At 47.2% G+C, this 68,048-nt stretch overlaps 5 protein-coding genes across 13 annotated transcripts in view; 2 read left to right on the forward strand and 3 right to left on the reverse strand.

Moving 5' to 3' along the window:
- Positions 1-12,997: 12,997 nt before the first annotated feature.
- Positions 12,998-18,739, reverse strand: ZMYND15 (zinc finger MYND-type containing 15). 3 transcript variants are annotated; one of them, XM_036269356.1, is made up of 14 exons: positions 18,660-18,689; positions 17,582-18,194; positions 16,904-17,138; positions 16,659-16,814; positions 16,244-16,404; positions 15,547-15,699; positions 15,139-15,219; positions 14,874-14,990; positions 14,669-14,757; positions 14,484-14,582; positions 14,166-14,319; positions 14,023-14,108; positions 13,596-13,756; positions 12,998-13,300 (listed from the first exon to the last, which is right to left on the reverse strand). In XM_036269356.1, the coding sequence occupies exons 2-14, from the start codon at positions 18,162-18,164 to the stop codon at positions 13,129-13,131; spliced, it is 2,247 nt and encodes a 748-aa protein (XP_036125249.1). In that variant the 5' UTR covers positions 18,165-18,194; positions 18,660-18,689; the 3' UTR covers positions 12,998-13,128. The 3 variants fall into 3 exon arrangements, with proteins under 3 accessions (XP_036125249.1, XP_036125250.1, XP_036125252.1); XM_036269357.1 differs by having other exon boundaries at positions 12,999-13,300; positions 14,023-14,081; positions 18,660-18,739; XM_036269359.1 differs by lacking the exon at positions 14,874-14,990 and having other exon boundaries at positions 13,001-13,300; positions 14,023-14,081.
- A 458-nt stretch (positions 18,740-19,197) lies between these two features.
- On the forward strand, positions 19,198-26,997 carry CXCL16 (C-X-C motif chemokine ligand 16). Its single transcript, XM_036269360.1, has 5 exons — positions 19,198-19,424; positions 19,732-19,870; positions 20,128-20,210; positions 25,929-26,333; positions 26,785-26,997. The coding sequence occupies exons 1-5, from the start codon at positions 19,355-19,357 to the stop codon at positions 26,850-26,852; spliced, it is 765 nt and encodes a 254-aa protein (XP_036125253.1). The 5' UTR covers positions 19,198-19,354; the 3' UTR covers positions 26,853-26,997.
- MED11 (mediator complex subunit 11) lies at positions 26,204-29,114 on the reverse strand. Of its 5 annotated transcripts, none has more exons than XM_036269364.1 (4): positions 28,989-29,114; positions 28,685-28,815; positions 27,724-27,870; positions 26,204-26,293 (listed from the first exon to the last, which is right to left on the reverse strand). In XM_036269364.1, the coding sequence occupies exons 1-3, from the start codon at positions 29,074-29,076 to the stop codon at positions 27,733-27,735; spliced, it is 357 nt and encodes a 118-aa protein (XP_036125257.1). In that variant the 5' UTR covers positions 29,077-29,114; the 3' UTR covers positions 26,204-26,293; positions 27,724-27,732. The 5 variants fall into 5 exon arrangements, with proteins under 5 accessions (XP_036125257.1, XP_036125256.1, XP_036125258.1 ...); XM_036269363.1 differs by having other exon boundaries at positions 26,232-26,293; positions 27,728-27,870; XM_036269365.1 differs by having other exon boundaries at positions 26,234-26,290.
- Positions 29,115-37,903: 8,789 nt separating this feature from the next.
- Positions 37,904-46,478, reverse strand: ARRB2 (arrestin beta 2). 2 transcript variants are annotated; one of them, XM_036268357.1, is made up of 15 exons: positions 46,365-46,476; positions 43,366-43,396; positions 42,701-42,761; positions 42,547-42,591; positions 42,132-42,328; positions 41,781-41,840; positions 41,318-41,385; positions 41,066-41,201; positions 40,749-40,833; positions 40,410-40,482; positions 39,989-40,126; positions 39,075-39,158; positions 38,899-38,978; positions 38,734-38,788; positions 37,904-38,458 (listed from the first exon to the last, which is right to left on the reverse strand). In XM_036268357.1, the coding sequence occupies exons 1-15, from the start codon at positions 46,385-46,387 to the stop codon at positions 38,365-38,367; spliced, it is 1,230 nt and encodes a 409-aa protein (XP_036124250.1). In that variant the 5' UTR covers positions 46,388-46,476; the 3' UTR covers positions 37,904-38,364. The 2 variants fall into 2 exon arrangements, with proteins under 2 accessions (XP_036124250.1, XP_036124251.1); XM_036268358.1 differs by lacking the exon at positions 43,366-43,396 and having other exon boundaries at positions 37,915-38,458; positions 46,365-46,478.
- Positions 46,479-52,672: 6,194 nt separating this feature from the next.
- The window catches only part of PELP1 (proline, glutamate and leucine rich protein 1), a 26,312-nt gene continuing 10,936 nt past the window's right edge, over positions 52,673-68,048 (forward strand). Inside the window, exons 1-5 of one of the 2 annotated variants that reach the window (XM_036269125.1) lie at positions 52,673-53,072; positions 63,037-63,101; positions 63,765-63,870; positions 67,394-67,543; positions 67,753-67,824. In XM_036269125.1, the coding sequence (XP_036125018.1) occupies positions 52,824-53,072; positions 63,037-63,101; positions 63,765-63,870; positions 67,394-67,543; positions 67,753-67,824 (642 nt within the window). In that variant the 5' untranslated portion in view covers positions 52,673-52,823. Of the gene's footprint in view, positions 53,073-62,914; positions 63,102-63,764; positions 63,871-67,357; positions 67,544-67,752; positions 67,825-68,048 lie in introns of those variants that run through there. The other variant, XM_036269126.1, reaches the window with a different exon arrangement.

Genomic DNA, 68,048 nt, shown 5'->3' on the forward strand with positions numbered 1-68,048 from the left:
CTCTTTAATAAATGGTGTTGGGAAAATTGGACAGCTACATGCAAAAAAATGAAACTAGAGCATCAACTTACACCATACAGAAGAATAAACTCAAAATGGATAAAAGACTTAAATGTGACTCATGAATCCATAACAATCCTAGAAGAAACAAAATTTTAGACATCATACGCAGCAGAATTTTCACTGATACATCACCTAAGGCAACAGAAACAAAGGAGAAAATGAACACATGGGATTACATCAAACTCAAAAGCTTCTGTACAGCGAAAGATACAATGGTAAATATGGAATGGCAACCCACTGTATGGGAGAGCATAATTGCCAATGATATATCAGATAAAGGGTTAATTTCCAATATATATAGAATGCTCATACAACTCAACAAAAGGAAGACAAAGAACCCAATTAAAAAATGGGCAGAGGAACTAAATAGACACCTCTCCAAACAGGACATACAAATGACTAAGAGATATATGAAGAAACGCTCAACATCACTAATCATCAGAGAGATGCAAATTAAAACAACAATGAGGTATCACCTCACACCTTGTTGATGGTGGTCAGAATGACCACCATCAACAAATCATCAAACAACAAATGTTGGAGAGGGTGTGGAGAAAAGGGGACTCTAGTACACTGCTGGTGGGAATGCAGACTGGTGCAGCCACTATGGAAAACACTACGGTGCTACCTCAAAAAATTAAAAATTGAATTGCCATTTGATCCAGTGATCCCACTTCTAGGAATATATCCTAAGAAGCCTGAAATGCCAATCAGAAAGAATATATATGTACCCCCATGTTCGTAGCAGCACTATTTACAATAGCTAAGAACTGGAAACAGCCCAAATGTCCATCAGTAGAGGAATGGATAAAAAAGCAGTGGTACATATACACAATGGAGTACTATGTAGCTATAAGAAAGATCTCTTATCCTTTGAGACAACATGGAGGGACCTGGAAACTATTATCCTAAGTGAAACAAGCCAAACAGAGGAAGACAAGTATCATATGGTCTCACTTATTTGTGGAATATAATGAACATAACAGTCTGAGTAATGGGGTAGTCCCAGAAACGTGGAAGTGGGGTACAGACTGACAATCCCCAGAAGAGGGGGTGGTGGGGAGAGATTAACCACAGAACTTATATGCATGTATGAATGAACAATGGACATGGACAACATAGCTGGGGACAGGGAGGGGGGAAGGGGGAATCAGTGGGGGGAAAAGGAGAAACATCTGTAACAAAAATAAATAAATTAATTAAAAAATAAATAAAATAAAGAAGCCACACCAAGACTTGTAGGAAGGGTGGAGGCGCAGATGGGCTTGGCCCACACCCACGTGTGGTAGATTAAAATCAGGATGGAGGCCTCGGCTGAGAAAGTCCTCCCTGAGGAGCAAGGGCCCCCAGCTCGGGGTTTAAGTACCAGAAAGAGAAGTTCCCATAACTTCTGGCTGTAAAAACCAGTGGGAATTGAGGCTGAGGAAGGCTGAGGCTTCTGGAGTGCCAGGCAGTTCCTCTTATAAGGCTGACACATGAACTTACTCGGACTTGCTCCTTCTGAGCTCCATTGTTGGGGAGGCAGCTTGAAAGGCGCCAGAGACCTGTAGGGAAGAACTGATTTGTTTGACATCAGGGTGAAAGCTGGAGAGGCAGCTTTCTCCCAGACAGACATGCTGGCAGAGGCCCTTCCCCAATGCAGCCTGCAGACAGATGCCATATCTGGGACACCAGCAACCTGGCTCATACTGTTTGCCCCGCCCTGGTGATTCCCTGAGGCCCTGCCCCACCCAACTTTTGGGCCCATCCAAGCTGTTTCCAGTGGCTTTACCATAGGGTTGGCCTGTCTTGGATCCTGCTTCAGACTTTCCTAAATTCTCTCGAACAAACAGCATCTGGTCTCAGCGAGCCCCATACCTCTCATTACGTGGCCCACTAGAAGGCTCGGCACTAGAAGCAGCCAGCTTTGGTTCACAACTTGGCTTTGCCTTAGTACCTGCAAGCCCAGCACAAGAAGCAGCCATCTGCAGATTGCTTTGTAGCTTATGCCGGGTGGCCCTGGGTAGAACACAGGCAGTGGCTGACCTTGCCCCAGAGTCAGCACACCCAGTGGACAGCTTCAGACCATGTCTAAGCACCACCTCCACAAGCACCACACTCAACGAGTAGACTCAGTGGGTACCAAAGCTCTACTGAAATAAGTCTTGTTCTGTGTGGTGGGCCCCTGCACAGCTGATCCTCCAAGGTAATCAGCGGTCAGTGGTCAAGGACACAGCCAGTCCTTGCAGCTGATCAGCCTGAGCATATACCTCCCATTGACGTGCCAGTCTACATGAGGGGTGACCCTGGAGGACCCAGCTGGGGTGATCAGGGGGCTGTGCCACTGGACCCTACAGGACTTCTACTACAAAGGCCACCCTATGAAGCCTAGGAGACATAGCAACTTCTAATACACACAAACAAACACAGGGAAGTAGCCAAAATGAGGGGACAAAGAAACATGTCCCAGATGAAAGAACAGAACAAAACTCCAGGAAAAGAACTAAACAAAATGGAGATAAACAATCAGATGCAGAGTTCAAAACACTGGTTACAAGGATTCTCCGGGAACTTAGTGAGAACTTCAAGGAACTTAGTGAGAACATCAACAACATAAAAAAGGACCAGTTAGGCCCTGGCCGGTTTGGCTCAGCGGTTGGAGCGTCGGCCTGCGGTACAGAGAGACCCGGGTTCGGTTCCCGCTAAGGGCATGTGCCTCGGTTGCAGTTTGTCCCCGGCTCTGGTTGGTCGTGCGGGTGGCAGCCACTCGATGTGTCCCTTCACGTCGATGTTTCTCTCTCTCTCTCTTCCTCTCTCTCCCTCCCGCTCTATCTGAACAAAAAATGGAAAAATGTCCTCGGGTGAGGATAAAAAAAAAAAAAAAAGGACCAGTTAGAAATGAAGGATGCACTAACTGAAATAAAGAATAATTTACAGGGAATCAATAGTAGAGTAGGTAAAACCAAGAAGCAAACCATTGATTTGGAATATAAGGAAGCAAAAACACCCAATTGGAACAGCAAAAATAAAAAATAATTTTATTTTATTTTATTTTATTTTTTATCCTCACTCAAGGACATTTTTCCATTTTTTTGTTCAGATAGAGTGGGGGGAGAGAGAGAGAGAGAGCGTGAAACATCAACATGAAAGGGACACATCGAGTGGCTGCCACCCGCGCAACCCAACCAGGGCTGGGGACAAACTGCAACCGAGGTACATGGTACATTCCCTTAGCAGGAACCAAACCCAGGGCTCTCTGGACGGCAGGCCAATGCTCTAACTGCTGCGCCAAACTGGCCAGAGCTTTTTTTTTTAATCCTCACCCAAGGACATTTTTCCATTTTTTGTTCAGATAGAGTGGGAGGGAGAGAGAGAAAGAGAGAGAGAGAGAGAGAGAAGAAAAAACAATTTAATAAAATGAGGATAGTGTAAGAAGCCTCTGGGACAACTTTAAGCGCATTAACATTTGCATCATGGGGGTGCCATAAGGAGAAGAAAGAGAGCAAGAAATTGAAAACTTATTTGAAAAGAATAATGGCAGAAAACTTCCCTAACTTGGTGAGGGAAACTGTCCAAGAAGCACAGAGAGTCCCAGACAAGATAAACACGAAGAGGCTCACACCAACACACATCATAATAAAAATGCAAAAGGTTAAAGACAAAGAGAGAATTTTAAAAGCAGTGAGAGAAAGTAGTTAGTTTACTTACGAGGGAGCTCCCATAACACTGTCAGCTGATTTCTCAAAAAAAAAAAAAAAAGAGCAGGCCAGAAGGGAGTGGCAAGAAATATTCAAAGTGATGAAAAGCAACAACCTACAACCAAGATTACACTATTCTGTGGAAGTATCATTTAGAATTGATGGACATGTAAAGAGTGTCCAGACAAGAAAAAGCTAAAGAAGTTCATCACTGACCAAATCAATATTATTTGAAATGTTGAAGGGTCTTCTTGAAGGAGAAGAAGAACAAAAATATGAACAATAAAATGGCAATAAATACATATCTATCAACAATTGAATCTACAAACAAAATGAGTAAGCAGAACAGAAACAGACTTATAGATACAGAGAACCTTTTGTTGCTTGCCAAATGAGAGGGGACTAGGGGGATGGGTGAAGAAGATGAAAGAATTAAGAAGTACAAATTGGTTGTTAGACTGGTGAACCTCAAAGGAAGCGGGGGCGGGGAGGATAAACCAAAGAACTTACATGCATATATGCATAACCAATGGACACAGACAATAGTGTGGGGAAAGGAAGAGAGGGGTGGGAGCGGGAGAAATAGGGGTCAATGGGAGACATCTTTAATACATTCAACAATAAAGTTTTTTAAAAAGATTAATTAATTAAAAAAAAAAAGAGAAAGAAATGCTATTTGAGGCCTACTACATTGATTTTATGACCCACACTCAATCTCATAAATTTGCATTTTAAAAATCTTGCCCTAGACCAGGGGTCAGCAAACTTTTTCTCTGAAGGGCCTGTTAGTAAATATTTTAGGCTTTACAGGTTGTGTGGTTTCTGTCATAAGCCCAGTACTCAAACCTTGCTGTTTGTATCATGAAAGTAGCTACCGAAAATGCATAAAGAAATGCTTGTGGGCCCAGCCAGTGTGGCTCAGTGGTTGAGCGTGGACCCATGAACCAAGAGGTCACTGGTTTGATTCCTGGTTGGCACATGCCCAGGATGTGGACCAAATCCCCAGTGAGGGGCATGCAGGAGGCGGCCAATCAATGTTCTCTCTCATTGATGTTTCTCTCTCTCCCTCTTCCTTCCTCTCTCTCTAAAATCAATAAAGAAAAAAAATTAAAAAGAAAGAAAGAAATGCTTGTTGGTCTGTTTTAATATACATTTATGGACACTGCAATTTGAATATTATATAATTTTCACATCATGAAATAGTCTTCTTCTTTTGATTTCTTAGCTTGCAGGCCATATGAAAACAAGCGTTGGGTTGGATATGGGCAGAGGCCATAGTTACCTAACCCTGCCATAGACCGGAAGTTTCACGGAGGCAGGAACCAGTATATGTCTGTTTTCTCCATTGCATCTCTCTAAGGTCCAATACAAAGGCTTGAGTGCATTCAATCAATGTTTAGTAAGTGGATTATTAAAGAGAGCAATTTGTAAATTAAACCTTTTTATTACAAACACACTGTGTGTTCATGGAAGAAAAATGAACAGTACAGCTAAACAAAATGAATAAACAAATCCTTAGTAACTCCACCACTCAGAGAGAATCCTATCCTTTTATACTTTTATGCAGTAAAATGCAGGAATTTAGGAAAAAGTTACTTTCTTGCCAAGGGAGTGGCAAAAGGTTCTATTTCCTCTCAGTCCACCAGGGACCTAAGCTTCCCTTTTATGACTGTAGGGGACATCCAAGGCTTCGTGAGGTCGTAGCAGGGGACTCTACCCTTATCTGGGGGTTAAGAAAGTCCTTCCTCCCTAAGGAAGTGATATTTAGGCTGAGAGAAGTTAGTTGAGCAAGAAAACTGGGAAGTTCCACAATGAGGCATCTGGCTGGAGGACAGCAAGGGGGTGGATGGAAAGGCATGAAATCATCCCGCAGATGTGGGCAGGGGTCACACTAAAAGGCCCTTGTCATCTAGATCTCACTACCAGTTTACAGGAACTAAAGGAGATAAATGAACAAATTAAAAACCACCCCGAGGAAATCATCAGCCAGATCCAGAAAGAGGAATGTTCCATAAGACAAATGATTCAGTTTCTCTTCTGTTCAGTGGCATGAAAATTAAAACAAAAGAAAAGGGAAGTTGGTTAGGACACAATGGCAACTCCCAACCTCCTTACAGGTGGAATCATAAACTGTATGTGCCCCATTTCAATTTTTTATACATTTTTGCTACTTCAAAAAAGAGAGCCCTGGCCAGTTGTTCAGTGGTTAGAGGGTCGGCCTGAGGACCAGAGCGTCCTGGGTTCAGTTCCCGCTAAGGGCACATACCTCAGTTGCAATTTGTCCCTGGCCCTGGTTGGGGTCGTGTGGGTGGCAGCCACTTGATGTGTCTCTCTCACATCGATGTTTCTCTCTCTCTCTCTCCCTCCCTCTCTCCCTCCTGCTCTATCTGGAGATAAATGCAAAAATGTCCTCAAGTGAGGCTAAAAAATAATAATAAAAGAAATTAAATTAAAAATAAAAAGAGAGAGAGAGGAAAAGAAAAAAGAATAAAAAAGTAAAGGGAGCCCAGCTGGTGTGGCTCAGTGGTTGAGCATTGACCCATGTATCAAGAGGTCGCCAGTTTGATTCCCAGTCAGGACACATGGCAGGATTGTAGGCCAAATCCCCCGTCGGGGCATGCAGGAGGCAGCCAATTGATGTTCTTGTGGATGGGTCTGTCTCTCTCCTTCCCTCTTCCTCTCTTTCTAAAAATAAATAAAGGAAAAAAATTAAAAAAGAAAAGAACAGGGAGGTTAATCTGTTACAGAATAAAAGAGATTTAAGAGACATAACAATCAAAAGCCATGTGTAGATCTCTATTTCTTGATGGGAACAAACCAACTGTAAAAGGCATCTTTAAGATAATTGAAGACATTTGAATATGAACTGAATATTATGGGATATTAAAAAATAACTATTAATTTTATTGGGTATGATAATGGCATGGTGGTTACATTTTTTAAAAGCCCTTATCAGTTACAGATGCACATGAGTAAGATGACTGATGTCTGGAGTGTGCTCTAAAACAGAAGAAACTGAGGGTGTGTGATATTGTGATATAATCATAAATGCATGTTTGGTCTTTGTCCCAAGCTCCTGGCAGTAGTACTTATAAAACCCTTGGAATTTCTTGAGTGATAGATAGGGGTGAGAGGAATATCTTTTGTTATTCCTAATAAGCCCATTTCAACCATACCTGCCTTTATACTAATTAGGTGGTTTTTGGTGGGCCCTTAGTTAGCTTCAGGATTATTGTGTACAGCCACCTGTGATTGTTTTATAAGGAGCTGTGGGTACTATATCAACCCAAACATGCTTGTCTACCCTGTAGCATTTAATGCCAAAGCTATTGCTCCTGTATGAGTCACTCCTCTGATCCATATTAGTAAAGGTTCTTTAGGAAATTGATACTGACCTATAAAATGAAGCAACTGCACTATACGCCCTGGTTTCAGAACTTTCTTGGTTTTGCCCTCCCCCAATATTGACTACCTTCTTAGTGACTAGAGGCCGTTGAGGTACTTTTTGTTGTCCCAGCAAAATTATTCACTTTATGGACAGCTTTGAGGCTAGTGGCTCAAATTTGAACTTAGCTAGCATCAAAGTCCAACCCAGAACCCTTTTTTTAAATTGCATTTTAGCTATTACAGACAATAACCAAGGGATTGTATATTTCACTTTTTCCTTTTTCTTTTTGTTAATACTCACTTGAGGATATTTTTCCATTGAAGTGAGAGAGACACACTGATTGGTTGCCTCCCGCACGACCTCGACCTGGGCCGGGGATCAAACCTGCAACACAGGTATGTGCCCTTGCTGGGGATATTGAACCCAAGACCCTTCGGTATGTGGGGCTGACACTCTAACCACAGAGCCAAACAAACCAGGGCCACTTTTTCCTTATTAGTTTGCATTTCCTTATGCATCCAGTGAACTGAATCGTGGGAATTGGATCCAATTCTAAATTTCATTTGTAACTTTTACCTTCAGTAAATGATTGCAGCACAGCTGCCGCTCCAGGAGACCATGTGACCACCCAGGAATCAAAGTTTCCTCATTTTCTCCTCTTTCATGCTTTCTTTTCCCAAACTAATATAGGAAAGGGGCATGAAAGCTATATAAGTTAACTGAAGTCAAACAAACTTAAATCAGGGGCCTGCTCCATGCTGCCTGACACAAAACTCAGCCGACCTGAGATGCAAGCAGACCACAAAGAGCCTCCGGACAAAGAAAATTTCTGCAAAGACTGATGAATAACTATTCCCCCATACCTTAGCATTTACCCACACCATAAAGGGAAAACAGACCACAAAATATACCTTGTAAAGGTTAAAGTTCATCCCAATGTTTTTTTCCACTCTGTATTTCCCCATATCAGCAATTTCCCATACAAACTGTTATTGTCATAATATTTATATTAATAATAGTAAAAGAGTAAAGAAGAGGCCAGACATCATTCTAAGCATGGTCATCGGGGCAGTTTCACCAGGAAACTACAACTTCATGCTCCCCAGGGAACCACTGGTCTATTCCCTGCAAATCACTGGGGGAAGGGATCAAACAAAGAGGAAGATGGACACATGCACAGTGAAGTTGGGGTGACAGAGGGAAGGTGCTTGCCTGTCAGTCTAACCTGGGAAAAAGATAACTGGCTGGGGGACTGGGGGAGGTAAAGCCACTGTAAGTATGAGAAATCCTGAAGGGTTAATTGGTTTAAGTTTCAAGTCATAATCCCCAGACAAAGAGTTCTCTCTTGCTTCCTGTTTGCTTTGCACTCTCTTGCTTCCTGTTTGTTGTTGCACTCTCTTATGTGAGCCAAACTCGCCTGTGTGCTTGCCCACCATGTGACCTTAAGCAGCTGCGTGGCCCACATGCAGGATGCTAGTCTGGACTGGATTTTAAAATGGAGCAGAAACTCTGGACACTGGTTTTTATTTTGACCCTGCTGAAGACAAGGTTGGACTTCTATCATGATAGGACAAAGGGAAATGGGACATTGGAAACCCAGAGTTTAATTCCACGGAAATAAAGATCACTTATCCTCCCATGTGAATCTCAGGAAATTCCTTTCCTTACAACATTGCAAGAACTCCACTTCTACTGGTAACAGGTGGGGATGCAAAGGGCACTTCACCAATAACAAAACTATAAACATATAAGTTCAACCTTTAGAGATGGTTGAGGTCTCTCTTCCTTCTCTTGTGAAGAGAGTCTGTTACTCTGTCTATGGAGTGACTTTTCTTGGTTGTCTCTGCTCAATTTCCACTTTAAACTTTTGTCTGGCTCACGTCTTGAATTCTTTCCTGCAAGAAGCCAAGAACCTTCTTGGCTTGAGGCTTGAGTCACCTCTAGAGACTGGCCCATCTGGCAGCAAAACCACATGGCTCTGGCTGCTATGGCTCAGTTAGTTGGAGCTCAATTAGTTGGAGAGTTGTGGATTTGATTCACATTCAGGGTACATACCTAGGTTGTGGGTTCAATCCCCCATTAAGACATGTTGGAGAGCTAACTGATCAATGTGTCTCTCTCACATTGATGTTTCTCTCTCTCTCTGTACCCCTCTCTAAAATCAATTAAAAAGCAAGCAAGCAAGCAAACAAATAAATTTCTATGACCCAGGGCCAATCTAGAAAATCTTACTTCTGATACCAGCTTAACTGTTTTTACTATCAGGACTTCTTACAACAAATTTGTGGGTTATGTTTTCCCCCTCACCAACTAATTCTCTAACTACCCACCTACCAACTATGTGTCTTACAATTCAGTCAGTTCTGACACTAAATAGACAGTAAGCTTAATCCCACAAAACTGTCCCTTACTTCAGATGCCAATCATAAGTCCTGACTTCCCACACTTCTGACCAACTAACTATAAATCAGGGGCTTCCATGGCCCCCCACCCCTCACTCAGGTTCACTAATTACTAAAATGACTCGGGGAACTCAGGAAGTAGAATCCAGTTTACTATTAGTGGATTAGTATAAAGGAAGAGCCAAATGGAAGAGATGCACAGGGCAAGGTATAGGGGTGTGTGTGGAGTTTCCACACTCTCTAGGTGCACCATCCTCAGCACCTCTGTGTGCTCCCCAACCCAGAAGCTCTCTGAACTCCCTTGGGTAGGGGTTGTTATAGATTCCATTATGGAGGCATGATTGAATAAATCTTAGTGATTGACTCTATCTCTAGCTCTTCTGACATCTCCTTGGGGGTTTAGGGGTGGGGCTGAAAGTTCTAGCCCTCTAATCACATGGTTGGTCCTCTAGCAACTGGCCCTCATTGTGAAGTTAAACAGGGGCTCACCTAGGGTCACCTCATTAGCATAAACACAAGTATGGTTGAAAGGAATTTATGAATGACAAAAGATACTCCTATCATTCCTATAGCAGTGGAAATTCCAAGGGTTTTATGCCAGGAACTCCTGGAAAGACCAAATATATATTTCTTACTACATCATAGTATCACAGGGGGTAATAATAAAATGGGAAAAATGCTGATAATTGAAGTTGAGTGATAGCTACGTACAGGCTCATTATACTACATCTCCTGGCTTTTGTGAATATTTGAAAACTTAGATAATAAAATATTTATAACAAAAGAGAATGACAGAGAGAGAGGGACACCTTATAAGCCACAGTAAGGAGTTGGAATTTGATTTTTAACTTTTTATTTTGAAATAACTTTGATTTATAGATAAGTTGCAAAGGTAGTAGAGAATTCCCATATACCCTCTGCCCATCTTCCTTTAACGTTACATCTTATAAAAGCAGGGCATATTTATCAAAACTAGGAAATTAACAATGATACAATACCATTAGCTTAACTACAGACTTTATTCAGATTTCTCCAGTTTTTCAACTAATGTCTTTTTCTGTTTCAGGATCCAATCCAGGACACTGCACATTTAGTTGTCGAGTCTTCTTTTAATTTTTTTTTTTTTTTTTATCCTCACCGGAGGACATTTTTCCATTTTTTGTTCAGGTAAGGTGGGAGGGAGAGAGAACAGAGAGAGAGAGGGAAACATCGATGTGAAAGGAACACATCGAGTGGCTGCCACCCGCACAACCGACCAGGGCCGGGGACAAACTGCAACCGAGGTACATGCCCTTAGCGGGAACCGAACCCGGGTCTCTCAGGACCGCAGGCCGACGCTCTAACCGCTGAGCCAAACCGGCCAGGGCAGTTGTCGAGTCTTCTTAGTCTCTTCCAACCTGTCAGTTTCTTGGTCTTTGTTTCCTCTGATGACTTTTGAAGAACAGTGGTCTGATATTTTGTAGACTGTTTTATCATTTGAATTTGTCTGATGTTTTCTCATGATTAGACTGAGGTTATGAATTTTTTTTTTTAAATCCTCACCTGAGGATATTTTTCCATTTATTTTCAGACTGAGTGGGAGGGAGGGAGAGAGAGAGAGTGAGAGAGAGAGAGAGAGAGAAACATCTATATGAAAGAGACACATTAATTGGCTGCCTCTTGCATGCCCCCTACTGGGAATTAAGCCACAACCCTGGCATGCACCCTCGAGAAATCAAACCAGTAACCTTTAGGTGCCTGGGACTACATCCAACCAACTGAGCCACACTGACCAGGGCTGAGGTTATGGATTTTTGCAAAGAATACTACAGTGGTGATATAGCCTTCTCATTGAGTCATGTCAGGGAGTGTATGATGTTAACATGACTTATTTCTTTAATCTGAATTGCTTGATTAAGGTGGTGTCTCCACCTTTCTCCACTATTTTTTTCCTTTTCTATACTCATGAGAGTAAGCCCCTCTAACACTCAAGGGGACTTTATTATTATTATTATTATTATTATTATTATTATTTTGTTTAGGTAGAGTGGGAGGGAGAGAGAGGAAGAGAGAGAGAGAGAGAAACATCAATGTGAAAGGGACACATCGAGTGGTCGCCACCCGCACAACCAACCAGGGCTGGGGACAAACTGCAACCGAGGTACGTGCCCTTAGCGGGAACCGAACCCGGGTCTCTCCGGACCACAGGCCGATGCTCTAACCGCTGAGCCAAACCAGCCAGGGCGACTTTATTATTTTTAAAATATGTTTTTATTAATTTTTTAGAGAGAGAGGAAGGGAGAGATAGAAACATCAATGTGAGAGAAAAACATCTCCTGCACACCCCTCACTGGGGATGGAGCCTGCAACCCAGGCATATGCCCTGACAGAGAATCAAACCTGGACCTCTCAGTCCATGAAATGATGCTCAATCCACTGAGCCACACCAGCTGGGACTTTAGGTCTGGCAGGTGTGGCTCAGTAGTTGAGCGTCAACCCACGCACCAAGAGGTCGCTGGTTCGATTCCCTGTCAGGGCATATGCCCAGGTTGTGGGCCTGATCCCCAGTGGGGAGCATGCAGGAGGCGGCCAATCGATGTTATCTTTCATTGATGTTTCTATTTCTCTCTCCCTCTACCTTCCTCTCTCTCAAAAATCAATAAAGAGAAGAAAAAACACTGAATAGAACTTTACAAGCAGAGTGAAATCACTGAAGGGATTTGGAGGCAGAGACAATTTGTTTGACTGTCTGTTTTAGAAGGAATGTGCTGGCTGAAATGTGGAGATGAGTTTGTGGTGGAGTTTGTAGTGGGACTGTACATAAACTGGTGGATTTGACTGACTTTAGCAGTCTGACTCAGCAGGTGTTGGTTCTTAATTGGTTATGTGTGATGAGAGGTGAAGTGAAGGATGGCCTCCAGATTTCTAACTTGGACAGTTACATTTTTTTCTTTATTGATTTTAGAGAGAGGAAAGGAGAGAGAGAGAGAGAGAGAGAGAGAGAGAGAGAGAGAGAGAGAGAGAAACATTGATGAGAGAGAACATATCAATTGGCTGCCTCCTGCATGCTCCCCACTGGGGATTTGCCCCACAATCTGGTGGGGAATTGAACTGGCGACTCCTTGGTGCATGGGTTCATGCTCAACCACTGAGCCACACCGGCCAGGCAGACCTTTTTAAAATATAAACCAAGGGGTCTGTGTGCCCCTGGGACATTGTGTGCTTCCCCTGACTCCCAGTGAGAAGCTTTTTTCCACTTCTTGTTCTCTCTTTGGAGCAGGTCTCTGAGGGTTACTGGCGGGGTGGAGGTTGGGGGGTGACTTACCCACATACACACTAGAAGAAATCTGGGATTAACAAGGAGGGCCAGAGTAACAAGAGAGGGGACAGCCACCGAGGGACCGAAAGAAGCTGGAGGAAAATAAATCATCCCTAAATCCTTTCCTCCCCTCCCCGTTTAGTGACCCAGTTATGAGCATTTGATTCAGTGGTTTCAAACAAGCAATTTTATTTACCTTTTCCACGTTCCACCAACCAGCCTCCCTCGCTCTCGACCTTGTGTGTTTTGGGTCCTTTCCGAGGCCTGTTGGGGGAGGGGGTGGACGCTACCTCTGGGCCCTCACCTCCGCCGGCGAGCCCCCCGCCCAGGTTTCTTTTCTCCTCGGCGCCGTCGGGCGGAGACGGGAGGCGCGGCTGGAGTTGGGGCTGGAGGCCCGGGCCCGGGCCCCGGGCGGGCCCCGCTCCCTTGCGAAGGCTTGTAGATCAGATGGAAGATGAAGGCGTTGCAGTACCTGAGGGGGTGTGGCACCGTTAGGGGCGAATTCCCGCCAGCCAGAGGGTAGCAGGAATCTTTAGGGGATGGGCGAGGAGTTGGAGAGATTTTGTGAGTTGAATGTAAAGGGTGTGTTGGGGTTGTCGAGACCGCCAGGGGTGGTGAGTAGTCGGGGCAGAAAAGGCAGGTTGTAGGGCTGGGGCAAGGAGCATCCCAGGAGAGCAAAGGCGAGGGTAGGGATGGGTTTAGGATGCGCAGCCAGAGAGTAGGAAGTTAAGGGTCCGGGAGGAAATAGGGAGGGTGTGGGGCCTTACCAGGGCATACAGTTGTCGGCCGCTCGGAGACGAAAGGGGGAGCGGAAGGGGTTGGGCTGTGGGGGGCTGGTGCCCCCTCCCGTGGCCACTGCCATGGTCTGTTCGTCCATCACACAGCCGTACTCGCTGCTCTCGGTGAAGAAAGCCGGCACTCGGAGGGACTGGGGTGGGAGCCGGGCCTCAGACACTCTCAGAGAGGTTCCCCCTCCCCCACCTCCCGAGCAGCCAGGGTTGTACACGGGGTTGAAAACTGGGGACCCAGATAGACCGGGATGGAAGAGAGGCGTGGGTCAGGCACAGAGAGGGGCAAGAGGACCCGTGGGCAGCCCGGGGTCTGTAGAACAGGTGGTGGAAAAGCAAGAACTTTCAGAGAGGAGGAGGGACTGGGCAGAAGGTGAGAGAAGTTCCCTTTTGCCCCTTTGCCCACCTGTAACCGAGGCAGGGAGCTCAGCCAAGTGTCCTTGAGACCAAAGCCAGAGTTAAATCCTGTGGACCGAGGGAGAGCAGGGACAGCTGGCTGCCATGTGTTTCTTCTCCCTCCTTACCCACACTCCTACCTCCGGTTCTTACCAATAACCAAGTCAGGCTTGGGCCCCTGCAGCAGGTGGTAGGGCCGTGCAGACACTTTGATCTGCAGGTCCCTTCGGCTCCCCTTCTCCTTAGTTCCAGAGTTGAGCCGTGCTGATACCCCCGAACCAGGACGGACAGATACTTCGGGGCCATCCTGGGGAGCCATGAGTCAGGTGGAGAGACCACTGGGAGTTAGGGTACTGGAGGATGATCAGGCAGGACAAGAGACGGGAGGAGGGAGCAGAAGGGCAAGGCCCAATAAGGAGGGCAGTAGGAGGATCAGGGCTGAAGAGCAGAGACCCCCCCCTCAGCCCTCACCCTCTGCAGGGTAAAATGCTGCTGGTCACTCTCAGGGGGCAGACGGTCACCCACAAACTGCAGTTCCAGGGCCACGTGTGGGAGCAAGACCAAGAGCTCCTAAAGGACAGAGAGGACAGATCGGGGTCCCATCCTGCATTCGCTTTTACACCCAAAAGCCCAACCTTTGGGCCTGGAGGACTTACCCAAAACACCATGACAAGGTCAAACTCTTTCCCGGCCTCCACCACATGGATTTTCAGTGACTGTTTATTCTGGATGTTGAGCTCAGGGACTGTGTGAGAAGGTAGCTATTTGAGGATATGATCTCCTTCCTCTTCCCTCCTGTCCCCTACCAGCTCCCAGCTGCCCCTCTTTAAGTACTCCTCCCCCTGTGCTCGCTCTCCTTACAGGACTGGGGTACCAGGTGGGTGATGACGTAGTACACAGTCAGCGGGTAGGTGAGAAGCACAGCCATGGGGGAGTCCAAGCTGAGGCCCCGCCATGTGTAGTAATCTTGCCATGAGCCTGGGGAGAGTGGGTTACTGGAGGACCTGGCCCCAGGTCTAGCCCCAACACCTCCAGTCTAATAGTCCCCTTAATCTTAGCCACCCAGACTGCTGGCTCTCCAGTCCCTGTCCCTATCCCTAGTTCCTACAGGGCTCCTCCAGCTCACCAAAGAGGCCCCTGGGTGAATCTGGGGGCACAGGAGGCATCAGGGCAGGCCCGTCCCCCTGGAGAAGTTGGTAGGGATCTCCTGAGAGGAGGAAAGAAAGAAGAGGAGCCTGACGTCAGGGAGACCCCACCTGACATGTCTCCCTCTCCCTTCCGAAGGAGCTGTATTAGCTGAGAGAGGCCCTGCAACTGCAGCACAGGGATGGGGGCAGGGGCTGCCAGGAATAGTTTCTGGATGGGTAGGGCAGCAGTGACTTAGAGGGCTGGGGAAAGGACTGCAATGGCCCTGGTAGAAGTGGTAGGGTTTGGTGTGTGTATGGAGGGGTTATCTGGGACCCAGACAACTTTATTTTCTCCCATCCTTTGCTCTGGTCTGAGAGGCCCAGGCCTGAAGAGAGGTCCCATGCACCATTGAGAAGAAGGCTGAGGGATGGTGTGCTGCCCTGGCGGTGCCTGGGGGTGCCAGGGCCTGGAATCAGCATGCTGATCTGGGTCCAGTAGCCACGAGTGAGGCCTCGTGAGGCCAGGAAGGCCTCCTTGTTGAAGGTTTCACTGGTCACCTCTGGAGAAGGAGAAGGAGAAGGGTTGAGGGCCTGGTGGCTAGGACCCCAGACTTTAGCTCTCCTCAGCCTCTCCCCAGGACCCTGGGTCTGAGTATGGTGCTAGTCAGGGAGAGAACTAACATTTCTGAGTCTCTACAGTATAGCAGGCATCCAGCCGACAGAATTCTTTTAACAATTCCCTGGGAACATTTGTAAGTATCCCTATTTTACAGATGAGGAAACTAAGGTGCTAAAAAATAAAATGATTTGTTTAAGGTCATCAGTTAGCGTTGGAACTGGGCAGCAAGTGTTTGGATCACTAGCTCCAAATCCCTTAAACTCTCTCAGAGACCCAGATGCTGAGTCCTTAACTCCGAAGACCCTGTCTCCTGCCTCAGGTGTCTAACCCTGGGCCCCAAATGCCTAGTATCCAGCCCTTATTCCCGGGATCCAGACTCCAGCCCCAGGCACTTAACCTCCAGGACCCTGTTCCGAGACATCCAGACCTCAGACACAAAGACCCTGTCCCAGTTTCTTCTCCCCATCCTGACCTCCTTATGGTACCTGCAGTGTAGGTAAAAGGCAGAGTTGCTAGTTCCCCTGTCCGCTCCATGAAGGCTGCAAGCCTTGGGCACCAAAATCTGTGGCTCACATCATCTGGGCATCGCCGCCAGTCAGCCCGGAGACAGGCCTCTCCACAGTACAAGACAGCACTACACTGGGGGCTGGGGTCACAGGGAGTGGTGGGCAGCCAGTGTTAATCTCTAAATCCTCTGTCTGCCATCGGTCTGCCCTGTAGCTGCCCAAACTTGGTCTGTTTGTCTGTATTCTCTCTGCCATTAACAGTTTGTTTTCTTCATCTCATTTCCCTGTCCCTCACTCTGTCTGTCTGCAGGGTCCCCCACCGGCCTGCTTTCTTTCTGTTTGCCTGACTGTTGGGGTCTTCCTTCCTCTCACTCCATCTTTGCAGGCTGCTCACCAGGGTGTCAGCTTCACTTCAAAGCTGTGCTTGTGACAAACATGGCAGGTTCGAGCCCGAAGCGAGGCAAAGGTGAAGCCTGGCTGGGGACCCCATGTCCGCATTGGGGTCTTGGCTAACTTCACTCCCAGCCTTGGGACCAGACTCTCCAGCTCTCTGAATGAAGGTGGACAGGGCGTCAGGCTGCAGGGTTCAGAAGCCCAGGCCCCTAGGCCTCCCCACCCTCAGATACCAGATTTCTGTACCGGTGCAGCCGGGCATCTCCCACGGTAAGCTGCCGGGGCTTTCGAGGGTCTCCGGAGCCCATGGGGCAGGCCATGCTGTGGCAGAGGAGAGCATAGGCCCGAGGAGCAAGGTTCTCTGTCCCTGAGCCCTTGCCTGCACTCCTCTGTGCTCCATCCATTAGGAGGTCAATGCCCAAGATGGTGCCATGTTCATCCGTCACCAGTAAGAGGCAGGAAAGGTGCAGGGGGGCAGCCTCTGGAGAAGAAGGGAAAAGTCGGAAGTAGGGGAGGGGTGGCAAAGATGATCAGGGTCAGGGGTACCAAAGTCAGTGCCTACAGGGGCTAGGCAAGTAAATTAAGTGAGTAAAGTAGAGGGGAAGCCTCTTCTAAAGGGCACAGCTGCCACACACTACCAGTATTTGCTGCCATGCTGAAATGTGGGCCTGCCGTCAGAACCTGAGTTTTTCTTAGGACAGTATAACTCCAGACTTTGGGCGTTTTTTCCTTCCAACATTTAAAGGTTGGCTCCAATTCAAAACCAAAAACAATGTGGGACAGTAAAAACACCTTTCCAGTCCAGACTGGCTTGAAGCCACCCTTTTGTTTGTGACTCTTAGCTGGGTTCTGAGTGCTAAGCAGGGCTTCAGAAGGGGGGTATGTCTGAGCAGGGGGTAGGGCAGGCCAGCCCTGGGTTCTTACCACTTCTCCGTCCCTTCCTCCTCTTAGGCCCAGATTCGTCTTCTGCCCTGTCCTCTCGGCAGCCATTCTCACCACCTCCTTCCTCCTGCTCAGCATCCTCTGGCTCCCCTGGAGGATTTGCTTCCTGGGGGGACTCCCTGCTGGTATGGGCTGGCTCCACATCCTCCTCTGGTTCTACCTTTTGTGTGCCTGCACCTTCCTCCTCTCCATTTTCTTCCTCTTCTTCTTCCTCCTCCTCCCCTTCCCCCCCTTCCTCCAAACTGACCAAGCTGACATAGGGGCTTAGGTCTCGAAGGTGGAGTGGGGGCTCATCTCCCAGCAGCCAGCCAGCTCCCAGGCCTGGTCCAGGGCCTGGCTCTGCCCCTTGCCCCAAGCTGATGCCCACACTACGGTTGGGCAAGACATGGAGCACCCAAAGGGCAGGGTCCTGGGGTAGCCTTCTGATCTGAGCCTCCAACTGTCGCCAGCGGCCCTCAAGGCTGGTCTCCACAGCCCCACGTTCTGCCACGAACTTTCGGAACCAGCCGAAGAGGAGGGCAGTGAAATCAAGGAACTCATCTCGGTATCCAGACACAAACTCCATGTCTTCAGGGGCACAGGGCCTGGGCTCACACTAAGCAGAGGAAGGATTATATGGTGAGGGAGAGGATGGTGGTGAGAATTTGGGGCTGGGTCACAAAGTGGGGGAGGGTGGGTTTAAGGGTCACTTAGGGTGAGATCTATAGATGAGTATTAGGAGCTGAGAATAAGGTTTTCGAGGCTGAAGATGGAATCCGGGGGGTGAGAATGGGGGCTAGACTTGAAAGTGGACCATTAGGGTTAATGATGTACTCAGGAGTGAGATGGTATTTGGGGCTCAAAAGTTGAGGCTCAAACCCTCAAAAGCAGGGTTTGAGTTAGGATAGAGAGAAGGGAGGGTTTATCCTATTGGGAAGGGTCTGGCAAGGAGGGAAGTTTGGATCCGTCTGTGGGGTGTGCGAGGAGGGAACAGGAGCCAGAGCATCCCTTCAGCTTGGATCGGTTTGGCGGCGAGCCCCAGTAGACCTAGCCTCTCCCGGCCGTTCCACTACTCCGGTACCTGCAGCCGCCGCCACTTTTCGAAGGTAAATACCTCGGGGGTGTGGGCGGTGGTGACGTCAGGGCTGCGGAGCCCGTGGCCGGCTCCTCGCGAGCCAGCAGCGTGTGTTCCGGGAGGTCAGTGGACTTTCTAGTCCACATCACCTCGGCCATGTGACTAGGTCCGGGGAAGTGAAAGCATCTTGGAGGAGGCGGCGGGCGAAGACACTGGCCGGGTGTCACAGGTCCGGAGGGCTGACCCGGAGTAGGGGAGCGGTCGGGCGCGGCCGACATCCCTTAGCCGCACCAAGTCAGCCCGTCGGGTAGCTGCCTGCCCCGCCTGCCCCGCCTCGCTCTGCCGCCCAAGTTTTTTTTCCCTTTTTTCCACTTTCCCAGCCGAGCCCTCGACGAAGGCTCCGGCCCGGTGCGGGGGCGCAGGCGAAGGAGCCCCGCCTCCGGGGTTTTCCCACCCGCAGGAGGCCGCCGGCCGCGCGGAGTCGACGGTACTGACCGCGCTGTCCGTTCGAGGCGCTGCGAGCCCGGGAGGGAGGGTGGGAGCTGCCCTCTCGCGCCGCAGTCTAGGTCGGGATTGGGTGCCCACGGCCTCAGTATCTCTCGGATTCCCCGGCGGAGCAGAAGGAAGCGAAAGCCTTAGAGAAACCAGCCGAACGTCCCTCAGAGCCTGTCGGGGAGCCAGACTGGGCCAGACGCCCCGAGATGAGGTGGGGCTGGGGACCTGAGTCCCTCGCGCTCCTGCTCCTACTGCTAGCGCAGCTGACTCTGCCAGGTTCGTTGGGGGCCAGGAAGGGGTCCAGATCCCCGAATCCGGGGAAGGAGATGGCTGTGTGTGTGTGTGTGGGGGGGGGGGGTCGCTAGGGTCTCGGGATTGGGCAGGGGGCGGGCCAGCTGCCTGGAGTTGGGGTCCTGCTGCGATCATGAACGTCTTTGGGGGTGTGATGTGTGGGTTGAGCTTGGCGATCAGACCTGAGGTCTAGGAGAGAGGCTGCATTGGGTCAGTAGGTTGGAGAATAAGTAACAGCCAGAGGAGCACCTTGGCCTGGGAAACTGTGCTTGACCACCTCTGTCCTGCTTAGGCGATGGCAACGAGGGCAGCAGAGCTGGAAGTTGTCGCTGTGATAGAACATTTTCTTCTGGTTACCCTCCAGTGGTTCAAGCCATGGAATATTTCCGAAAAAAACTGGAAAACTATGATCGCTGTCCTCTCTTTGTCAGGTAATCCCACCTCTGAGAGGGCAGTGCCTGCACAGTCCCTCCTTGCCAGGTGCCTCCAGGACCCTCTCTGGGTTACATTTGCCTTAATTCTCCACACCTTCACTTACCTATTCCACCTTCCAGGAACTTCCCAGTCCAGCAGAAACGGGTTGCTCTGGGTGGAGGTGAACTCACCTCTTTGGAATGAGGAAAGAGCCAGAAAAAGGGTTGGGGGGTGGGGGAGCTGCCAAAGCTGAGACCAGGTTCTTTTTTTCAAGGTTCCACCTACCTTACCGGACTGTATGTGGGGGAAGCAAAGACCTGTGGGTGATTGAATTGATCAGCTGTTTTGATCAAAGAGGTAAGAGCTTTCCCCCTCCTCTCCAGGCTCTGTTTCCAGGGCTCAGCGCCTCTACCTTGCTACTGTTTTGCCTTAGCCTTTTCCCCTGTGCCACCTCACGTTCCTATTCTGACGCTGGCCAAAGTACTTTCATTTCAGTCCTTATTTACCAATTTCATGATTTTTTGCTAGTTCATCCTGTGCTTTATTGCACATCCGTCTATCCATCCTCTATCATCAATACCTTATTTTTTAAATTTTTTTTATCCTCACCCGAGGACATTTTTCCATTTTTTACTCAGATAGAGCGGGAAGGAGAGAGAGGAAGAGAGAGAAACATTGATGTGAAAGGGACACATCGAGTGGCCGCCACCCACAAGACCCAACCAGGGCTGGGGACAAACTGCAGCCAAGGTACATGCCCTTAGCGGGAACCGAACCCGGGTCTCTGTGGACCGCAGGCTGACGCTCTAACCGCTGAGCCAAACCGACCAGGGCAATACCTTATTTTTTTTAACTTAAAATATTTTTTTACTGATTTTTAGAGAGAGAGAGAGAGAAATATCAATGTGAGAGTGAAACACTGATCAGCTGCCTCCTGCACGCCCCCAACTGGGGATGAAGCCTGCAACTTGGGCATGTGTCTTGACTGGGAGTCAAACCAGCAACCCTTTGGTGCATGGGATGATGCCCAACCGAGCCACACAAGCCAGGACAACCTACCTTATTTTTATTTTACTTTTTTACTATTCTTTTTTCTTTTTTAATTTATCTTTATTGTTGAATGTATTACAGATGTTCCTCCTTTTTTCCCCCATTGCCCCTCTCCTCCCCAATCCTGACCCTCTCCTGCCTCCCCCTCACTATTGTTTGTATCCATTAGTTATGCATATACACACAGAAGTTCTTTGGTTTATCTCTTCGAGTCCTCCCTTCCCCCTTCCCTTTGAGGTTCATCAGTCTAACAACCAATTTGTACTTTTTAATTCTTTCATCTTCTTCACCCATCCCCCTAGTCCCCTCTCATTTGGCAAGCAACAAAAAGTTCTCTTTATCTATGAGTCTGTTTCTGTTCTGCTTGCTCATTTTGTTTGTAGATTCAATAGTTGATAGATATGTATTTACTGCCATTTTATTGTTCATATTTTTGTTCTTCTTTTCCTTCAAGAAGACTCTTCAACATTTCAAATAATATTGATTTGGTCAGTGATGAACTCCTTTAGCTTTTTCTTGTCTGGACACTCTACATGTCCATCAATTCTAAATGATAGCTTTGCAGGATAGAGTAATCTTGGTTGTAGGTTGTTGCTTTTCATCACTTTGAATATCTCTTGACACTCCTTCCTGGCCTGCAAAGTTTCTTTTGAGAAATCAGCTGACAGTCTTATGGGAGCTCCTTTGTAGATAACGAACTGCTTTTCTCCTGCTGCTTTTAAGATTCTCTTTGGTCCTGGCCAGTTTGGTTGAATAGAGTGTTGGCCCATGAACCAATGAGCCACAGGTTCGATTCTGGTCAAGGGCATGTACCTCAGCTGCGGTTCATCCCCAGCCCTGGTCAGGTCATGCAGGAGACAACCAGTCGATGTGGCTCTATCACGTTTCTCTCTGTTTCTCTCTCTCCCACTCCATCCCACTCTATCTAATGATAAATAGAAAAATATCCTTGCCCTGGCCAGTTTGGCTCAGCGGTTAGAGCGTTGGCCTGCGGTCCGGAGAGACCCGGGTTCGGTTCCCGCTAAGGGCATGTACCTCGGTTGCAGTTTGTCCCTGACCCTGGTTGGTCATGCGGGTGGCAGCCACTCGATGTGTCCCTTTCACATCGATGTTTCTCTCTCTCTCTCTCTCTTCCTCTCTCTCCCTCCCACTCTATCTGTACAAAAAATGGAAAAATGTCCTCGGGTGAGGATAAAAAAAAAAAAAAAAAAAGAAAAATATCCTCGGGTGAGAAATAAAAAATATATATATTCTCTCTTTGTCTTTAACCTTTGGCATCTTTTTTTTTTTAATTATTTTTTATCCTCACCCGAGGACATTTTTTGATATTTTGTTCAGATAGAGTGGGAGCGAGAGAGAGAGAGAGAAACATCGACGTGAAAGGGACACATCGAGTGGCTGCCACCCACACAACCCAACCAGGGCCGGGGACAAACTGCAACCGAGGTACGTGCCCTTAGCGGGAACCGAACCCAGGTCTCTCGGGACCGCAGGCCGATGCTCTAACCGCTGAGCCAAACCGACCAGGGCTACCTTTGGCATCTTGATGATGATGTGTCTTGGTATGGACCTCTTTGGGTTCATCTTGTTTGGGACTCTATGCTTCCTGAACTTGTATGTCTGTTTCCTTCACCACATTAGGGAAGTTTTCTGTCATTATTTTTTTCAAATAGGTTTTCAATTTCTTGCTCTTTCTCTTCTCTTTCTGGCACTCTCATGATGAGAATGTTGGCACGCTTGAAGCTGTCCCAGAAGCTCCTTACACTGTCCTCATTTTTTAAAATTCTTTTTTCTTTTTGCTGTTCTAATTGGATGTTTTTTCCTTCCTTATATTCCAATTCGATGGTTTGCTTCTTGGCTTCACCTTCTCTACTATTGATTCCATGTAAATTATTATTTCAGTTAGTGCATCCTTCATTTCTGACTGGTCCCTTTTTATATAGTTGATGTTCTCACTAAGTTCCTTGGAGTTCTCCTTAAGTTCCTTGAAGGTCTCACTAAGTTCCTTGAGCATCCTTATAACCAGTGTTTTGATCTCTGCATTTGTTGGATTGCTTATCTCCATTTTGTTTAGTTCTTTCCCTGGAATTTTGTTCTGTTCTTTCACTTGAGACATGTTTGTCTCCTCATTTTGGCTGCTTCCCTGTGTTTGTTTCTATGTATTAGGTAGAGTTGTGATATCTCCTAGGCTTTGTAGGGTGGCCTATTGTTGTAGGTGTCCCATAGGGTCCAGTGGCACAGCCTCCCTGATCACCCCAGCTGGGCCCTCAAGGTGCACCCTTTGTGTAGACTGTACACTCTTCTGTTGTAATTGAGTCTTGATTGCTGTTGCATGTCAATGGAAGGGATTTACTCAGGCTGATCAGATGCAAGGACTGGCTGTGCCCACTGACCACTGGCCTCTGACTCCCTTGGAAGATCAGCAGTGTAGGGGCCTAACACACAGAGCAAGACTTCTTTTAGCAGGGCTCTGGTACCCACTGAGTCCACTCATTGGGCACTTGTAGAGGTGGTTGGGTGGTGGTGCTTTGATGTGGTCTGAAGCTGAGTAGTGGGTGTGCTGGCTCTGGGGCAAGGTCAGCCACTGCATGTGTTCTACCTGAGGCCAACTGGCATAAGCTACAAAGTGATCTGTAGATGGCTGCTTCTTGTGCTGGGCTTGGAGGCTCCCAGGCAAAGCCAAGCTGTGAACCAAGGCTTGCTGCTTTTAGTGCCAGGCCTGGGGCCACTTAACAAGAGGTATGGGACTCGCTGAGACCAGATGCTGCTTAATTGAGAGATTTTAGGAAACTCTGAAGGAGGATCCAAGACAGGCCAATCCTATGGTAAAGCCACTGGAAACAGCTTGGTTGAGCCCAAAGGTTGGGTGGGGCAGGGCCTCAGGGAATCACCAGTGGGGGCAAACAGTATAAGCCAGGTTGCTGGAGTCCCAGATATGGCAGCTGTCTGCTGCCCCAGGGAAGGGCTCATGAAAGGAACAACGGCCTCCCACAGCAAGTCTGTCCAAGAGAAAGCTGCCTCTCCAGCTCTCACCCCAATGCCAAACAACTCAGTTCTTCATTGTATGTCTCTGGTGCCTTTCAAGCTGCCTCCCCCATGCTGGAGCCTGGAGGATGCAAGTCCGAGTAAGACTGTGCTCAGGCCCTTTAAGAGGAGCTGCCTGGGACTCCAGAAGCCTCAGCCTCAGTTCTCGCTGGTTTTATAGCCAGAAGTGATGGGGACTTTTCTTCCTGGCACTGAAACCCTGAGCAGGGTGCCTGGTGTGGGACAGGGACTTCTTGTTCCTCAGGGAGGATCTTCAAAGCCAGAGTATCCTCTTGATTTTATCCACTGCACTTGGGTGTGAAAACAGCCCGTCCACGCCTCCGCCCCTCCTACCAGTCTCAATGTAGCTGCTTAATTTTATAGTTGTAGGACTTCCATTCAGCTCGTCAGGTGGTTCTGAATGATGGTTGTTCTGTAGTTTAGTTATAATTAAAAAAAAATTTTTTTATCCTCACCCAAGGACATTTTTGCATTTATCTTGAAATACAGCAGAAGGGAGAGAAGAAGAGAGAGATAGAAAGATTGATGTGAGAGAGACACATTGACTGGTCACCACCCACACAACCTCAACCGGGGTCAGGGACAAACTGCAACCGAGGTATGTGCCCTTAGCAGGAACCTAACCTGGGCCTCTCTGGTCCGTGGGCCAACGCTCTAACTGCTGAGCCAAACTGGCAGTTTAGTTGTAATTTTGATGTGGTTGTGAGAGGAGGCGAGTACCGCATTTACCTATGCCACCATCTTGACCGGAAGTCCCACCTTATTTTTTTTATGCATTTCCAAGTTGCAGACATGACTATACTTCACCCCCAAATATTTCAGCATGCATATTACTAAGTAGAATTCAATATTTTATTGTTCCTTTATTCTTTTGAGGTAGAATTTACACACAATGAAATGAATAAATCTTAAGTGTACACAAGCCAGTTTTAAAGCATTTTAAAAAGCAACTTGCCCTAAGCAATATCTGTGAAGTCACAAATTTAATGTTTTGATTGTATTTTTATCCTAAAATAAATATACACCATTAAAATACAAAATGTTGCCCTGGCTGGTTTGGCTCAGCTGTTAAAACATCAGCCTGCAGTCCAGAGAGAGCAGGGTTTGGTTCCCGCTAAGGGCATGTACCTTGGTTGGTTTTTCCCTGGCCCTGGTTGGGTTGTGCGGGAGGCAGCCATTCGATGTGTCCCTTTCAATCGATGTTTCTCTCTCTCCCTCCTACTCTATCTGAACAAAAAATGGAAAAATATTCTCGGGTGAGGATAAAAAAACAAAAAACAAAATATTTTTTATTTTTTAAATTTTTTTATCCTCACCCGAGGACATTTGTTTTGATATTTTGTTCAGATAGAGTGGGAGAGGGAGAGAGAGAGAGAGAGAAACATCGAGTGGTTGCCACCCACACAACCCAACCAGGGCCGGGCACAAACTGCAACCGAGGTACATGCCCTTAGCGGGAACCGAACCCTGGTCTCTCGGGACCGCAGGCCGATGCTCTAACCGCTGAGCAAAACTGGTCAGGGCAAAACAAAATGTTTTTCATGTCCCATCTAAAGCTGTCTTGTGTAGCATCAGTGGTAAGCTTACTGCCCTCTGAACTCCATAGGCTTACATTATTTCATTTAATCCTCCCAGCTACTCTGGCCCTTGGTACTAAAATTATCCCCAATTTACAGCAGAAAGAAATGAGTCTCTGAGAGGTTAAGAGACAAGGGGCAAGGTCACACAGCTACTTGGTAGCAGAGCCAAGGTTCCAAACCCAGGTCTCTTGACTCCCCACGTCAGAATGCGTGCTTATCCCAGTGGTTTCATGTTGCAGTTGACTCACTTCCTTCCCCTTAACTGTCCACCTCTTGCCCTGCCTTTCTCTCCTGGTCTTCAGCTGTTCCCTCGAAGTTCTCCTTGACCCACTACCCTTCCTTCTATCTACTTCTTCACCCTGTCCCCATAACCCTGATTTCTTACTTCTTATCTCTTTAGAATGTGGACTTGCTTATTATCAGAGAGTTTTCCACCAGGAGCATTTACCTTCTCCCAGCACCCAAGTTCCTAAGACCTCAGAAAGGGCACCTGCAGTCACGGATATCCCTGCTCAGACGTACCTGCCACTCACCTTGCAGTCTACCCAGCAGCCCACCCTCCCAGTAGAAGTGCTGGCCTTGGACAAAAACCTCACCCACACCAATGAAACCACTACTTCCTCTGTTGGCCACAGTCTGGAGGTTGAGGAGAACCAGAAGCAGATGGATGAAAATGTGGGTCCTACAGCTAAAACATCTGTCATGGTGCCAGTGCTGTCCCTCTTAGGCATTGTCTTCATCCTCACTGTAGTCATCCTCTATCTGCTGTGTAATAAAAGAAAGCAGTCACTGCACGACTGTCCAGGTAAAGTGGACCCCTGAATCCCTCCATTAGGGACCAGAGTCTCTGGCAGGGATCCTGACCCTGGTAGCTTTCAGATAGCTAGAAACCCACCCCAGTCAGACAAATATGAAGGCTATCTGCACCATGGACCATAAGTTATGAGAGAAGAGTAAGCCAGAACACAGAATGGGGAGGGAGGTAAGCCACCATGGGCCCAGGGACCAATGCTTGGCCTTCAAAGCCAGGCAGTATTTGGAGGAACATCGAGATGGCAGCTAGAGCAGGCTAGTGGGAGATGAAGGGGTGGAAGGTGGGAGCCATCTATTTAATTCACACACCTTTATTGAGTACCTACTGTTTACCAGGTTGTATGGTTAAATTTTTTGGAGTGTGGTTCTCCAATTCAGGCTATCAATCCCCCACCCCAACTTCCCTTGATCTCAGAGCTCATCTCTCAATTTATCTTTTTCAGATTTGCAGATTCAATATACACGTGTGGCAACAGACTCCAGCACTTGGGCTAAGAATGGAAACCTGTGACAGTAGAAATTATGGTTTATTCAGTATCACATAGATTTATTAGACAGGAACAACTCTCTGGCACATGGTGGGCGCTCTGTACATATTTTTTAATGTTTAACCAGCTACTGCTCTCTCTTAGATCTTTCTCTTGCCTTTTTAAAAAAATTTTTTATGGCTTTGTACTGGGTAGAATTCTAAGTGTATGAAACTTTAATAAAAAGTATTTTTATAATTACTGACTCTTCCCTCAGTATACATTGGCCTCATGATTCTTGGCTTCAAATTCTCTACTGATGGCTGCCACCACCCCTACCCTTTCCTGAGTCTTTCTTCACACTACACCAATTTCAGCCTTCCCCTGCTTCCTCCCCTGACCCCACACTTAAGGTCTGGGCTTTCCCACTCTCCCTCAGCAGCCACCATACAGGCTGGTTTTACTTCCTCAATTCCTTGTGTCACCCACATATGCCGCAGCGATAGTCTGAGCTCATTGTTTTCATTATTATTGTTTTTATTATAAAAACTCTTAGTTCTTGTTTTATCTCTTCCAGTGCAGAAGACTGTGTCTTCATTGGTCCAAGTCTGTGGAAGCCTGGACAAGGACATGAAAGTATATGGGGAAGTGGTTTGGGTGTCTGACTCTCCATCTCCTGTCTGAGCTTGTCAGCAAGCTTTTGTGAAGTGCAGTGCAGGAGCACCCTGCTGGAGGAGTCAGTGCAGGGTTGTGGGTAGGCTTTGTCCTTAAGTTTCTCCATTCTCACCTTTTGCCTCTTTGTTCTCATATATTCTGACCAGCAGGGCATGCATGGCCGCCTTTGCCCTCATCCTACAGGTCTCCAGGTTCTGTCCTGGGGTACAGGTGGTGATCTCCTTCCAAACTGTTTCTCACCTACTTGGCTTAATTTTCCAGCATCTGCTCACAGGTTCGGGCCACATCACTGAGCTTGAGGCGAGCATAGTCCACTCGTTTTAATGCCATCTGACAGTCCTTCCTTGAAGAGTAGCTGGAGCCCTCATGGGGCTGCCCTGTGGCCACCTACAGGACATTTCAATTGGTCAACAAAGCACCCCCTCCTTTATTCATTTCCACAACAAGGCATCAGGTGTCTTGTCTCATTACTTCAGAGTTTGAATCTATTATGCTACATGGTAGCTGGATGACCTAGGGCAAACCACTTAACTTCTGATAACCTCACTTGGAAAATGGGGGTGACAATAACTAATTCCTATTAAATAAGATCATGCAGAGTGTCTGTCACATTGTAAAAATTTGGTAAATAGTGGTTCTATTGTAATGACTTCAGAATCCTCTCAATCCCGTCCCTTTTTCTCAGGATGTAGCTATCTGGGGTTTCATGCCTCTGAGGTCTGGTCAAGCTTCTAGGGGCAAAGTCCTGTGGCGCTGGGATTGTTTACAAGCCCTCTCCCAGGACTTCCTTATCTAGTGGCTCACGTGATGAAGTCCAGTGAATAGGCAGGGCCGCCTTTACCTTTCCTAACAGTGGTTCTCAACCTTCCTACTGCTGGGTCACTTTAATACAATTCCTCATGTTGTGGTGACCCCCAACCATAAAATTATTTTCGTTGCTACTTCATAACTGTAATTTTGCTCCTGTTATGTCTTAGGCAACCCCTGTGAAAGGGTCCTTCGACCCTCAGGTTGAGAACCGCTGTAAGAAACCAGCCCTGGAATGGAGGGATCCTGCCAGGGTCTCATCTGGCCTGGTGCCCCCTTGTGCAGCCTAGTCCGGCCTGGCTCCCGAGGCCAAGGCCCTGCCTGGGCCCTCTGAAGGTTAAGGCTAAGATGAGAGAGTTGGGTGGGCACAATGCACCTCCCACCAACCACCCACCTGGGTTAGGTAGCGGATCTGGGCCGACAGCTCCGCCTCCACGTGTTGCACCGACGCCGTGAAAGCCGCCGCTTGCCGGTCTAGCAGCCGCTCATTGGTTTTTTCCTTGGAAAGTTCCAGGATCACGGTACCTGCCAGGCGGAGAAAGGGCAGGGCTACAGAGACCACTAGTACAGCCCCTCCCACCCCCACACAGGCAGAGCAAGCATCTAGGATCCCCCCCAGCCCCGCTCCTAATTTCGGGTTGGTGCATGTGCACGCGGCTCGGGCTCGCTCTCTGCCTTCCGGTCGTCGTATCCCAAACCTGCATTCTGAAGAATGGCGCCGATTTCCCGTTCGATGTCTTCCAGGGCGCGTAGTCGCTCGTTTGCCAGGCTGTACGTAGCCATCATCACTCTGGGAACCCACAGGATTTTCTCCTTTTGCGAAATGTGACGCTTGAACCCGGAAGGGACTGTCTGTTTGCGCAGGCGCAAGAGGGCGCTCTATAGTCCACACTACAATTCCCAGGATGCTCAGCGCAGCATCGCCTTTTTCGGTCCACCTGGTGAATTACAACTCCCAGACAGCTTTGCGCATGCCCAGCCCTGCGCCCCGCCACAAGACTACCTAAGAGGCAGTAAGTATCAGGACGTTCTGTAGCTAGAGGCTGTTCTGACCAGTCCACCTTCACGACACTCTATGTTTTGGTCTATAGTTAATTTCTTCTACGAGAATTTATTGAACATCTGCTAGTGCTAGGTGATGATGTTGGGAATTCTGGGATATTCCTTCAGACTGCACAGCCATGGAACCGCTGTGTGCGCCCACTCCGCTCCGCCATCTGTTGAGGCCTGGGGAAAGCTGGACTTGGAGAGCGTTACATTATTCGCCCTAGCACTTCCTCCTGAACAGGAGCTCAACTGAAACATAGACTATCAATATACTCTCAGAAGCTTGCTTATTTCAGCCTTTTCCCCTTTCTGGTTTTGTATTATGTGATGGCCTCTGGGATTACAAAAATGAATGATGGACTCTCCTGCGATAAAGGAATAGGCGTTTTGTTAGTGATATGCCCGGGGTGTTATCACCAGGAGCACAGAGAAAGGATTCTGGGAGGAGGTGCTGCTTAAACGGAATTTTCAGGGTTAATCAGGTATCTACCTGGTTGAAGGGGAACAAGGAAATGGTAAAGGCAAGCGCATGGTGCTTGAAGGGGTCCAGCTCATTTGAAGGACAGCAAGGGATTTAGTTTGGAGTGAATGGAGTATGGTGGTGGTTTGGTGAGACTGGTGAGACTGGAGTGAGGGGACAGATCAGGAAAAGGTTTGCAAGATAAGTAATTTGGACTTTGTTCTGAAGGCATTTGGGAACTTGGAAGGATTTTAAAGAAGTGTGTTATGACAAATTTACCCTTTTGGAAAGATCAATGTTGGCAGGTTTTGGAAGATTGAGAATGAAGCTATTTTGCACAGGGTTAGTTAAACTTGAGGGATCTAGCATTTAACTTTTCCATCCCTAAATCCTAGTAAAATAACAATAGATTTTATAAAGGGTTAAAAAAGAAAGAGGAGTTAATAGCAAAACTTTAGATAGAAACTGGAAAATAGAAGGACAAGTGGTAACTAAGCTAGCAGTGAAGAAGGTTTAGAAGCAATTTGATGTATCCTCAAATTACTGGTATTAGTGGTATCACAATTGTGGTGTAGGTGGTACTAAAATTAGGAGGATTCTTTGAAGTAGTTAGGCCTCTCCCATCTTCTTTACTCCATATATCTCAGCAACTACTCATCCCCAACCCATCATATTACTGGAAGCTTCTTTGTTGGAGATGGAAAACAGAGGGTCTTTAGCATGAAGGGTACCTGGGAACAGTTGTATTGAAAATAGAGAAAGTGAAAGTTTATTTACTGAGTAGTGGTTTCCTGAATTCTGCCAACCAGATCAGAGACTGGAAGGCTTTTATTTGGGGAATTTGACTAATCAGAGAAAAAACCCCAGAGTATTAACCTCAGGGGTTCTCCAACAAAGCTGTTAGCCAGATCACCCCATGGTGAAACCTACAGTTGGCAAGTCCTAACTATGTCCATAGATCCTCTAGTCAACTTCCTAGCACCTCACCCTTATATATGAGCAGACAAAGGATTTGTAGATATTTGAAGAAACTTTCTAACATGAAAGGCAGAGACCAAAATAAACAGGAAAAAAATTAACCAAAACAACATTTTAAACAATGTAAAATTTAAGGGGGAAAAAAAAAAGATTGATACTTTTATGCGAGATACTATAATAAAGGATTGAATCCAAGAAAACACACTCCAAAAATAAAACCACAAGGGAATGAATGAAAATCTAGCAAAATAACTTAAGAGAAATTGAGGCACTGTCCCAGTGAGTAAAACAATAGAAAGGAGGTGGCATATAGGAAAAAGAAAAAGAACAAAACGGAAAATTAGAGATTCAGTCCAGGGGGCTTAGAGATCAAAGAAAATGAAGAGTAAGGAAGGACTTGTGCTTCCAGATGAAAAGGGCCCATCAAGGACCCAGTATCAAGGCACATCATGAAATATCAGAACGCTAGACTCAAAGGTCTTACAAAAGCTTCTGGAGAGAAAACAGATCCCTTGCTAAAGATCAGCAATTGTAATGGCACTGGGCCTCTTAATAGTAACACTCCGGATTAGAAAACAGTGGATCATGCCTTCAACATTTTTGGGGAAAGTGATTTCCAATCTGAAATTCTGTACTCCAGTTCTGCTAGGGTGAAGACTAAAATGCAGTGATTCAACAAAATAAAACTTACTTTTTTTCTCAGAAAACAGTTCAGTGTGGGTGGTTTAGTGTGCTTCACAAATCATACCGAGACCAAGGCTAGCAGTACAGCTCTGTCACCGTTTAGGGTCTTATACTGAAAAGTGTAGTCTGTAGGCCAGAGGCATTAGCATTACCTAGAAGCATGTTAGAAATGCAGTATCTCAGTTGGCCTGCGGACCAAAGAGTTCTGGGTTCGGTTCCCGCAAGGGGCACGTACCACAAAAAAAAAAAAAAAAAAAAAAAAAAAATCACACTTTAAAAAAAAAAAAAAAGCCCTGGCCGGTTTGGCTCAGCGGTTAGAGCGTCCGCCTGTGGTCCGGAGAGACCCGGGTTCGGTTCCCGCTAAGGGCGTGTACCTCGGTTGCAGTTTGTCCCCGGCCCTGGTTGGTCGTGCGGGTGGCAGCCACTCGATGTGTCCCTTTCACATCGATGTTTCTCTCTCTCTCTTCCTCTCTCTCCCTCCCACTCTGTCTGTACGGAAAAATGTCCTCGGATGAGGATTAAAAAAAAAAAAAAAAAAAGAAATGCAGTATCTCAGACCCCACCACAGAACTACTGAATCTGTATCTGTGATTGAAGGTCCCCAGGTGATCTGTATGCACAATAAAATCTGAGAAACACTTCTCTAGGGCATTGCTGTCTGCGATGTCAAAATTGGGTTGCTATGCTGCCATCCCTGGGTCGTAGCTGGCAGGGAGGAGGAAGAAAAAATGTAGAGGTCTGGCTAGGGAGTGGCCTACATAATTTCTACTCACATTCCATTGAAGGAAGCTTAGTCATATGGTCTCAGCCAACTCTGGGGTTCAGGGAAATCCAGTCCTTACCTAGGTGGCCAGCTATTGTTCTAGCACCATGGAAGAATAGAGTTTAGGGGATATCTAGACTCTCATAACAGCCAAACTATTAATAATGAAGATAGAATAGAAATATTGATATGTATAGAGTCTCAAATTTTTCTCCCATGTACCTTTCTCAGGAGGTTATTAGAGATAGACCCAGATTAGAAGGCTCCTGGAGAATTTCTTCAGGGAAATGAAAGAGGTGAACATGTTTTGTTTAGAATGAATTGAGAGGATATATAAACTTTTAGAAGAGAGTATAGGGCTGAATTAATGATAAATTCAAAGAATAAGCAAATTTTTTTATTGTTGACAGTATTACAGATATCTTCCATTTTCTCTTTTTGTCCCCCCTCTACCCAACACTGACCCCAAATAAGCAAATTTTTATTTCTTTATTGATTTTAGAGAGAGGAAGGGAGGGGGAGAGAGAGATAGAAACATCAATGTGAGAGAGAACATTGATTGGCCACCTCCTGCATGTCCCCCACTGGGGATTGGGTCCACAACCTGGGCATGTGCCCTGACTGGGAATCTGGCGACTTCTTGGTGCATAGTTTGGCGCTCAACCACTGAGCCACACTGGCTGGGCGAATAAGCAAATTTTTAAATGACATTCAAAGAAAATAAAGTTATGCAAGAAGAGAAAGGTAATCGATCACTATCACATGACTTAGCTATGAATAACATTTGCAGAAGCATAATGTAACTAATGAATATTGATCCAACCCCAACTGATATAATTCTCTTGGGAGTATGGGATGCAGGGGCAGGATGGAAAGTGATCCATGGTGGGGCAGAGGGAAGAAAGGGAGCTCAGTTTTCACCTTACATGGAGGGAAGCCAGTAGATGGCATTTAAAAACAAAGAGTGCCCTGTCCCGTTTGGCTCAGCAGTTAGAGCATCCACTCAAGGACCAAAGAGTTGCGGGTTCAATTCCGGTCAAGGGCATGTACCTCAGTTGTGGTTAGGGGCCCTGGCCAGGGTCATGGGGGAGGCAATCAGTCGATGTGTCTCTCTCATATCGATGTTTATCTCTCTCTCTATTTGAGGATAAAGGAAAAATATCTTTGGGTGAGGATTTAAAAAAACAAAACAAAAAGTAATGAACATGTTGTTTGGAGATATGGAAGAAAATACCAAAAGAAACATCTACAGGAGGTGAAAGTGCTTGCCTCTGAGAAGGAAATTGGAGAGGTGGAGGGTCTACTTTTCATTGTAATAGGCCTTGTAGTCCTATCTGACGCCTTAAACTATATGTATATATAACTTTGAAAATAAAAGTAATAAAGGTGAAAAGTGAGAGAGAAAATAGAGATACGTTTTACTGTGAAAGAATTAAGTGTGGAGGAGTGTTTTTTCTTTGGTTTCCTTCCTTTCTCCCTCCCACCTTTTCTTATCCCTCCCTCCTTTTCTCCCTTCCTTTCTTTAATGGAAAAGACTTGCATGAATATATTTACCATGGAGGAAGAAGCAGTAGAGAGAGGCAGAGGTTGAAGAGGGGAGTGGGATCTGAGCACAGGTGGAGAGATTAGCTTTGAACTGATGAAGGCATCTTAAGCTTGGTTGTCTAGGAGATTTGGTATAGATGTCAGTGTTTGTTGGTAGGAGGTAGGAAGTTGAAATCATTCAGCCCTCATAGTTTAATCTCTGTGAAAAACAGAAGTCACTCTGAACAGGGGGTAGTTTTGGAAAATTAGTAAGATGGGAGCAGGAGAGGGAGGTGACCAGGGACATGGACTGAGACAAAGGGTTGTCAGGTATTGAGGTCCAGCTGAGGTCAGAGACCATACATTGTCATGGCCCCAAATTCATACCCAGCATGATGGCACTTGGGACGTGTTAAAAAAATTTTGTGTAATGAACGAATAAATATGGTTGTGTGATTTTTCTCTGGCAGTACTCTGCAGCCCAGTGATGGAGTGGAAAAGGGCAGGGCGGTGGTCAGCAGAGCCAAAGGCGGGGTTTGAGAGCAGGTATTGTGAAAGGAGGGTGCTGATGAAATAGTGGTTTATATGATGATCTTGAACTTAGTGTGGAAAGAAAAGGAAGTGTCAAATTGTAAGGAAAGGGTCAAAAGCTCTTGTGACCAAAGAAGAAGAAAAGAAACCATATAAAACATGATTATAATAGACTACATTAAAATGAAAATTTATAAATTATTAAAAACACCAGAAATAAAATACTTTGAAACTAGAAATAATGGTTGCACAACATTGTGAATGTACTAAATGCCGCTGAATTGTACACTTTAAAATGTAACTTTAGCCTGGTTGGTGTGGCTCAGTGGATTGAGTGTCATCCCATGGACTGAGAGGTCTGGGTTCTATTCCTGGTCAGGGCACATGCCCGGGTCGTAGGCTCGATCCCCAGTAGGTGGCATGCAGGAGGCAGCTGATTGATGTTTCTCTTTCACATTGATGTTTCTTTCTCTCTCTAAAAAATCAATAAAAATATATTTAAAACAAATAAAATGAAATGTAACTTTATGTGATATGAATTTGACCTCAGTAAAAAGAAAAAAAAGAACTAGAAACAAATTCAGAAACAACGAAGTGGGAAAAATATTTGCAAAATATGATAAAGGACTAATTTCTTTACTACATAAAAATCTCTTAGAGTACATTAAGAAAATAACATGTGGATCCTTAGAAAGAAAATACCTACTAAGAAGGGCTCCTAGTGGCTAACTGGGCTCAAATTAAAACAAAAACAACAACCCCATAACCTTGCAGCCATTTCTACATGGGACCTCTGGTGCAAACTGCACGTCAGGGAGAAGCCTGCACTGAACTACCTGTCTCTGCACTGAACTGCCTGTCTGCACTGTGTTCCTGCCCTCTCAGCCAGCCCTTTGAAGCAGTTTCTGGAATCCGATTTAAACCAATAGAACTGAGGCTTTCCCCATCCAATTGGAGCTGCACAACTATACCCTCCCCATCAGCTTCTTCACCAACCAATCAGTGTGGCTCCATTCTGACCAATCAAAATAGTGTCTTTTGGACCAATCAGATTGTGAGAATTTGGAGACCTCATTTGTGTGAGGACAAACCAATCAGGGACCGTGGCTGGGACTTCTGTCTATATAAGTTAGGTCCCCTCTGGCTGCTCTGAAAGTGCACATTCCCTTTCCACTGAAGACTGTGTTTCCCTGGCTGGAGCTCAAGCACAAGATGCCTCCTCGGAGCAGAGCGGAGCAGAACAGCATCAAACAGATCAGTGAGGAACAGAGGAAAGCTGTCTAGCCCAAGAGGGGCCTGGCCTGGCCTGAAGGCTACCTCATGACGTTTTCACAGCTGTGCTGTATCACAATTGAGCTGTTTTGCACTGAATAAAATTTCCCTTTTCACCGCACCCCAAATTGGGGATTCCTGTTGGCACTGAATTGGCGCCAGTGACCACCCAGTAAATCCCTTTCATCCTCACTCCTAAACAACAACAACAAAAAAACTAGGAGGATGTCACATGTCACCTGTTTGACTGGTGGTGATCAAAAAGATGCTCATTATATATATATTTTTTCCTTTATTGATTTTAGAGAGAGAGAGGAAGTGAAAGGGAGAGAGAGAAACATCGATGAGAGAGAACATCAATTGGCCACCTCACGCATGCCCCCCACTGGGGGTCAGGCCCACAATCTGGGCATGTGTCCTGGCCGGGAATCAAACCGGCGACCTCTTGATGCATGGGTCGATGCTCAACCACTGAGCCACACCGGCTGGATGATGCTCATTATATTTAACCCACCAACTCTGCTTTTAAGAATTTGCACAGATATACTTTACATGGGCAAAAGGACATATCTTCAAATTAGCAAGAGTGGACATCCTTCATGTCCACTGAAAGGAAACTGGTAAAATTAAATGACATCTAGGAAATGGAAAGTTATGCAACTCTTTAAAAGAATAAGGTAGATTTATATGCATTGTGAAAAGAATGCTCTCCTAGCTACATTATTTAAAGAAAAAAGCAAGGTGTAGAAGAGTGTTTTCATAGTATGCCACTAGCTGTATTTAAAATAAGGGGGAAGTATAGTCATATGCGTATGACTGAGTTTGAAGAATATCTTCAGAAGAATACTCAAAGAACTGGTGAGAGTGGTTGCCACTGGGAATGAGAAATGGAAGCTGGAATCAGAGGCAGAAGGGAGCCTTCTTATCATTGTTTACTGTTTGAATTTTTTTTCTTTAAACCATGAGCATGTTTTTACTTCCTTAAAATTATGAAAAGCTAAAAGAAAAAAGGCATTGTTCTTCAAAGTGTGTGCTAATTCAAAATCCAGGTTGCATGGATTCTTTCTGGGACTACTGAGTTGGAATCTGGGAAGGCAGAACCTGGGACTCTGTGTCTTTATCTTGCATTCCAGAGAAATCTGATTCTCCTGAAAAAGTTTGAGATCCCTGGGCCAAGAGCTCTGAGGGATGCTGGCTGTTCCTCTATGTGACAAAGACCTGGTGTGTGCAGGGTAGGCTGCTACTATGGAGGGGTAAGCAAGGTCATTGGCATTTTGGCAGCCCGCAAAGCCTGTGGGTAAATAATGATATAATTAGATGTCATGGGCTGTAACAGGCTTGTATAGGCTACCTTACCAGCCTCATTTAGTGCTACTTTGCCTGTGGCTGTCTTTGCCACAGTCCCTCTGGCCTTTTAGTCCCTGAAATGTTCCTTTCTGCCTTTGCACTTGGTGTTGCTCTTTCCTGGAATGTTGGAACTCCTCCTTGTTTCAGTTCTGTTCAAAGGTCACTTCCTCCAAGAAAATCTTCCCCAAACCCCAGCCTAGGTCAGAACTCCCTGTCACATGTTCTTGTTGCTCTCCTTTGAAGGATAGATATTGTAATTAAATAACTAGGGAATGACTAAATGTTTGTTTTGGTCACTGCAATGTCCCCGTACTATGCCTGGCATATAATAGGGACTTAAAATCAAGACTGTTAATGGAATGAATGAATAAGCCTTAAAGAGGAAGAGGAGGGAGAGTCTGGGCTACAGGAGTGGGAGTAGGTGGTAGAGGTGAGGAATGTCAGTGGAGTTACTAACTCCCTCCAGCTCAGCCTCGGGCTTTGGCCAAACCTCAGGGAGTCTCTGATGACCATCAAGGAGCAGCAGTTGGATGTAGCTACTTGGACTTGCCCAGTCGCATGGCTCTCTTTGGCTGTTTAAAGCCCTGGCTTCTTTGTTTAAATGTAAGGACCAGGCCCCGTGGAGATGTTGTGTGACTTCTGTCTGGTGAGACTGCAGCTGGGGTCCCTCTGAGCCCCAGGAATGGACTACTTGGTTGACCATCAGGAGCAGTGGAAACAAATACACTAGGTCAGAACAGGTCACCATGCGGTCATGTGTTGGGGTCACAACAAGGAAGAGTCTACACTTTATTGCTTTTCCAAACTCTGCCCTTGACTGTGGACTGCCTAAATTAAGTTTCAGTGTTTACCTTGGAACACAAGTACAACCCAGTCATTCAATAAACGTTAGTTGACAGCCTGTGGGCCTGGTGCCATGTAAGTACACAGGAGAGATTAGGTTCTCATCCACAAGCTAACACAGGGATGAGCACATGCCTCAAACTCTACACAGAAAACACATACACTCACGCCTATGAAAAGGTTTATTCTTTATGCTCAGAAACAAAGAAGTGGCCTCGCCCCCCCGAAGGGTCTCAGCTTGAAGGAATGGGAGGCAGATAGTGACAGGAGGGAGTGTTGGTGTGAGGTTGAACGTGCAAGTTCTTCCTCCCCCCTTTTCCTACTATCACTCCTCTTTTCAGAGTCCCCCTCCAAGAAATGTAGGTATGAACACGGCTGACCACCCATTGTGGGGTTGGGGAAGCACAGCTGTAGTCAAAAAAGTAATGCCCAAGTTTGACAAGAGATGGGTCCAGTGCATATCTGGTGGGGGTGGGAGAGGGAGGGACGGAAGGGATTGGTTGAGGAAGCTGCTGGGTGGAGGGGAAGGGAAGAGAGGCTGGGACCCACTTCCATGACAGTGGAGGTCTTGGTCCTGCCCCTACCTCTCCCAGCACCATCCACTCCCATCTTCCAGCCCCCCTTCCTAGCAGAACTGGTCGTCGTAGTCGTCATCCTTCATCCCCTTCAGCCGAAGCCGGGCAAAGTCCTCAAATACGATGTCATCATCTGTGACATAGCTTGGCGGTGGAAAGAAGGGGGTGAGGCGAGGGCTTTAGACCCTCTTCTCAACTTCCCACTCCCCTCCAGAGACCGAGGTATTAGAGGGGCATGGGATTGGAGATATTTGCAGGAAGGGACTAAGAAGTGGCAGCTCACAAGGCTATCACTTTGATTTGATGATTCAACCATCCCTCCGCCAAAAGAGGAAAAAATGGGATAGAGCGCAGATATGAAATTACAGGAATCTCTGTCTAAGGGTCAAAGGCAGGAAGGGAAGGGATGAGGCTCTTACTTGGTATCAAATTCAATGAGGTTGGTGTCCACAGGGGCATCTGTTTCAGGAGCAGCTGAGGGGAGGAGGAAAGTGGGTGCGTGGGTGGGTGGAAGGACCAGCTTTTCTCCACTGGCCTGACTTCAGGCCCTCCCTTTGGGGTCTTGGGGTGGGTGGCATGCTTACCTGACTGGGGCCTGGGGAGAGTGATGTGGTCATGGGGCTTGGGGTGCATAAGAACAAAAGGCAGCTCCACGGAGACATCCCTGGGGAGGGAGAGAGGCACCATGAAGAGATGATGACAATGCAGAGCTGGAAGACACCCCTACAAGCCCCACCCTAGGCTGTCCCAACACACTCACCCACCGCGAGACACCACCAGCTTCACCTTGACCCTGTAGGATACCAGGATCCCCAGCACCTCCTTGTTGGCACCCTCTTTCACACTGCAATTGTGGGGAGGAGCAGGATCATGGTCCATTGCCCTGACCTCAGCCCACTCTTAGGGCTCCCATCCAGACCCTGGGCAGGACCACAAATTTACACCAGCTCCCAGGGCTCCAGCAGCACAGGCTGTGCTGTCAAAGTCAAGTGCCCCATGACAGTCCTCTGCACAGAGCCCTCCTGTGGCTTCCCATCTCTCTCACTATTAGAGCTGAAGTCCTGGTGACCTAACAGTCCTGCCCTGGCTTGCTCTCCATTAGCCCTCCGACCCCACCTACTACTCTTGTCCTTGTTCATTCTCACCATGCTGGTATCTAGGCCTGCTTTGTGTGGTCATACAGCGTGTATCCCGCACAAAGGCACCAGTGGGGGTGAAGTTCAGCCCTTACTCCAGGGCTGCTCCTGTCCAAAGGCACAATGGCACCACGAACTCCCTGACACCTGCCCGGTTCACCGCTGGGGCTGTGTTTGCGCCTTTCTCTGCCTGGAACACTCTCCCTGCATGTCTGCATCGCATACTTCCTTTGGGGTCCTTACTCAAAATTCACCTCTGGATTACATCTTCCCTAGCCACCTTATTCAAAGTTAACACGCCCTGGCCCTCTCTGCACTTTCTCCCTTCTCTGCCTTGCTTTTTCTCCTAAATAGTTGTCACTAAACATGCTATATATCTAATTTGTCCATCCTCCCTCCCCTAGAATGTAGGCTTTTTGTCTCTTCTGTTCACTGACAGAGCCCTGGCATCTAGGACAGAACCTGGCACACAGCTGGTACTGAATGACTGTCTCCCGGGCTGCAGAGTTCCCTGCCCTGTATTCAGCCCGACCCTCACATGGTGCTGGAAGCCAGGTTGGTGTCCTCGTGCTTGAGCTTCCCATCCAGGGCAAGACCACGCTTCTCCCGGTTGTCGCTGAGCAGCGGGGTTACAGTGTACACCTTGCAGAACGTGGAACTGGGAGATATCTGGTCACTGGAGGGTGTGGGGACAAAAGAACAAGACTATTGGATGTGCCAGGCTGGGCAAGGGGGGCTCCTAGCCCCATCACCAGCCCCTTCTCTCTTTGGGCACAGGTCACAAGGAAGTAGGTTTCGGCTCAACCTGCTCAAGAAAATTAACAGCTCAGAGCCACCTGACTGGAGGGCATGCCCTTGAAAGTGGAGATAGTTTGGGAAGAATTCCACCCCCACCTCACATTCTCCCGGGCCTACTCTTGTCCCTTGAGGTTGGGACCCAGGGCTGTTCTGATACTCACTCTTGTTCTATCTGAGCCACGGGACACTTGTACTGGGCAGTGCTGAAGAGGCAGATGTCGGCATACTGTCTCACTGTGGGGCGGGGTGAGGTCAAGCAGCTCTGCTTGGAGTGAAGACTGCCGCCCCCTCCTGATCACATGGCAAGGGCCCCAGGCCCCGGGCCCACACCACTCCACCCACTGGCCCTCCCTGTGGAAGTCAACACCTGGTCTGTATCTTATTCTGCGTCAGCCTCAATTCTCTGAGCCCTGGTGGGTCTCACAGGCTGAGATCATGCCAGAAGCCACATGTGTAGCAACTCCCTCCCCCAAGACCCCATTCCAACCCCCACCTCCTACCAGAGACTCTGATCTTCTTGACAGTCTTGGTGGAGTTGTTGGTGACGTGAACATTGACATTGAGGGGCTCCCCGTGGTAGTACAACTTTTGAGGGGGGAAAGGTCAAATTAATTTGTTCTGTTTTCACTGGTCCTATTATCAGTTTGCCTCGAAACAGACCCATTGCTTGGCCTCTTCCCTCTAAGCAAGCCCATGACAACCCCCCACAGCTAGCTAAAGCAGCCTTCTTTAAAAATGTCATCTTGAGATGTGGCTTCACCCCTCCCCCAGGGTCTGGCCTGCACTGTAGTGCCTGCGTCACCCTCTCACACCCCACCTCCTTGTCCAGGGAGGCCTCAAGGTGCAGGGACCGGTCAGACATGAGGAAGTGGCGCGTGGTTTCAGCTGAAGGCTGGGGGCCGGGTTTCTCTGGGGCAAACTGCACCTTTCGGATCACCAGACGCACAGAGTTCCTGGGGGTGAGGGGTTATTTCTTAGATACCCAAACACCCACTCCCACCTCCCACAGGGGTTGGGCTCCTGGGAGCCGGATGGAATGGGCAAACCACAGAGAGGTGGCTTCTGTCACCTTTTGTGGCTTTTCTCTTCTAGTGATTTGGCACAGAAGGCTCGAATCTCAAAGTCTACCCCGCAGGCCTTGGGAAGGGGAGAAAAGGTCAGGTCTTACACAAGGCCCCTGCCGCTACCACCACCCCCTTCCTTCCTTCTCCCTTCTGTCCCGGGCAGGCACTCTTGCCCAGTTCTGGTCTGAGGAGCATAGAGTCCTGCCCCCTTCCTCTGCCTGCTCAAGACCTGGCACCTGACAGGCTTCATCCTGGCTGTGCAATGTGAACCCTTATACCCAGGTACATACAGGTCAAGAGCAAGAAGCATGGTCACATGTGAGCAGTGACTGCCCCATATACACCCCCTGTCCACTGGGAACATAATCCTACCTTCATCCCAGCCTGGCTTCTCGACAGCCCATCCCCATCTCATGTGCCTGCTGGACCCTACTCTGCCCCAAGCCCTCAGAACCATTGCTCCAGTACCTTTCCTGTGTCCTCTGGGCCTGGCTGCAGGGTGACCGAGCAGGGCAGATTCTGGGGTATCTGTGGCAGAGGAAAAGGGAGACTTCAATTCCTCTGGAAGCCCCCAAGTCTTCCTCCCGATCTCAATTTAAGAGGCTGGAGAAGAAGTCCTGGGGATTAGAAAGGAACAAGGAAGAGGCCCCGGGAAGAATGCAGAGAAGCAAAGGCTTCCTGAATGCAGGGTGACCCTGGAGGGAGGTGGGTCTAGGGTCCCTCCTTACTGTTTCTTCCAGATCTGCCCATAACTGGTGCTTCACACCCCAAACACAGTCCCAGACCCCATGCCCTGAGGAGGGTGGGGGGCATCCTCACTGTGAAAAAAAAGGGGTGGGCATGCTGGCCCAGCTTCCTCAGCAGCCGGTCCTGCAGGCGGGTGGGGGGCCGGGGTGGGTTGGGCATTGGGGGGAAGGCCTGGTAGGTGGCGATGAACAGGTCTTTGCGGAAGGACAAGCCCAGCACATCCAGGTCTTCACGGCCATAGCGGAAAGCGCAGGTGAGGGTCACAAACACTGGCAAGGGAGGGCAAGGTGGGGTAGTCAGGAGCTCCCCTTCTCTAATACCCCCAGTACTAGCTGCAGCTGCTTCTCGGCAGCATAAGAGTTGTCTCAATCCTACACCTGATTTCCGCCTCAGCCCTCCATCTCTCTGGGGCCCCTCTCAATGCCAGCCCATTTCGCTTCCCTGCCTCCCCACCTCCCCTTGAATCCCTGGAGTTGGGGGCCAGTACCTTTGCGATCCTTCAAGTAGTCAGGGTCCACAAGCACCACACCATCTAGGAAAGGGACACATGAACTGATTTCCCGTCAGGACCTCTCCTCATTTCCTGGGCCCAGGAACTTCTCCTCTTGGGGGACAAGATGCCCCTTTCTGGGCTCACTTACCTACAGGATCCACTTTGTCCAGGTGATCTATAAAGTCCCGCTTGCCCAAATACACAGTGAGCTGAGGATGGAGAGGGGTCACAGGGAAGACCGGGTCGAGGGTGGTAGGGCATCAGAGCTGCCCTGGCCCTGGTCTTCCCAGGCTGGGGTGTCCAGGAGTTTTTCCTGGTTTCCTCCCAGTAGGGCTGGAAGGGGAGGGTGGTGGGGCTTCAAAGACCACTCAACTTTGAGGCTTTTTAGCTCCTCCCTAATATCTTTTACCACCTCTGACCACCAACTGCATGTGTGTGTGTGTGTGTGAGGGGGACCTGCGGTTTATGGGTCACAGCCAGTTAGAGGGGCTCTGGGGTAAACAGGGCACAGCCTGGGGGTTGTTAACTGTTCCCAGCCCCAGGCACCCTGGGTTGGTTCCTAAGAGGGCCATAGGCATGGGCTTCTGGCTCCTTCCCCTTGCTCTTGCATAGGGACCCAGGCCTGTCCCCACCCAGCCCTGTGGCTGGCTCAGGCAGAGCAGTCTTTGTGGCAAGGGGCTTCTGGAAGGAAGGAAGTTGGCTTTTAGCTGTCACAGGAAGTGGGCAGCCAGGGGTTGGGGATTGTCTAGGGGCAGGCTGGGCTTTGTAAGGGTCCAGGGAGGGTTAGGAAGAGAAGCACTGTGGGAAACTCACCTTGCAGTTAGGGCTCGACTTCTTGAAGACCCTAACAAAACAGAAAGGGAAACCCCACTGCCTCCCTCAGACTCAGCAGGGACCCCGGTGCCAGGACCTGATCCCTCCCCAGCCCGAGGAGCAAAGCTCCCCCAGGATTCCTGCCTGGAGGCTTTGGGGCTTTGTCCAGCCCTACCCCCTCCCACTTTTTCCCAGAAAGAAAGGTAACTACGGGTTCTTAATATTCCAATCTTGGCAGCCCCTCAAAGATGGTTGTCATGGCAACCCCCCTCCACCCTCATTAGTTCCCCTCCTCCACTGCAATGGCCACTGGTTGCCACAGGAACCACCCTGGCTCTTCTCAGAGGATCTCCCCCAGGGGGACCTAAATGGACAGGTTGCAGTATTGTCTGCAAAAGACCTAACCCCCTTTCCATCTTCTCTGGTCTCAGCTCCAAAGACAGCTGGAGTACTTGAAAGAGTAATGACATCGGCCTCTGTCTCTAAAATGGTTGCTACTATAGGCACCACCTAAGTGTGACCCTACTCCATTAACCTCCAACTCTCTCCATCTCTGATCTCAGCAGCTTAAAAGCCTGTTTGTCTTTCAAGGTCCAGCTCAGATATCACCTCCTTTAAAAGGTGGATCAAGCCCAGATCCTGGTCACTCCTTTTTTCGGGTTCCTGTCACACCTCGTTTATATTTTATTTGTGGTGTGATACCATGCAAGGGCAGTTAGCTGGGTACTGTCTGTTGCACTAGATGGACTGTGAGCGTCAGATGCCTAATTCATTTAGGCATCCCCAGCACAATGCCAGCCACATTACAACGATGCTGCGGCTAACATTTATGGGGTGAATTCTGTACACCTAGCACTGTTTAAAGAGTTTCATATGTATTATCTCATTTAATACTCTTAATAACCCAATGATGGAGGTCCCAATATTCCTATTTTATAGGTGAAGAAACTGAGGCACAGGAGAGGTCAAGTATTTTGCCTAAAGTCATCGTATAAATGGCAGACAAACAGGCAGTCTGGCTCTGAGTCCATGCTCTTATTCAGTAAACTATTAATACTACCCTGCCTCTGTAATTGGCATTAAGTTTGTTGAACTGAAAGGGATTCTCTAATTGCTGAAACAATCTAAGCCTGGACTCTACCCACTGCTGAAAGAGTAGGGAGGTATCTGGTAACTCCAATGCTCTGGCCACTTGTGGGCTTGTTCTTTGCTGTACCACCTCACAATCCACTCTGTCTCAGCAGTGATCCCTGGGTAGGGTCCCCAGATAGGAGAAATGGAAATCTTGTCAACTGGCTCAGCCTTCCTTCAGCCCCACCGCCCACTTCGGCTATAACAACTTCACATGCCCCTTCTTCCCAGAAGGCCAAGCTATCCAAAGGCCATATGGCAAAGGTTATGGAGGTCCCTGGGTAATCCCGCTTTGGTCCATCCTTCCCCCTCCCTAAATCACATAATGGAAATCAGGGGACCTCCCCATACAATAAAGGAGAGTAAACACTGATATGATGGCAGCTAGAATAAGCACCCCTCCTCTCGTCCCAAATTGGGGGCTGATGGCTATGGTATCATCCAGCTCTTCCTCCCCTTTGGTTCTGATTTTCCTCTTTGTTCCAGTGTTTCTTCCTATCAGGATCCCTGGCAGAGGACTGTGACATCCACAATCAATTGGCCAACTGGAGTCTCAGTTTGTGGTAATTGCCCTGGAGCAGCTGCAGGGCACCTGCCCTCTGGATCCTAACCCAGCCAACCTCCTGCCAGGATAGGGAGAAGCAGCATATGTATACTGAGGCTGGCCAAGGAGGTGGAGTATGAGGGTGACCAGGGAAGGGGGGGGCAGAGAAGCAGATGCCCCCTTACACTTCCTGCCATTCTCTTCATTTCCTGTGGCCCAGAATTTGATGGGGGTAGGGAGGAATTGTGCCAAGTCAGCAATCCCCCTTTGGTCCATCCTTCCCCCTCCCTGAACCACATAACGGAAATTAGGGGCCCTCCCTCAAGTCCATGACTTCCCCTTTCTCTGGGTTATTTAACCCAAATCCAGGACACCAATTCTTCCTCTGATCATCTCTCTCCAATATTGGTTGACTTGGTGCCCAGAAACGTGGGTTCTCCTATTCTCTGTGTGGAGAGTAGTGGGGCTGATATGATAATATTTTGCCAAACAAGTGACAGCTTGGGACCAGGCCCCCATTCCTGAATCCCTCAGAATAAAGGCATACAGCCCCATCTTTTCCTGTTTTGCTCCTGCTCCCCAGGGACTCAGGCATTCACCCACTGCCCCCTTGGGGGTGTTGGGTCACAACAGGAAGTGGATTGTGCTAGAGACCAAAAAAGAGAACTCTGGGGTGCCATTGTAAGGAAGGAGCCTCGATTGCACATAAAATATCCGGGGAGTGGATGGCGTGCCCAGGGCAGATACCTCCTGTCCTCACCCACGGGAAGAGAGTTAAGGCCCAGACTCAGAGAGGGTCACCAGGCACTCTGCTCTCTCAAGATGAGGCTGTTGCTCCTAGCAACCCCAGGGAAGGAAGAAGTTTGGAAGCGGAGCTACCCGGCCCTTGGGACAGGTGGGGGCAGCCCCACTGCCTGTGGGGTATTAACAGGAGACTTTCTAGTGGCTAAGCACGAGTCTATGGGGGATCCCCCTTCCGGCATCCAGCCTGCCCATACCCAACCCCTCGGGACCAGCCACCTGCTCTTCCTTCCTCCGCCCCTGCATCACAGCCTGCACGGGAGAACCCAGTCGTCCAGCCCCCACATCCCTGCGTGAGCCCAGACGCCGGATTCCTGATCCCCTTCATTACTCGCTTTCTGCAGGGACCTTGACACGCATCCCCTCATCCTCGAAGACCTAGGCGTGCGGCCCCACATAGCTGCCCCCAGAGACCCAGGCGTCCGGCTCCCGATTCCCTCCCCAGTGTCCTTGTCTGGAGACCGTCCCGGCACCCGCCCGGAGCCGCCGCCCAAGTCCCGCCGCGTAGCCCCACCTCCCTTACCTAGTCCCGGGTTTCTCCCCCATGGTGCGCGAGCCCGCCGCCCGCCCGGTTCACGGCTCGCTCGCAGCCTCCCAGTCCGCTGCCAGGTCCCTGCTCCTCCCCACGCCACTGCGCACGCGCGCCCTAGGCGCTTTCTCCTCTTTCCCCTCCCCTCGAGGCCCCTCTTATCCCCGCCCCCTCTCCCCCCGATCCTGGGGAACCAGGGCCAGAAGCGTCAGCCCGGATCGCGCGCGCCGCGGTGCAGCCCGCCCTCCTCTCACAGGCACTAACAGTGATTGGCTCCGCCCCCGCCCCGCCCCGGTCTCATCGCTCCCGGGGATCCCTCCCAATTTTCTGTGCTTCCCGCCCATCTCTCCGCCCCTCCTCACCCCTTTACTTAGGAACTTATTAGGTCCCCTTAAAAGAAGGCGCCCGCCTTCCGGGAGATTAGAGCCCTCTGATTGGCTTCCTGCATCCAGAACCCTGCAGGGGTCCCCTCCCCTTTGTTTGCTTTTTCTGTGGCGGTGGAGGCGACGGCGTGGTGGTGTTGGGGGACTGTAGAATGAGCTCAAGTACTGTCTGGGACGGAGGGTGAGTGGGTGCACACGTGGGTGAGCAGTTCCAATTGAGGGATGCTTGCTTTGGTTCGCACTGCTCATCCGCGCACCCCAGTACTTGCAGCCTTGGCCAACCCTCCCGCTTCTTTATTGTTGTGTGTCTGCTCCCCCTGGTGTCTATCTTTTATCTTTGCAGGGTTACTTTGCTTAATTTCTCTGACTACTCATCTCCTCTATCCACTCATTGCAGCTAACATTCATCCATCTATCCATGCCAATTTTGTGCCAGTCACTATGCCAGGGCGATGGGGACACAGACATGAGTTAACATGGGCTTTGCCTTCCTACTATACTTGAGGAACACGTAAATAAGTGTGATCCCAGGAGTGCTGTAATGGAGTTATGACTCAGAAGACAAAGCATCTGTACGCATTTTTGCTGGGGTGGAGGTGGAGGGAGGGCAAGCTGTCCAGAAGAGGGAACATTTGAGGACAATCTTTCTGAATGGTGGGCAGATGTTGAGAAAGGATATTCCAAATACAGAGAAAGGCAAGACACATCCTGTTCTGAAGTGTTTGTGGGGGTAAGACAGCAGGAGAGATAGGCTGATGAGGAAGATTGGAGCAGAATGTGAAGAATTTTGTATAGCAGGTAAAGGAATGAGACTCTTCTCTGGAGGAGGAAACATTGATCCGGTAGTGTTTTTTAAGCAAGAGTGGTATGATGAGATTTTTCTTTTAGGAAGATAATTCTGGGCAACGTGGAGGGTGGAGAGAGTGGGGCAAGGCTGTGGTATTCTAAAACTAGTCAAGGGGAGATGATGAACCATAGAGTGGAAGAAAGAAGTGAGGCCAGGCTGAAGAGTTATTTCTAGAGCAAAATGGACTGGATTTAGGGAGGATGATAGATGACTGACATTTCAGATTTAAGGAGCTACAGTATTTCTTCTCCCATCTCTTTTTCCATCCTCCCCCTCTATTCCCCAAAAGAACCAACGTCACACTCCCCCCTCCACTTTTGTATGCAACAAAAATAATACACACACAGACAGTTTCTGAGATCATATTTAAGGTTCAAGCACAGGACTTGCCCACCAGCTGTCATCTCCACACCCTTCAGTTCTATCACCATCTTCTAAGTTTACTCTTCATCTCTTTCAAGATTTAAACATTTCTTTTAATATTTTTTTCTTTATTGAAATTAGAGAGAAAGGAAGGGAGTGAGAGAGAGATAGAAACATCGATGAGAGAGAGCATCGACTGGCTACCTCCTGCATGCCCCCAAGTCGGGATTGGGCCCACAACCTGGGCATGTGCCCTGACCGGGAATTAAACCTGGAGACCGTATGGGGCAACGCTCAACCAGTGAGCCACACTGGCTGGGCTAAACATTTCTTTTAGACTCATCAATCACTTTTGTCAAAGGGTCATGACCAGAAGGTAATTAGACCTTTTTTTTTTTTTTTATCCTCACCCGAGGACATTTTTTAGATAGAGCGGGAGGGAGAGAGAGGAAGAGAGAGAGAGAGAAACATCGACGTGAAAGGGACACATCGAGTGGCCGCCACCCGCACGACCAACCAGGGCCAGGGACAAACTGCAACCGAGGTACGTGCCCTTAGCGGGAACCGAACCCGGGTCTCTCTGTACCGCAGGCCGACACTCCAACCGCTGAGCCAAACCGGCCAGGGTGGTAATTAGACCTTTGTTGGTACATATCTAAAGTGCTTCTGGAACCGAAAGGTGAGTGGTCTGCATGGAATGAAAAGATACTAATAGAAAGACAACTTTAGAAAGATATTAAAGGCCAGAAAGAATTGAAAAGATATACCCTATTCTAGGTAAGAAAAATCATTATCATACAGATGTCATTTTTCACCCTGGCCAGTGTGGCTCAGTTGATTGGAGCATTGTCTCATAAAGCAAAAGTCGCTGGTTCCATTCCCGGTCAAGGCACATGACTAGGTTGCAGGTCCCATACCTGGAGGCAACCAGTCGATGTTTCTTTCTCTCAAATCAATAAATATTTTTAAAAATCCTTTTTAAAAAAAATTTTTTTTTTATCCTCACCCGAGGATATTTTTCCATTTTTTTTTACAGATAGATTGGGAGGGAGAGAGAGGAAGGGAGAGAGAGAGAGAAACATCGACGTGAAGGGACACATTGAGTGGCTGCCACCCGCACGACCAACCAGGGCCGGGGACAAACTGCAACCGAAGTACATGCCCTTAGTGGGAACCGAACCCGGGTCTCTCCGGACCGCAGGCCGACGCTCTAACCGCTGAGCCAAACTGGCCAGGGCTAAAAAATCCTTTAAAAATATTAATTCTTGCTCTGGCCAGTGTGGCTCCATTGGTTGAGTGTCATCCCATGTACCGAAGTGTTGACGGTTAGACTCCCAGTCAGGGCACAAGCCCAAGTTTTGGGTTTGGTCCCCAGTTGGGGTGGGTACTAGAGGCAAATGAGAGATGTTTCTCTCTCACATTGATCTCTCTCTCTCTCTTTCTCTAAAATCAATAAAAACATTTTTAAAATGTCATTTCTCTGAAAATTGTCTATGAATTTAACGCTACATCAAAATAGCAATGGAACTTTTTTGTGCACAAAGATAATCTAAAAGTTTGAATCAAATGAAAGTAAAATCCAAGGGCCATCTTTTTTCTTCTTGTACTGCCCTCTCTCTAATCCTTCAAGTCCTGGCATTCTGCCTCAAAAATACATTAACCCATTGGGTTATTTTTTTCACAATTTCTCCATTTCCATTGCCACTCTTTGTATGATAACTTCTTACAATGGCTGCTTCTTCTTTTTTATTATTATTATTATTATTATTATCCTCACCTGAGGACATTTTTCTATTTTTTTGTTCAGGTAGAGTGGGAGGGGGAGAGAGGAAGAGAGAGAGAAACATTGATGTGAAAGGGACACATCGAGTGGCTGCCACCCGCACGACCAACCAGGGCCAGGGACAAACTGCAACCGAGGTACATGCCCTTAGCGGGAACCGAACTCGGGTCTCTCGGGACCGCAGGCCGACTCTCCAACCACTGAGCCAAACCGGCCAGGGCTGCTGCTTCTTTTTTAAAAAATCCTCACCCAAGAATATATTTTTATTGATTTTATTTATTTATTTATTTATTTATTTATTTATTTATTTATTTATTTATTTTTTATCCTCACCCGAGGACATTTTTTCATTTTTTGTTCAGATAGAGTGGGAGGGAGAGAGAAAGAGAGAGAAACATCACACATTGAGTGGTTGCCACCTGCACGACCAACCAGGGCCGGAGACAAACTGCAACTGAGGTACATGCCCTTAGCAGGAACCGAACCCAGGTCTCTCTGGACTTCAGGCCAGCGCTCTAACCGCTGAGCCAAACCGGCCAGGGCTATTTTTATTGATTTCAGAGAGAGAGAGAGTGAAACATAGATGTGAGAGAGAAACATCAATTGGTTGCCTCCCATACATGCTCCAACTAGGGACTGAAACTGCAACCTTTTTGGTGTACAGGACAATGCTCCAACCAACTGAGCCACCTGGCCAGGGCACATGGCTTCTTTATTGCTCTTCTTTCTTCCCTCTTGGTCCTCTAACTCCCTTCTGCACACAGTAACCAGAGTGGTCTTTTTTTTTTTATCCTCACCCGAGGACATTTTTTTCGATATTTTGTTCAGATAGAGTGAGAGGGAGAGAGAGAGAGAGAAACATCGACGTGAAAGCGACACATCGAGTGGTTGCCACCCACACGACCCAACCAGGGCTGGGGACAAACTGCAACCAAGGTACATGCCCTTAGCGGGAACCGAACCCAGGTCTCTCCGGACCGCAGGCCAACGCTCTAACCGTTGAGCCAAACCGGCCAGGGCCAGAGTGGTCTTTTCAAATGTAAGTCAGTTCTTGTCACTCCCTGCTTAAAGCCCTTCAGTGGCTTCCAAATATGGTGTGAATGGAATTCCATCTTTCCACCTCAGTCTACCTAAAATAGAATCCACATGATCTGATCTATACTCACCTCTCTGACATTAACATATAACACACGTACCAATTACTCTTCCTCTCGTTCTCTATCCTTGAGCTGAACTAGCCCTTTTTTCCATCCTTCAGCAAGCCCATTTCCACCTCAGAGCCTTTGCACATGCTGCTGCTTCTGCTTAGAGAAATTTTCCTTTGATTCCATCTTGCCATCCTCAGAGAGGGCTTTTTATTTATTTTTAAATCCTCACCTGAGGACATTTTTCTATTTATCATCAGATAGAATGGGAGGGAAGGAGACAGAGAGAGAGAGAGAAAGGGAGAGAGGGAAACACGGATGTGAGAGAGACACATCAACTGGTTGCTTCCTCCACCACCAGGACCAGAGCCAGGGGCGAACTGCAACCCGGTAACTGCCCTTGATCAGAATCGAAACCGGAACTCATTGGTCACTGGCTAACGCTCTACCCACTGAATCAAACTGGCCAGGGCAGGGTTTTTTTGTTTTTTTTTTTTTAAAGAAATCCCCACACATCACCCTCTAGCACATTAACATGCTCAATTTTTAAATTTGTATTGATTGATTCCTTTTTTTTTTTATCCTCACCTGAGGACATTTTTCCATTTTTTGTTCAGATAGAGTGGGAGGGAGAGAGTGGAGAGAGAGAGAGAGAGAGAGAGAGAGAGAGAGAGAGAGAAACAACCAAGGTATGTGCCCTTAGCAGGAACTGAACCCAGGTTTCTCTGGACCTCAGGCTGAGGCTCTAGCTGCTTAGCCAAACTGGCCAGGGCTGATTGATTCTTTTAGAGAGAGAGGAAGGGAGAGATAGAAACATGAACGTGAGACAGATACTTTGATTGGCTTCCTCCTGCATGCCCCCTTCTGGGGATAGAGCCCTCAACCTGAGCATGTGCCCTGACTGGATTCTAACTGGAACCTCTAAGTTTTTGGGATCACGCTTAATCCACTGAGCCACACCAGCCCAGCCAAGCTCAATTTTTAAAATGACTCATGGAACTATTCAAAATTTATTTATTTTCTTATTTATTAACTATCTCTTCTGTCTAGAGGGGTATTGTTTTCTTCACTATTTTAGTCTCGTCACTTAGAGTGGCGTCTGGCACCTTAAAAGGTGCTCAATAAATATTTAAGTGAGCCCCCCGGTTTTGCTCAGTGGTTAGTATGCACCCTCAGACCAAAGAGTGTGGGGTTGATTGTTGTCCACGGCACATACCTAGGTTGTGGTTCCGACCGGCCCTCGTCAGAGTCGGGAGAGGCAACCAATCCATGTGTCCCTCTCCTGTCTTTGTTTCTCTCTCCCTCCTGCTCTGTCTGAAGATAAGTAGAAAATATCCTCCGGTGAGGATTACAAAAATTTGTTGAGTGAATAATTAAATGTCTGATGAGAATGAGAAAATGCTCTAGTACGGTAGCATTAATTTACTTCCCTGCCAACCATGCAGAATAGTGTTCTATGCCTTCCTCATACATCACCCCAATACTAGATTTATCTTTTCAGATTTGCAAGGAGTGTGTTGTGTCAGTTCTGTAGTTGTAAATGTAGTTAAAAATGTCTATGATTTCACACAAGGGGCCAGTTGCTCAAACATCAGTGCTGCCTAGAGCGAAAGTGTCTGGACTCCGGTTACTAACAGATCCCTTTCGGATTCCGGCGCCTTTTGTCCTGACCACGTGTTCTTTAAGCGCCAAGGGACCGCCCCGGGCCCCGCCCACCCGCCAGGTCTCCACTTGCCGGGAACTAAACTCCCGCGCCCCCGCACACCGACCCTTCACCCCACGCATGCTCCCTCCCGCCAGAGCCCGGAGTCCAATCTCCGTGCACCAAAAGGCGCAGGACCACAACCCCCTTCTCATTCCCCCTCCCCACGAGGCGTCCGTCGCGGTGTGTTTGCGTCATCGCGCCACGCCACCACTAGAGCCCCGGTGAAGATGGCCGCAGCCGTTCTTAGTGGGCCCTCTGCGGGCTCCGCGGCTGGGGTTCCCGGCGGGGCCGGGGGTCTTTCGGCGGTGGGCTCGGGCCCGCGTCTCCGTATGCTGCTGCTGGAGAGCGTGTCCGCGTTGCTGCAGCCGCGAGCAGGGTCCACCGTTCCTCCCGTGCATCCCCCAGTCCGATCGGCCCCACATTTGCCCGGGCTCATGTGCTTATTGCGGCTGCATGGGACGGTGGGCGGGGCCCAGGTGAGTCAGTGGCCGGCCTACCGGCGGCCCTGTTGGAAGGTTGGCTGAGCCACTGGTTGCCAGGTTCACGTTGAACTGCAGCCGCCGAAGGGGGGTGGAGGGAAGTAGAGCTGGGGACAGAAAGCGAATCCGGGTGTCAGTCTGGACGAAGTTCACGTATTTCTCCTTTATCAGCCACGAGTAGAAACCCAGGGGAAAAGATGGGCCTCGTTTCTCGATTGCTAGGCTCTTGGTAGTCACACACAACTGGAGTACATCCCAGGCCTGGTCATTCACTAGATCTATGACCTTTAGCTTCTTTTTCCTCTGGCAGTATCTATTTTTGGGATTTTTTCTACTGAGTGATTGAATGTATTCAACAAATAAATACCGAACTCATATTGAGGGCCAAGTACTGGATGCTTCAGTTAGTTGTAGAGGGGATGGCGATAAACAAAATGTTATAAAACACTATGAGCATTATATGGTAGAGAGTTTAAACTGAGACCCCCCCCCCCCCAAGAATTAGTAGGGGTTGGGTAGGGAAAGAGAATGGGAAGATTCAGTCAATGGAAAGCTCGCGTGGGAACAACCTCTGGTAGGAAGGAACTGAAAAGACAGGCATTGTGCCTGGGGCTTAGGTGGAGGGGAAGAGGAAAGGGCACTGTGAGGCTGATGAGGTAGGTAGGTAGTGGACAGGTCACACAGAGCTTTTTAGACTGGCTTAGGGTTCTTTGGATTATACAAAGAGTAGAATCTAACATCCATTCAGTTCTGCAAACTAGAAACCCAAATATCATCCATCCTAAACACTTCTTGCTCACACACCTCCATATGCACTCTATCAGGTCCTGTTGATTTTATCTTCTGAGTAGTTTTAGCTCTCTCCACTCCTTGCCATATCTTTGTACATGTAATTGCCTCCATCCTCATGTTATTGCCTCCATCCTAGCTTGAACTCCCATCTTGCCCAGGCGAAGCCACTAATTCTAAGAAGATATATGTTTAACCTATGGTAGGTGCTCCTTTAATATGTCTTGCCCTCCATCCTTTCTCCCAGTCCTCCCCCAAATTCCACTTGTGCTTCAAGACCAATGTACATGAGGTCTTCCTTGTCCAGCTTTTGTTATTGGGACTGTTCTAGCCCTGTGCTTCCTTTCAGGAAGAGTTGACACAACCTGCTGGGTGGTTCAGTTACTAGCCCCATATTTATGAGGGATGACCTCATTTATTACTTGTATTGTTGAGGGTGACAAAACCGTGCCTCTGCTATCTCAGCCCGGTTTCAGAAGCAGGAGCTGATTATATATTTTCTCTTCCTTCTAAATCTTCCTCCTTTGATTCATGTAGTTCCTAAGTATTTCTGAAATATTATCTATTCTGCCTGTGAATGTGTGATTTCTGTCATCATTTCTTTCAAGTCTTCCCCTCCTCCCTTAAGGCGAATTGCATGAACTTAATGCCTTGCTTATTTTCCCTAAATGTCTAAAGTCTAGTAGAATTTTTAGTAAAGAAGCTAAGGGTGATGTGGGAAACTAGACTCCTCCCTTTAATATTGCATATACCACATTTTTGGATATATCCTGCCTTGAATTTTTTCTACTTTTGTATCTGATATTGGGTCCTCAATATGTGGAACTGTATGATTTCCTTTGCTTTCCCATAGATTTTTATTTGATAAACACATTGAGTATCTGTTACGTGTTAGCTACTATTAGGTAACATCTCTAGGTAGATAAATAAGACAAATTCCCTGAGAGAGATTCTAGTGTAGTGGAGATGAGTAATGAAGGTCAGTAAATAGGCTTGGTGGTTGAGAGAAAAAGAGATCCATTGATTGGTCCATCCACCTAGGCTTACTCACCAACATTGCTTTCCCAGAGGCACTGTAAATTCACTAATTCCCAAATGCAGCTACCTTAGCACAGTTCACAGTTTCTGGCTTGGATTATAGCACCACTCTTCTAACTAGTCTCCTTGCCTTCACTCTTGCTCTTTTTAGTCAGTTTCCTACATAGCAACTGGAGTGAAGTTTCAGAAGGAAAATTCTGATCATTTAAAATCTGCCTTTTAAAATCCTTCAGTACTTGGGCTTTCTTGCTTTCGAGCTTTTGCATTTAATGTTCTCTGCTTGGACTCTCTCCCTGTGCTGCCTCCCTCTCATAATCTTTGCAATTCTCTGCTTATTTGTCACTGCCTTTGGGAAACCTTCTCAAACACCTGTGGTTAGCTGTTCTTTACTACACCATATTGAATTTATCTATTTCTACATTTCACATATAAATACAGCCTCCCTCCTCCACACCCATACAACTTGGTTTTGATTTTTTTTTTTTGTATAATTAAACACTTTATGGAAAATTTCAGATTATACAAAAATAGAGAAAATAGTATTTAGAACCATCTCACCCTAGACTGACCCCATCATTCACATTTAACAATGAACATTTTACCATTGTTGTTTAATTCCCACCATTCCAACTCCCCTCCACCCCCCCAACCTGGAGCATTTAAAGCAAATCTCAGATCTCATTTCCCTTGTAACTGCATGTGTTTTGAGGGACGGAGTGTCTCATTCTGCCTTCTATCCCCAGGGCTTTGTACTATCCCATTCCCTAGTCAGGAGCCAGTGATCTTTAAAAGAAAAAAACCTCAGTAAGATTACAATATTATTCTGCTTAAAACCAAACAGTTTTCATTGCACGAGGCCCTACAAAATGTGGCCTCTGCTTACCTTTTGACCTCATCTCATGTGACTCTCTACTTGTCTTAACTATACTCCAGCTACCCAAGCTAATTTCTTTGCTGGAGCATGCTGAGGCCACTGCTCATTAGTTTCTTTACTCTTCTCTGGGAAACTCAAGAGAAGGTGAGCTTCTCATTTAGGTTTCAACTTACATGTCACCATTTCAGAGGAGTCTTTTCTGACCACCCCTTCTTAAAATAAAGCAGTATTTTCTGTTCAGCCATTCTCTTTCACATTATCCTGTTTTGTTTCTTCCCTAGCATTTATTACTATTTGAAAGAAATGAACTAATTTTTTTATCTGTCATGTTCTGTTTTCTTCTTATCCAGTTTAAATTCTATTATAATCATTTCTTTGTCCGTCTTCCTTCATTGAACCTGCCTGACAATACCCTGCCTTTGTTAAATCCAACTCTGTTTATTCTTTTTTTTTTTTTTTAAATTTATTTTTGTTACAGATGTTTCTCCTTTTTTAACCCCATTGAGACCCTCCTCCCCATCCCCCCATCCCGTCCCTGGCTCTGTTGTCCATGTCCATTGGTTATGCGTACATGCATATAAGTTCTGTGGTTGAGGGTTGTCAGTCTGTACCCTACTTCCATGTCTCTGGGTCTACCCTATTCCTCAGACTGTTATAATCATTATACTCCACAAATAAGTGAGATCATGTGGTATTTGTCTTTTTCTGCTTGGGTTGTTTTGCTTAGGATAATACTCTCCAGGTCCCTCCATGTCGTCTCAAAGGTTAAGAGATCTTTCTTACAGCTGCATAGTATTCCATTGTGTATATGTACCACAGCTTTTTTATCCATTCCTACTGATGGACACGTGGGCTGTTTTCCAGATCTTAGTGATTGTAAATAGTGCTGCTACAAACATGGGGCTACATATATTCTTTCTGATTGGTGTTTCAGGCTTCTTAGGGTATATTCCTAGAAGTGGAATCACTGGGTCAAATGGCAATTCAATTTTTAATTTTTTGAGGTAACACCATATTATTCTCCATAGTGGCCGCACCAGTCTGCATTCCCACCAGCAGTGTACTAGAGTCCCCTTTTCTCCACACCCTCTCCAACACTTGTTTGATGATTTGTTGATGGCGGCCATTCTGACAGGTGTGAGGTGATACCTCATTGTTGTTTTAATTTGCATCTCTCTGATGCTTAGTGATGTTGAGCATTTCTTCATATGTCTCTTGGCCATTTGTATGTCCTGTTTGGAGAGGTATCTATTCGGCTCCTCTGCCCATTTTTTAATTGGGTTCTTTATCTTCCTTTTGTTGACTTCTATGAGCACTTTATATATTTTGGAAATTAAGCCCTTATCTGATGTATCATTGGCAATGATGCTCTCCCATACAGTGGGTTGCCTTTCCACTTTGATGGTTGTTTTTTTTGCTGTGCAGAAGCTTTTGCCAACTCTGTGTATTCTTGCCTGCACCTGCACCACTTGGTATAGCTGGAGAAGAACTTGTGTTTTGCTGATTGGTCTCACTTTAAATTCATGGCCATCATCATCCCAAGAGGACTCTTAGTGTTGCCTAGCAATCCTGTTACATTTCCACCTTCCTAGACAACCTTTGATTATTTCTCTCCATCTTTACTTTTAAGCTGATGAACTTGCTTCCCATTTCACTGAGAAAGTAGAAATAGTAAGATGGAAATTCCCATAGGCTCCCACCACTGTATCTGCTAGCTTTGCTGCATCCATGCCCATATACCCTGTCTTCCCTTCCATTACTAGGGATGAACTGGTCGATGGTCCTATCTAAGGCCAACCCTCTGCTTGTACACCAGATATATTCCCTCTCCACTTACACAAGTACATTGCTTCAGTAATTCTCCCCCACTCTCCATCATCAGATTTTCCCTCTCTGTTGGATCATTTTTATCAGCATACAGCTCAAAGCGGCTTTTTTGTTTTTCTTTATTGATTTTAGAGAGAGAGGAAGGGAGGGGAAGAGAGAGAGAGAAACATCAATGTGAGAGAGAACATTGATTGGCCGCCTCCTGCATGCCCCACACTGGGGATCCGGCCCACAACCTGGGCATGCGCCTTGACTGGGAATCGAACTGGCGACCTCTTGGTACATGGGTTGACACTCAACCACTGAGTCACACCAGCCGGGCTGCTTTTATTTATTTTTTATTTTTATTTTTCTTACCTTTTATTTATTTATTTTATTTATTTATTTTTTTTATCCTCATCCAAGGACATTTTTTTGTTTTTTGTTCAGATAGAGTGGGAGGGAGAGAGAGGAAGAGAGAGAGAGAGAAACATCGGCGTGAAAGGGACACATCAGGTGGCTGCCACCGCACAACTCAACCAGGACCGGGGACAAACTGCAACCGCGGTACATGCCCTTAGCAGGAACCGAACCCAGGTCTCTCTGGACCACAGGCCGATGCTCTAACCGTTGAGCAAAACCGGCCAGGGCAGGCTGGGCTGCTTTTAAAAAAAATATTTTATTGATTTTTTTTTTTTTTAGAGAGGAAGGGAGAGAGATATAGAAATATCGATGTGAGCGAGAAACATAGATTGGCTGCTTCCTGCACTCCCCCCTACTGACGATTGAGCCTGAAACCGGGGCATGTGACCTGATCAGGAATCAAACCAGGACCTCTCAGTCCATGGGGCGGTGCTCTAACTACTGAACCACACCGACCACAGCTCTGCTTTTCTTTTCTTTTTTCTTCTTCTTTTATCCTCACCCGAGGACATTTTTCCATTTTTTGTTCAGGTAGAGTGGGAGGGAGAGAGAGGAACAGAGAGAGAGAGAGAGAGAGAGAGAGAGAGAAACATCGACGTGAAAGGAACACATCGAGTGGCTGCCACCCGCACAACCAACCAGGGCCGGGGACAAACTGCAACCGAGGTACGCGCCCTTAGCGGGAACCGAACCCGGGTCTCTCCGGACCACAGGCCGACGCTCTAACCGCTGAGCCAAACCGGCCAGGGCTGTCTAACTTATTTCTCTCAGCATAATACCCTCTAAGTCCATCCATGTTGTTGCAGATGGCAAGATTTCATTTTTTTATAGTCAAGTCTCATTTCATTATGTATATACGCACCACTTCTTTATTCTTTCATCTATTAATGGATACTTAGGTTGCTTTCATATCTTGGCTATTTTAAATAATGCTGCAGTGAAGATATGGGTGCATATATCTTCATGAATGAGTGTTTTGGGTTTCTTTGGATAAATACGCAGAGGTGGAATTGCTGGGCCCTCCTTTGTCTTTCATTATAGCCTTTGTGTTAAAGTCTATTTTGTCTGGTAGAAGTATTCCTACCCCAGCTTTTTTTTTTTCCATTCCATTTTTATGAAATAACTTTTTTTTGTACCTTTTAGTCTGTGTGTGTCGTTTGATCTAAAGTAAGTGTAGACAGCATATGCAAGGGTGTTATTGTTTTTTAAAATTTTGTCTTTATTGATTTTTAGAGAGAGAGGAAGTGAGAGGGAGAGATAGAAACATTGATGAGAGAGAACATCAATCAGCTGCCTCCTGTGTGCCCACCACTGGGGATTGGGCCCAGAACCTGGGCATGTGTCCCGACTGGGAATCAAACCGGTGACCTCTTGCGGCATGGCTGTCGACGCTCAACCACTGAACCACACCAGCCGGATGGGGTCTCATTTTCTTATCCATTCAGTTACCTATATGTATTTTGATTGGTGCATTTAATTCACTTAAAGTAATTGCTGATAGATATATATATCTGTTGCCATTCTATTACTCATATATATTTATGTTTTTATTGATTTTAGAGAGAGAGGAATGGAGAGGGAGAGAGAGAAACATCAAAACGAGAGAGAAACTTCCATTGGCTTTCACATCCCCTACTGGGGATAGAGCCTATAACCTGGACATGTGGCCTGACTGGCAATCAAAAAGGCAACCTTTTGGTGCATGGGATGATGCTCAACCAACTGGGCCTCAATGGCCAGGGCATATTACTCACATTTTATACATATTTTTTTCTTTTTCAAGAAGTAATACTGGTTTGGTGGTGATGAACTCTTTTAGCCTATTCTTGTTTGGGAAGCTCTTTATCTGTCTTTTGATTCTAAATGGTAGCTTTGATGGGTAGAGTAATCTTGGTATAGGTCCTTGATTTACATTACTTGGAATATTTTGTGCCAGTCTGTTCTGGTTTGCAAAGTTTCTGTTGAGAAATCATCTGACAGTCTTATGGAAGCTCCCTTGTAAGTAAGTGCTTTTCTCTTGCTGCTTTGAAGAATCTGTTTGTCTTTGACCTTTGGCATTTTAATTATGATGTTTCTTGTGTGGGCCTCTTTGGGTTCATCTTGTTGGAAACTCTGTGCTTCCTGGACTTGTGTGTCTATTTCCTTTACCAGGTTAGGGACGTTTTCTGTCATTTCTTCAAGTAGGTTTTTAATTCCTTGCTCTCTCTCTTCTCCTTCTGGCACCCCCATGATGCAAATGTTGATATGCTTGATGTTGTCCTAGAGACCTCTTAAATTATCCTCATTTTGGGGGGTTCTTTTCTCTTTTTGGTGCTCTGTTGGGAGTGTTTTCTGCTACCTTATCTTTCAGATCACTGATTTGATTCTCTGCTTTATCTAATCTATTGATTCCCTCTAATATATTATTATTATTTTTTTACCCCCCTCTAATATATTCTTCATTTCATTTACTGTATTCTTAATTTCTGACTGGTTCTTTTTTATGTTTTCTATCTTCATTTTTAGGTTCCCTGTCTCTTTGTTGAAAGTCTCACTGAGCCCTGGCCAGTTTGGCTCAGCGGTTAGAGCGTCGGCCCACGGACCAAAGAGGCACGGGTTCAATTCCGGTCAAGGGCATGTACCTGGGTTGCAGTTCAGTCCCCGGCCCTGGTTAAGGTCGTGCAGGAGGCAACCAATCAATGTATCTCTCTCACACTGATGCTTCTCTCTCTCTGTCTCTCTCTCTCTTTCTCTCCCTCCCTCCTACTCTATCTGAAAATAAAAATAAATAAATAAATAAATAAATAAATAAATAAAAGAAAGTCTCACTGAGATCATGAAGCATTCTTATAACCAGTGTTTTGAACTCTGCATCTAGTTAGATTGCCTGTCTCCATTTTGTTTTCTTTTTCTGGAGTTTCTTGTTCTTTTCTTTCATTTGGGACTTGTTTCTTTATCTCCTCATTTTGGTAGCCTCCCTATGTTTGTTTATTTGTTTCTATGTATTAGGTAAAGCTACCATGTCTCCTGGTCTTGGTAAAGTGGCTTTATGTAGTAGGTGTCTGTGGGGCCAGTGGTCCAGTCTCCCTGGTCATCTGAGCTAGGTGCTCCAGGTGTGTCCCTTGTGTGAGTTATGTGTGCCCTCCTGTTGTAGTTCAGCCTTGATTGCTGTTGGCACATCAGTTAGATGGATTGATCCTCAGACTGATTGTTTATGAGGACTGGCCACGCCTACAGTGGAGGAGCTGTTGTGCAGGGGTAGACTCTGTGGGGCAGGATTTACTTTATCGGATACTGATGCCTGCTGAGTCTGCCCTTTGAGTGTGTCATTTCTAGAGGTGGTTGGTGGTGCTCTGATGCTGGCCCACTGGGTGTGTTGGTTTTGGGGCCTCTTGGAAGGTACAGGCTAAGGTCAGCTGCTGCTTGTACTGTGCTCAGGGCCACCTGGTATGAGCTACAAAGTGAACTGTAGATGGTTGCCACTTGTGCTGGGCTTGGAGGTGCCTGGAAGAGGCTAAACTCTGAACCAAGGCCAGATGCTGCTAGTGTTGTGCTTGTGGCAACTTAGCCAGATGGGGCATAGTGAGGCCAGATGCCGCTTGTTTGGGGTTTGTGAACCTTTGTGAGATTTCAGGAAACTCCAAAGCATAAGCCAAGATAGGCTGTTGACATGGAAAAGCCACTGGAAGCCACTTGGGTGGGTTGGCAAGTTGGGTGGGGCAATGCAAGCAAATTACTTGGGTGGGGTAAACAGTGTTAGCTAGGTTGATGGAGACTGAGATGTGTCCGCCTGCACCTGCAGGGAGAGCCCAGCAAAGGAACAATGGTTTCTGCCAGCACTTCTGTCGGGAGAAAGGTGCTCCTCCAGCCCTTGCCCCAAAGCCAGACAATTTATTCCTCCCTATATATCTCTAGTGCCTTTTGAGCTGCTGCCCCGGAGCTGGAGTTTAGAGGGAACGAGTCCAAATAAGTCTGTGTGCAGGCCCTTTAAGAGGAATGCCTGGGACTCCACAGCCTTCCATCTCACTCAGCCACAATCTCTGCTGCTTTTCACAGCCAGAAGTTATGGAGATTTCTTTTTTCAGCATTGGGATCCTGAGCTGGGGAGCCTAGTTTGGGGCTTCCTTGGCGGAGAAGGGAACCTTCACAGCAGAGAGATTCCTTCTGATTTAAAAAACTTTTTTTTTTCTTTATTGATTTTAGAGAGAGAAGAAGGGAGAGAGGGAGATAGAAACTTCGATGAAAGAGAACGTCAATTGGCCACCTCCTGCATGCCTCCCAATGGGGATTTGGCCCACAACCTGGGCATGTGCCCTGACCGGGAATTGAACCAGTGACCTCTTGGTGCATGGGTCAGTGCTCAACCACTGAGCCATACCGGCCAGCTTCCCTTCTGATTTTTAACTGATGCATGTGGGTGTCTGACTTCTTCTGTATAACCTTAGTTATAGGACTTCTATTCAGCTAGATTTAAGGCAGTTCTCAATGATTGTTGTTCTATAGTTTAGTTGTAATTTTGATGTGGTTGTGGGAAAAGATGGCACAGCATTTATCTACTCTGCCATCTTGACCGGAAGCTTACCTTGACATTCTTAAAAGCACTAAGGAAGCCAGGGACAGGAGAGGGGGATTTGTTTGGGGGTGAAGGAGGAAGGGTAATAGATGAGTTCAGTGTCCATTCAGCAAGCATTTGTGAATGTCTCCTCTACTAGATGCTGCTGAAGGGTACACAGGTGAAGCAGACCTGTCTTTGAGGTCTGGTAGCTGGGATGAGTTGGGCTGTCCTCTGTATAGCACTGATTTGTTGGGTGGAAAGTAGGAGAAGGGGTCAAGCAAGACATGAATTCGAGGAAAGCTTCAGGACAGGCTGCTGTGTGTGTCACCTAAAAATAGGACAAAGGCTGAAGGCCTCTTGAGGAATGGTCTTTTATCCTCAAAGGAGGTGGGACTTCAGAAAAGGCTTCATAGATACTGGGACAGGGAAGGGCTACGAGAAGCTCTGCATCTTTAGCATACTATTCCTGACTCACTGCCCTGTTTTCTTTCTTCCAGAACCTTTCAGCTGTTGGGGCATTAGTGGGTCTCAGTAATGCACGCCTCGGTTCTATCAAAACTCGGTAAGTCTTTAACTTTTTTTCTTCTCTAGAGGGATGTTTCCTTAGGAAGTGAGCTATACATCTGTCCATCCATTGTCACCACCCATGGGTTCAAGAGATTGCACCACCCAAGAGGCTGAGGAATGTCATTCTTTTCATGAGCTCACTTGAGTTGAATCTCACCTATTCTAGCTCAAGTTTCTTATGCCCCACCTGGGATTATGATGATCTCTGTTCCATTCTTTCCTTGATGCCTGCACCTCACTTTAAGTCTTCTAAGTATTTATTTATTTATCCTCACCTGAGGACATTTTTCCATTTTTTGTTCAGATAGAGTGGGAGGGGGAGAGAGGAAAAGAGAGAGAGAGAGAGAGAGAGAGAAACATCGACGTGAAAGGGACACATCGAGTGGCTGCCACCCGCATGACCCAACCAGGGCCGGGGACAAACTGCAACCGAGGTACATGCCCTTAGCAGGAACCAAACCCGGGTCTCTCTCGACTGCAGGCCAACACTCTAACCGCTGAACCAAACCAGCCAGAGCCTTCTAAGTATTTTAGGAGTTAGAAACCACAGTGACCTGGAGGTGAAGTCTCGCTGTAGTCCAGTGAGAGTAAAAGACCAATAAATAGCTTTCTCTGAAGTCTAGCCTCCACCTTTTATCACTCACTTCTTTCTTATAAGGTTTGAGGGCCTCTGTCTGCTGTCTCTGCTGGTGGGGGAGAGCTCTACAGAGATGTTCCAGCAGCACTGTGTCTCTTGGCTTCGGAGCATTCAGCAGGTCTTGCAGGTAAGGATTCAGCTGCTGCCCCGACTCCGCCTCCTCCCCCAGCCTCCTCCCCCAGAATGAGTCTTCATTCTGGCTGTGGTATGTTCTCTGTGGCTTGGACATTTAGTTCTGAGGACAGAATAATTAGAAGCAGTTTTCTGATAGCAGGGAGAATAAGCTTCAAATAGAAATCCTTTTAAACTTTTTGATATTTTCATCTGACCTTTCACACACTGTAATCTCTGATGGCTTCACTTCCTTATTAGCTTTCTAATGAGCGACATCTCTAAAGGTCCTTTTTTTGGTGTTTGATTTTTTTTTTCTTGCCTACTACTTTCTCTTTCAACATTTTAATATTTTTTCTACTTTTACATTCTTTGATGACATCTCCATTTACTTTCCACTGTCATGTTCTGAGCACACGTGGCAGGCTGTGTGCCAGGCTCTGGGGAGACAGTGGTAAGATGGACTTTACCCGCTTCTTGTGCTTAGAGTCTTGCTCAGGGGTTGGGAAACTTTCTGTGAAGTAAATGTTTATAGACAGTAAATCTTTTAGGTTTTGTGAACCACATATGGTTTCTGTTGCATATTGTGTTTTTCTTTGTTTAGTTTGCCAACCCTTTAAAAATGTAAAAATCATTCTTGGCTTATGGGTCATGCAAAAGCAGGCATCCACAGACCCTGCTTTGCTGGTTCCTGCTGTAGTGGAAGAGACTTCAGTTGAATAACTGTACAGATGAGTGTGAAATGATAAACTGAGGTGGGTGCTGTGGAGGCAAAGAATGTAGTCCTCTGAGAACATGTAGCGATAATCTGGCCCAGACTGAGGTGGTGTGGGTGATCAGGGTCAGTGCTGCAGAGAGGGCTTTTCTGAACTGGTGATTAGGAGTAAATTGGGCTAAGAAGTGTTTAAGTGTACAAAAGTCCCAAGAAAAGAGGAGTTTGGCCCATTTGAAGGATTGTAAGCAAGTGTGTGTGTCTGGGGCTGATGACATGTGACTGGGGAGGTAAGTAGGTGGGACCAAGCCATGTATGGTGTTGTAGGCACGCTAAAGAATTTGGTTTTTATTCTTGGAACAGTGGGAATTCATAGGTTTTAAGTAGGGGTGAGGAAGAGGTGGTGGTAATGGTGACATGATCAAATTTTCATTGGAAACTATCACTTTGGCTGCTCTGTGGAGAAAGGATTAGAGAGGAGCCAGAGCGGAAGCAGAAAGACCACAAAGAAGGCTATTAAAGTAACCTAGGAGAATATTCACAGTAGGCTGGACTAGGGTGGCGTTGGTAGAGATAATTAGATGAGTTCGAGAGAGATTTAGAGACAAAGTGGATGGGTCCTGATGGTGGAGTAGGGTCAGGGGGAGGATGTGTCCAGGAAGACTCCCAAGATTTCAGAACACTGGGAGACAGCCAGGTTCAGAGGCCTTGGGAATCAGTAGAAGGCTCCTTAGTCAGCATACCCCTGACCTGGTGAGTGGAAATGGCCAGGTGTCTCAGAGTATGTAACCTTGATGGGTCATTGGGTGGGTGGGGGCCTTCAGTCAGTATGTTTTACAGAGGGGAAGAGTCTTCAGCTTTTCGATGGCAGTTGGAGGTGAGGATGAAGATGAGATGAACAGGATGAGTCCTTACATAGAGTGGATTTGAAGGCACTTCACATTTAATGCTCAGGTAGAGGACAATGAGCTTACAAAGGAAAACGAGACAGCAGCAGAAGGGAGACAGCCAGATTGTGGGTTGGACGGAACCCAGGAGATCTTTCTGTTTATGCCGCTCTGAGGTGGAACAAGATGAGGACTGAGAATTGTTGATCAGATTTACCCGCTCAAGGGTTTTAAGACTGCAGTCAAATTGTTTTTGGTGGAGCAGTCTAGACTGAAGCCAGAGCGCCTGGAATGAGAAATGAGTGGGGAAGGGAATGGAAATAGGGACGATAGGCAATCCTTTCAAAGTATTTGACTCAAAGGGAGAGAAATAGCTGAGAGAAATAACTAAGGGAGAGAAATTGCTGCGATTGGGTGAGTGAAGTATGGACTTAAAAGAAGGATTTTATGATAAGAGAGACTTGATCATGTATATATGTCAGTGAGAAGAATCCCTTTTTTTTATCCTCACCCGAGGACATTTTTCCATATTTTGTTCAGATGGAGTGGGAGGGAGAGGGAGAGAGAGAGAGAGAAGCATCGATGTGAAAGGGACACATCAAGTGGTTGCCACCCGCATGACCCAACCAGGGCCGGGGACAAACTGCAACCGCGGTACGTGCCCTTAGCGGGAACCGAACCCGGGTCTCTCTGGATCGCAGGCCGATGCTCTACTGCTGAGCCAAACCAGCCAGGGTGAGAAGAATCTCTTTAAGAAGGACTAGTGGGAAATACAGGAGAGAGGGTGCTAGTTAATAGTGTAGGGTTCTTCTCGGCTGGTGTGGCTCTGGTTGAGCGTCGACCCATCGAGAGGTCACTGGTTCGATTCCTGTTCAGGGCACATGCCGGGTTGTGGGCTTGATCCCCAATGAGGGGCATGCAGAAGGCAGCCGGTTGATGTTTCTCATTGATGCTTCTATCTCTCCCTCTCCCTTCCTTTCTCTCTAAAAATCAAATAAAAACATTAAAAAAAAAATAGGGTAGGGTTCTCAGAAGAAGGGAGGCGATAGTCTCTGAAGCACAGTGGAAGGATTGTCTTGAATAGTGTAACAAGGAGAAGGTTGGAGAAGATGGAGATGGAGTTTTCAAGTTTGATATAGGGAAGGTGAGGAGTGCCCGTTTTTTGGGCTTCAGTTTTCTCTGATTCTGCAGGTTAGGTTATACAGAGGTGACAGTGGTGGGAGAAGGTTTGAGTAGCAGAGGGTGTTAACCAGAGGGATTACTGGACGGTGTTGAGGGCCCAATTGTAGTTGGTAAGCCCACCTAATAAACATTTTAAAAAGTATATATTTTTATTGGTTTAAAAAAAAAATAGAGACACACATTGATGTGGGAGAGAAACATTGATCAGTTGCCTCCTATACGCACCCTGACTGGGGATCGAATCCGCAACATGGGTATGTGCCCTGACCAGGAAGCAAACCCATGACATTTTGGTGCGTGGGACAGTGAGCCACACTGGTCAGGCCCAAATCGGGTTTTCTCCATGAGTTCTAGGGTAGGTTTGAGTGACTTAGAGAGATGCGGTGGTTGTGTTGTGGCAAAGGCTTTTGTTTTTCAGTCTGGGCATGCTCTTCTCCCATCCACTATAGGGAAGGAGAGTGTGGGAGAATCAGCTCTTGAGCTCTTCAAGTTAGATCTTTACGTTGTGGCTTAAAGACAAATTTCTAGGACTCCAGGTACCCCTAATATGAAAATGTAAACACTTGTCCTTTCCGTAGACAATTATGTTACTTTTGAGTACTCCATATCTCGAATGCACTCTGTTCCTAGTGGATATGATGGTAATATTGACATTGACTGTGTTTTTTCAAAGCCCCATGTTGTCATCCCTCTTGTTCCTCCTCCTCTTGGTGACCATGCAGGTGAGGTTGGGAGCATTGGGTGTTGTTGCTCTTTAGTCCCAGGACCCACCCCCCACGATGGATTTGGCTGTGGCTGTTCTGAGAGACCTGCTCCGATATGCAGCCCAACTTCCTACACTCTTCCGGGACATCTCCATGAACCACCTCCCTGGCCTTCTCACCTCCCTGCTGGGCCTCAGACCAGAGGTGAGACACCTCCCCAGCGCCTCTGCCTTACTCAGACCGCTTTATTAAGGAATGTGATGGGAATTGATTGGGGAATAGGATCAAAGAAGCGAAGAAGGAAGGGCCAAGAAAAAGTGTATGGAGGAGGGACCTTAAGGGGTTGTGGGGTGGCGATTGGGTCTGTGGGGGCATTGGGCCCTCACCTGTTCCTTACTTTGTTTTTCTCACAGTGTGAACTCTCAGCCCTGGAGGGAATGAAGGCATGTATGACCTATTTTCCTCGGGCTTGTGGGTCTCTCAAAGTAAGTATTCATGGAAATTCCTCTTCTCACCAACATAAGCCTTGTTAGCAATCTTACCTCAGATTCCATTGCTGGGACTTCTCAGCATTCTGTCATCGATCTCCACAGCCTTAATTATACTGCCTCATAGCACTTCACATGCATTATCTCATTTCATCCTCCCAGATGAAGAAATTGAAATGAAATACTTTGCCTAAGATCAGTAGAGATAGGAAACTGTATGT

The sequence above is a fragment of the Molossus molossus genome, unplaced genomic scaffold (genome assembly GCF_014108415.1).
Source record: "Molossus molossus isolate mMolMol1 unplaced genomic scaffold, mMolMol1.p scaffold_m16_p_19, whole genome shotgun sequence".
Taxonomy (NCBI): domain Eukaryota; kingdom Metazoa; phylum Chordata; class Mammalia; order Chiroptera; family Molossidae; genus Molossus; species Molossus molossus.

Excerpts from the sequence above, each read along its gene's own strand:
- ZMYND15 (XM_036269356.1), bottom strand. The coding sequence starts at position 18,164 with ATGGAGTTTGTGTCTGGATACCGAGATGAGTTCCTTGATTTCACTGCC. Across the intron at positions 15,700-16,243 it reads GCCTTTTACCTACACTGCAG|AGGTGACCAGTGAAACCTTC; the intron begins GTACCATAAGGA and ends CTCCTTCTCCAG. Across the intron at positions 14,109-14,165 it reads CAAGCCTGACTTGGTTATTG|CTGTCCCTGCTCTCCCTCGG; the intron begins GTAAGAACCGGA and ends CATGGCAGCCAG.
- CXCL16 (XM_036269360.1), top strand. The coding sequence starts at position 19,355 with ATGAGGTGGGGCTGGGGACCTGAGTCCCTCGCGCTCCTGCTCCTACTG. Across the intron at positions 19,871-20,127 it reads CGCTGTCCTCTCTTTGTCAG|GTTCCACCTACCTTACCGGA; the intron begins GTAATCCCACCT and ends CTTTTTTTCAAG. Across the intron at positions 20,211-25,928 it reads CAGCTGTTTTGATCAAAGAG|AATGTGGACTTGCTTATTAT; the intron begins GTAAGAGCTTTC and ends TTATCTCTTTAG.
- MED11 (XM_036269364.1), bottom strand. The coding sequence starts at position 29,076 with ATGATGGCTACGTACAGCCTGGCAAACGAGCGACTACGCGCCCTGGAA. Across the intron at positions 28,816-28,988 it reads CGCCATTCTTCAGAATGCAG|GTACCGTGATCCTGGAACTT; the intron begins GTTTGGGATACG and ends TCCGCCTGGCAG. Across the intron at positions 27,871-28,684 it reads AGATCCGCTACCTAACCCAG|GTGGCCACAGGGCAGCCCCA; the intron begins GTGGGTGGTTGG and ends AATGTCCTGTAG.
- ARRB2 (XM_036268357.1), bottom strand. The coding sequence starts at position 46,387 with ATGGGGGAGAAACCCGGGACTAG. Across the intron at positions 40,483-40,748 it reads CAAGAAGATCAGAGTCTCTG|TGAGACAGTATGCCGACATC; the intron begins GTAGGAGGTGGG and ends CCCGCCCCACAG. Across the intron at positions 40,127-40,409 it reads GTGGCTCAGATAGAACAAGA|TGACCAGATATCTCCCAGTT; the intron begins GTGAGTATCAGA and ends CACACCCTCCAG.